This window comes from Equus przewalskii, chromosome 9, assembly GCF_037783145.1.
Source record: "Equus przewalskii isolate Varuska chromosome 9, EquPr2, whole genome shotgun sequence".
Classification (NCBI taxonomy): domain Eukaryota; kingdom Metazoa; phylum Chordata; class Mammalia; order Perissodactyla; family Equidae; genus Equus; species Equus przewalskii.
This window is the reverse complement of record NC_091839.1, coordinates 8,908,407-8,980,495: the sequence shown is the minus strand read 5'-3', so window position 1 is coordinate 8,980,495 and position 72,089 is coordinate 8,908,407. Positions and strand designations below refer to the sequence as shown.

Here is a 72,089-nt window from a genome sequence, read left to right as displayed (position 1 = left end):
GTGGGAACAACTGGATAGCCACATACAGAAGATAAGTCTAGACCTAAGAACCTTCACAAAATTAACTCAACAGAAATCACCGACTTAAAGGTAAAATGCAGAAGTATAAAGCCCCTAGTAGATAACAAAGGAGAAAATCTAAATGACTTTGAGTATGTCAGTGACTTTAGAAATAACACCAAAGGCATGGGGCATGAAAGAATTGATAAGCTGGACTTCATTAAAAGTAAAAACTTCTGCTCTACAAAAGACAATGTCAAGAGGATGAGAAAACAAGCCAAAGACTGGGAGAAAATATTTTCAAAAGACATATATGATTATCAAAAATACATAAAGAACTCTTAATAAGAATGCAGGAAATCAATTATTCAGCCATAAAAAAGAAAGAAATCTTGCCATTTGTAACAACATGGATGGACCTCCAGGGCATTTTTCTAAGTGAAATAAGTGAGACAGAGAAAGACAAATGCCATATGATCTCATGTATATCTGGAATCTAAAAAACAAACTGAAATAATAGGGGGCCAGTCCCATGGCCGAGTGATTAAGTTCCTGCGCTCTGCTTCGGCAGCCCGGGGTTTCACCAGTTCAGATCCTGGGTGCAAACATGGCACCGCTCACCAGGCCACGTTGAGGTGGCATCCCACGTAGCACAACCAAAAGGACCTACAACTAGAATATACAACTATGTCCTGGAGGGAGAAGAAGGAGGAGGAGGAGGAGGAGGAGGAGGGGGAGGAGGGGGAGGGGAGGGGGAGGAGGAGAAAAGATGGCAACAGATGTTAGCTCAATCTTTAAAAAAAAGAAAAAACTGAATTCATAGTTACACAGAACAGATTGGTGGTGGCCAGGGGTGAGGGATGGAGAGTGGGCGAAATGGGTGAAGGTCAAAAGGTACAAATTTCCGGTTATAAAATAAATAAATCATGGAGATGAAATGTACAACATGGTGACTATAGTTAATACTGTAGTGCATATTTGAAAGTTCCTAAGAGAGTAGATCTTAAAAGTTCTCATCACAAGAAAAAAGTTTTGTTAACTATATATGGTGACATATTAACTAGACTTATTGTGATCATTTTGCAATCTGTATAAATATCAAATCATTATATTGTACACCTGAAACTAATGTTATATGGCAATTATATCTCAATAAAGGAAAACAAATCAATTTAAAAAATGGGCAAAACATCTGGACACCTCATCAAAGATGTACAGATGGCAAATAAGCAGATGAAAAGATATTCAACATGTCATTAGAGAATTGCAAATAAAACAATAAGGAAATGCCTCTACACACTTATTCTGATGTCCACAGAGAACCTGCACACAAATGATTATACCAGCTTTAATCATACTTGTGAAAACTTGGAAGCAACCAAGATGTCCTTCAGTAGGTGGGTGGATAACTATGAAACATCTAGACAATGGATATTATTCAGCACTAAATAGAAATGATCTGTCAAACCTGAGAAGACATGGAGGAACCCTGAATGCATATTACTAAGTCGAAGAGGCCATATACTGTATGATTCCAACTATGAGACATTCTGGAAAGGGCAAAACTATGGAGACAATAGATTAGTAGTTGCCAGAGAAGGAGGGAACAAATGAATAGGCAGGGCACAGAGGATTTTTAAAGCAGTGCATATCCTCTCTATGATATTATATCCATGTAATATATATTATATTACTTTGATATTGTCATTATATATGAATAATTATGTAATTATGGGTTTATAAACTATTGGTTTATAATCGCATATATAATTACATATGTCATAGCAATATGTACATATTTAATGATATGTATAATATATATCATATATGTCATAATAAACCCATAGAATGTGCAACACCAAGACTGAACCCTAAGGTAAACCATGGACCTCAGGTGATTGTGATGTGTCAGTGTAGGTTCGTCCTTGGTGAAAAACGTACCATTCTGGTGAGTGATGTTGATAATGGTGGAGACTGTGCAGGTTGGGGGCAGGGAGTATATGGGATATCTCTGTACTGCCCTCTCAGATTTCATTCTAAAACGATAAAACTGCTCTGGAAAAATAAAGTCATACAAAATTTTAAAAGATTAATGTTCAAGGTTGTAAGTTATTCCATTCTATTAACATACTGTTTGTTTCTCTCTTCTGTTGTTGATGTGAATGTGATTTCTTTCTTTGGACCTTACTGAAAACATTGCTTTGAACATTTTTGTGTATGTATCCTGGTTACTATTAAGATGCTTTATGTAAGGTATAAAGCACGAGGTGGAAGTGTTGGGCCATAGGGTAAACATATCTTCTACTAGATATTGCCATATTCCCCCCAAAAGTTAATAAACCATTCACAGTCCCCAAATGTATCATAACCCACAAAACTTCACATCCTTGTTGACAGTTAATATTGTCACATTTTAAATTTGAGCCTTCTGGGTGGGTGTGTGGTGATGGTTGAGGTGTTAATTTGTCCAGCCATTTTTTTTCTTTATAATTCTGCCCATGTTAGGATTTGTGAATATGGCAGGGCTAGGAGGCTGGCTCTGGATTTCTACATCATCTATCTTAGTATTTCACAGGCCAGTGGTGTGGCCAGGACCCAGGCCCACTTCTCAAGGACCCTGCACAATCTAACCCTCTTGCCTCTGTTTGAGATATGCTCTTTATAAAATATGATGAAGCAGCCTCACCTCCTTGGGAGGGAGCACAAAATCCTCACTCTGCCTAACCACGGGTCTGGTATTTCCAATTTATTTGTTGCTTCCCCATGCTGACATGTGAAACTAGAAGAGGAGCATTTAGATGTTTCCTGTTTCTGTTTAACCTGACTACAATGTAACGGATACCTCCTGGCCTGTTGCTAAATGCAGGAGTTTCTTCCTTAGTGCAAAGAACTGAAGGGAAATTTCATTGATAATTCATCATTATATCATTCACACACACATGGAATTCGTTAAAGATGTTAATGTGGAGATTGGGATAATGAGGAGATTGGGGTGACCTATTAAAGTGTAGAGAATGCTCAACTGTAGAGAATGAAGCTACAGAAATTATGTGAAACAGTGGAGCATGAAAATTCACCTATGGATTCAGGAGCATGAAGTGAGTTAAGGAGAAAAAGGAGAAGTCATCAGCATTTTATAGGTTATCTCATGCCTAATTATATGGAATCCCACTTAATAGTAGAGATTAAATATACTGTTTACTGCTACATTTATTGAGCATCTATTGTGTGCCAAACACTTCTGACTTCTCCTTTTCATGTATCCTCTGATTTAGTGTGCAAATGCTACCTAACTGTATTGTCGTTTGGCTGCTGTGGGTCTTCGACGATTTCTGTTATTAGGATTTTTTTTTTTTTTTTGGTTGAAAAGCAGTTGCTCTTTTTGGTTGTAATTTGGAGGGGAGAGAGTCCCGGGTGAGCTCACACTGCAATGTTGCTGACGTCACTCTGTAGTATATTTTTAAGTCAGGGATTGTGATGCCTCAGGCTTTGTTCTTTTTTTTTCTCAGGAGTGCTTTAGATATTTGCGGCCTTTGTTCCATATAAATTTTAGGATTCTTTATTATATTTCCATGAGTAATGTCTTTGGGATTCTGATTGGGACTGCAGTGAATCTGTAGATTGCTTTAGGTAGTGTGGTCATTTTAACTATGTTTATTCTTCCAACCCATGTGCATGAAATATCATTTCATTTCTTTATGTTATCGATTTCTTTCAATAATGTCTTATCGTTTTCAGTGTATAGGTCTTTCACCTCCTTGGTTAAATTTATTTTTAGATACTGTTTTCTTTTTGTTGCAATTGTAAATGGATTGTATTCTTGACTTCTCTGTTAGCTCCTTATTAGAGTATAGAAATGCAACTGACTTTTTAAAGTTGATTTTGTACCCTGCAACTTTGCTGTAGTTGATTATTTCAAATAATTTTCTCATGGATTCTTTAGGGTTATCTATATCTAGAATCATGTTGTCTGCAAATAGCAAGAGTTTCACTTCTTCTTTTCCAATTTGGATAACTTTTTATTTCTTTTTCTTGCCTAATTGCTCTGGTCAAAACTCCCAGTACTGTTTAGAATATGAGTGGTGAGCGTGAGCACCCTTGTCCTGTTTCTGTTCTCAGAGGAATGGCTTTCAGTTTTTCCCCATTAAGTATAATGTTGGCTGTGGGTTTGTCATATATGGCCTTTATTATATTGAAGTATTTTCCTTCTATACCCATTTTATGGAGAGTTTTTTTTTTATCACAAATGGATATTAGATCTTGTCAAATGCTTTCTCTGCCTCTATTGAGATGATCATGTGATTTTTATTCCTCATTTTGTTAATGTGGTATATTACATCGATCTATTTTCAGATGTTGAACCATCCCTGCATCCCTGGTATAAATCCCAGTTGATCATGGTGTATGATCCTTGTAATGTATTGCTGCACTTGGTTTGCCAATATTTTGTTGAGGATTTTTGCATCTATGTTCATCAGTGATATTGGCCTCTAATTTTCCTTCTTTGTGTTGTCCTTGTGTGGTCTTGCTAAGGGGGTAATGTTGGCCTGATAGAATGAGTTAGGAAGTGTTCCATCTTCTTCAATTTTTTCAGATAGTTTGAGAAGGATAGGTATTAAATATTTTTTGAATATTTGGTAGCATTCTCCGAAGAAGCCATCTGGTCTTTTGTTTTGATGGTTTTGATTATTGTTTCAATCTCTTTACTTGTGATTGGTCTATTTAGATTCTCTATTTCTTCTTGATTCAGTTATGGGAGGTTGTATGAGTTTAAGAATTTATCCATTTCCTCTAGGTTGTCCAATTTGTTGGCATACAGTTTTCCATAGTTTTCTCTTATAATCCTTTGTATTTCTGTGGTATCCATAATTTCTCTTCTTTCATTTTAAATTTTATTTATGTGAGCCTTCTCTCTTTTTTTCTTAGTGATTCTGGCTAAGAGTTTGTCAATTTTGTTTATCTTCTCAAAGAACCAGCTCTTAGTTTCATTCTTTGTACTGTCTTTTTAGCCTCTATTTCATTCATTTCTGCTCTAATTTTTATTATTTCCCTCCTTCTGCTGACTTTGGGCTTTGTTCATTCTTCTTTTCCAAATTCTGTTAAGTGTAGTTTAAGATTACTTATTTGAGATTTTTCTTGTTTGTTGAGGTGGGCCTCTATTGATACAAATTTCCCTCTTAGAATTGCCCTTCTGTATCCCCAAGAGTTGATATGTTGTATTTTCATTTTCATTTGCCTCCAAATATTTTTTGAAATCTCCTTTCATTTCTTCATTGATCACATGGTCGTTCAGTAGTATGTTGTTTATCCTCCACATATTTGTGACTTTCCCGGCTTTTTTCTTGTAGTTGATTTCTAGTTTCATAGCACATTGGTTGGAAAAGATGCTTGATACAATTTCAATCTTCTTAAATTTATTGAGGATTGCCTAGTTTCCCAGCATATGTTCTATCTTTGAGAATGTTCCTTGTGCACCTAAGAAGAATGTGCATTCTGCTGTTTTTGGCTGGAATGTTCTATATATATCTATTAAGTCCATCTGTTCTCATGTTTCATTTAACACTACTGTTTCCTTGTCGACATTGTCTCTGGATGATCTATCTGTTGATGTAAGTAGGGTGTTGAGGTGCCCTACTATTGTTGTGTCTTTGTTAATTTCTCCCTTTAACTCTGTTAGTAGCTGCTTTATATGCATTAGTGTAGTGTATCCTGTGTTAGGGGCATATATATTCAAAGTTTTATGTCCTCTTGGTGGAATGTCCCTTTTATCATTATATGCTGCCCCTCTTTGTCTCTCATTGTCTTTATTATCTTGAAGTTTGCCTTGTCTGATATAAGTATGGCAACACCTGCTTTCTTTTGTTTGCCATTAGCTTGGAGTATTGTCTTCCATCCCTTCACTCTGAGCCTATGTTTGTCTTTAGATCTGAGATGTGTTTCCTGGAGGCAGCATATTGTTGGGTCTTGTTTTTTAATCCGGCCAGCCACTCTGTGTCTTTTGATTAGAGAATTCAATCCATTTACATTTAGAGTGATTAGTGATATATGTGGGCTTAATACTGCCATTTTATCTCTTGTTTTCTGGTTGTTGTATATTTCCATTGTTTCTTTTCCCGTGTATTTCTGACTGCCATTTCAGTTTGGTGTTTTTCCTGATGGTTTTCTCAGTTTTCTCTTTATGATTTTTGTCTCTGTTCTGATTTTTTGCTTAGTGGTTACCATGAGGTTTGTTTAAAAGGTCTCGTAAATGAGACACTCCATTTTCTGATAGCCTCTTATCACCATTAGCCTAAGCAGTTTCCATCCCTTTCCTCTTCCTCTTTTGAGGTATTGTTATCAGAAACTATTCTGTTTTTTTGTTGTGAGTTTGTGACTGAACTGAAGTCTTTATAGTTATTTTTGATGCTTTCCTTCCCTTTATCTTCTATCTTATAATCAAGTGTTTGCTAACCTGTTCTGATAGACCACTGCTATTTTCTGACTTTGTCTATTTATCTCCTTTCTTAAAGCTTTGTAAACCTTTGCCTTTTTGCTTCAGGTATAAGGGCTCCCTTCATCATTTCTTGTAAGCAAGGTCTTGTGGCAATGAACTCCCTCAGCTTTCCTTTATCTGGGAAAGCTTTTATTTCTCCATCTTATGTGGAGGATAGTTTCACTGCATAGAGTATTCTTGGCTGGAAGATTTTGTGTTTCAGTATTTTGAATATATCATTCCATTCTCTCCTAGCCTGTAGGTTTTCTGCTGAGAAGTCTGCTGAAAGCCTGATAGGGGTTTCTTTGTAGATTATTTTCTTCTGCCTTGTTGCCCTTAATATTTTTTTTTTCAGTGCCTTTTGCCAGTTTTACTATTATATGCCTTGGAGAAGGTCTTTTTTTTTTTTCTTCAAAGATTAGCAAGTGAGCTAACAATTATTGCCAATCTTCTTTTTTTTTTTTTCCTGCTTTTTCTCCCCAAATCCCCCCAGTACCTATTTGCATATTTTAGTTGCAGGTCCTTCTAGTTGTGGCATGTTGGATGCCACCTCAACATGGCCTGATGAGCAGTGCCATGTCTCTGCCCAGGATCCTAATCAGCAAAACCCTGGGCTGCTGAAGTGGAGAGTACAAACTTAACCACTTGGCCATGGGGCTGGCCCCCAGGAGAAGGTCTTTTTGCATTGATATAATTAGGAGTTTTATTGGCTTCATCTACTTGTAAGTCCAGTGTCCTCCCCAGGTTTGGGAAGTTCTCAGCTATTATTTCTTTGAACAAGCCCTCTGTTCCTTTCTCCCTCTAGAATACCTATAATTTTTATTCTTAACTTTTTGAGGAATCTCCATACTGTTTTCCATAGTGGCTGCACCAGTTTGCATTCCCACCAACAGTGTATGAGGGTTCCTTTTTCTCCACAGCCTCTCCAACATTTGTCACTCTTGGTTTTGGATATTTTTGCCATTCTAACAGGTGTAAGGTGATATCTTAGTGTAGTTTTGATTTGCATTTCCCTGATGATTAGTGATGATGAGCATCTTTTCATGTGTCTATTGGCCATCCATATATCTTCTTTGGAGAAATGTCTGTTCATGTCCCCTGCCCATTTTGTAACTGGGTTATTTGATTTTTTATTGTTGAGTTGTGTGAGTTCTTTCTATATTGTGGAGATTAACCCTTTGTCGGATAAATAACTTGTGAATACTTTTTCCCAATTAGTGGGCTGCTTTTTGTTTCAATCCTGTTTTCCCTTGCCTTGAGGAAGCTCTTTAGCCTGATGAAGTCCCATTTGTTTATTCTTTCTATTGTTTCCCTCATGTGAGGGGTTATGGTGTCCAAAAGGTTCTTTTGAAGCTGATGTCAAAGAGTGTGCTGCCGATATTCTCTTCTAGAAGACTTATTGTTTCAGGCCTAATCTTTAGGTCTTTGATCCATTTTGAGTTTATTTTAGTAAATGGTGAAAAACAATGGTTGATTTTCATTCTTTTACATGTGGCTGTCCAGTTTTCCCAGCACCATTTGTTGAAGAGACTTTCTTTCCTCCATTGTAGGCCCTCAGCTCCTTTGTCAAAGATTAGCTGTCCATAGATGTGTGGTTTTATTTCTGGGCTTTCAATTCTGTTCCATTGATCTGTGCATCTGTTTTTGTACCAGTACCATGCTGTTTTGATTACTGTGGCTTTGTAGTATGTTTTGAAGTCAGCGATTGTGATGCCTCCAGCTTTGTTCTTCTTTCTCAGGATTGCTTTAGCAATTCGGGGTCTTTTGTTGCCCCATATGAATTTTTGGATTCTTTGTTCAATTTCTGTAAAGAATGACATTGGAATTCTGATTGGGATAGCGTTGAATCTGTAGATTGCTTTAGGTAGTATGGACATTTTAACTATGTTTATTCTTCCAATCCATCTGCATGGAATGTCTTTCCATCTCTTTATGTCATTGTCGATTTCTTTCAAGAAGGTCTTGTAGTTTTCATTGTATAGATCTTTCACTTCCTTGGTTAAATTTATCCCAAGGTATTTTATTCTTTTTGTTGCGATCGTGAATGGGATTGAGTTCTTGAGTTCTTTTTCTGTTAGTTCATTGTTAGCATATAGAAATGCTACTGATTTATGTATGTTGATTTTATACCCTGCAACTTTGCTGTAGTTGTTGATTTTTCTAATAGTTTTTCTATGGATTCTTTGGGGTTTTCTATATATAAGATCATGTCGTCTGCAAACAGCGAGAGTTTTACTTCTTCGTTGCCTATTTGGATTCCTTTTATTTCTTTTTCCTGCCGAATAGCTCTGGCCAACACCTCTAGTACTATGTTGAAGAAGAGTGGTGAAAGTGGGCACCCTTGTCTTGTTCCTGTTCTGAGAGGGATGGGTTTCAGTTTTTGTCTGTTGAGTATGAGGTTGCCTGTGGTTTTGTCATATATGGCCTTTATTATGTTGAGGTACTTTCTTTCTATACCTATTTTATTGAGGGTTTTTATCATAAATGGATGTTGGATCTTGTCCAATGCTTTCTCTGCATCTATTGAGATGATCATGTGGTTTTTGTTTCTCATATTGTTAATGTAGTGAATCATGTTGATTGACTTGCGGATGTTGAACCATCCCTGTGTCCCTGGTCAGAATTTTAGCAATTTTTAAGTTGCTAGTCCTAATTGAGTTTGGTATTTCTTGAAGAACTTCATTTTTAAAAAAATGTTAGTTTTCTCTCCTCTTCCACCTGAAGCATTTTCCATATTTTTTTCCTCTAAATCACTAATTTGGTCCTCTATAACGTCAGCTCTATTTTTTATGGATTCTAGATTATTTTTTATCTCATTGTGTTCTTCATATCCAGAATTTGTTTGGCTATTTTTTATTTTTTAAATTTAATTAATTTTTTCTTTGAGGAAGATTAGCCCTGAGCTAACATCTCCCACCAACCCTCCTCTTTTTGCTGAGGAAGACTGGCCCTGACCTAACATCTGTGCCCATCTTCCTCTACTTTATATGTGGGACATCTGCCACAGCATGGCTTGATAAGCGGTACATAGGTCCACACCCGGGATCCGAACCAGCAAACCCCGGGCTGCCAAAGCAGAACGTGAGAGCTTAACTGGTTTGCCACCAGGCCAGCCCCTGTTTGGCTATTCTTTAGAGTTACAGTCTCTTTCATGAACTATTCCTTCTTCTTATTAATTCCTGAGCTCATTGAACTTTTGGAGTTTTCTTGTAACTCATTGAGTTTCTTCATGAGAACTATTCTGAATTCTCTATCATTTAGATTGTAAGTTCCTGTGACTTCAGGATTGCTTTCTGGAGACTTGTCATTTTCCTTCTGCTCTGTGTTACTATAATTTTTCATGGTGTTTGATGAACTGATCCTTTCCCAGCGTGTTTGTGGTACTATCAGGTTGCAGATTCCATCTCCCACCCTGTGGGGAAGCAGAAGTTGTGTTTCTGATCCTGCCCCATCTGCCAGAAATTTTGCAGGCATGGCTGCACTGTGTTTGTACAGGCTGGTCAGTTGCTTGCAGGTTGCTCTCCTGGGGGCAGGGCCTCTTGTGCTCAGCAGGTAGGTTGCTCAGGTACAGGCCGGCACTTTGCTAGCTCATGGTTTGGCTAAGCCACTGTGCTTGGTAGGTGCAGCACCTTTGTGGGGGCTGAGCCATGGCCACTCAGTGGGGCACCTTCCCATTGGTGGGACTGCTGGAGCACGGTGGGTACTCCTGCAGGTTGGGCTAGCTCTCTGAAGGTGTTTGCATACACACTGGGCTGCCCCAGCCTCCTCTTAAGAGTCACACCGGCTGCTATGTGAGGCTACATGACCTGGCTCCCTGCTGCTGTGGAGGGGGAGGTGTGTGCTCAGCTAGTTCCACTGCTTCCTGGGGATCCGTCCACCCACCTTCAGATGTTTATCTGCATGGGTCTCTCAGGCGTCCAGTTGTGCTGTGAGGCTATCCTCTGTTGGTTAATGAATGTCTGTTTAGTTGTAATTTAGATGGAGAGAGACAAAAGGGACAGCTCACTCTGCCATGTTGCTGTCACCCTCAAGCCTCACTTTTAAGCTTTGTTAGGCAAGACCAGAACAGCTTTTAAAAAGTCATGGGCTTGGGGCCGGCCCTGTGGCCGAGTGGTTAAGTTCGCACGCTCTGCTCTGGCGTCCCAAGGTTTCACCAGTTCAGATCCTGGGCACGGACATGGCACCATTCCTCAGGCCATGTTGAGGCGGCATCCCACATGCCACAAGTGGAAGGACCCACAACTAAAAGTATACAACTATCTACTGGGGTGGATTTGGGGAGGGGGAAAAAAAAAGTCATGGGCTTTTTTTTTAATGTCAGGGCTGTTTTCCTCTCTATTAAGGCAGTCCCCTTTTGAGTACTCTGCCCAATGTCCATGCATTATGAAGTTTTTCCACTCTGGCTATTAGTAACACCAACTGTTCCTGGACCTATTTGAACTATGAGGATTATTCCTTCTGCTCATTTCAAGTGGTTCTTTCCACAGCTTCAGGGTGTTTTCTTCACACTGATCAGTACTCAGCTGAAGGTTCTAGGGGACTCCCTGGCAGTTGTACGGAGCTCTCCCTGTACAGCTCTTTCCTGTCTCGTGCTCTGGTTTGCGTGCCTGGGCTTCCCCAAATTCCTAGCTTTGTGTCTCAGTTCAGGAAGCACACTGGGCTCTGCCACTGCTAACTCTCCTTGTGCTGTGATCTGGAAATTCTCCATATATTACGTTGGGAGAAGTGATAAGGCTCACCTTGATTATTTACACAATCAGGGATTATGGTCTTGAACAGTTGTCTAATGTCTGAAAACTGTCATTTCACACTTTTTTTTCTATTTGTAAATTGTTTAAGGTTAAAGGGTACTTCCTATCCGTTGCTCCACCTCAGGGGGAAGCAAAAATCTAAAATCATATCTTAACATATCCCAATAATACTTCTTTAAGAAGAAAATAAAGGAAAGACATTTAGTGACTTCTGCCATAAGAACACCCAGACCTGGGCCCCGACCAAGAAATATCTGGTTGATAAGCTGGATCCTAAAATGTTCACTTTTTGTGATTACACTTTGCACATGCGTGTCTCAGGTAAACACACAGAAACTGCAGAATTATCTAAAATTGTCCAATTACTATAATCATAGGGGAAAAATGGTAACAAATAAGTATAAACATAAAAATAGTAATAAGAAACAAAATGTAAATCAACGGTTTTTCCAATTTATTTTTTAAAACATAAGAACATTTTTTGTATATGGTTTCTACTAGAAAAGAATGAAGATGCTTTCAAATATCTGATATTTATGATTTCTAATATATGCCTTAAAGTACTCAATTAATTTTGCAAGTGATGAATAAATGCTTGGCAATGTTTAATTTGTTAAACTCATAAGACTGTCTACATTCATGTGAGTAGAATATGGGTATTCAGAATATTCCTATGTGATAGAGAGTTTTATGATGATAGAAGACTTCTTTATCTGTAAACTCCAGTACATATGTTTATTGAACACTTGTTTATGGCTAGTTTCAGTGATGAATTCAATTCTTTTTTTTGGGGGTGAGGAAGATTTGCTCTGAGCTAACATCTGTTGCCAATCTTCCTCTTTTTTTGCTTGATGAGGGTTGTCCCTGAGCTAACATCTGTGCCAGTCTCCCTCTGTTTTGTATAGAGCTTGGCTCTATACAAGCTGCAGCATGGCTTGACGAGTGGTGTAGGTCTGCACCCAGGATCCGAACCCACGAACCCAGGCCACTGAAGTGGAACGCCCCGGACTTACCCACTATGCCACAGGGCCGGCCCCTTCAATTTTTAATTTTAATTAACTTTAAATTTAAATAGCCACAAGTAGCTAGTGGCTGTTGTACCTGACAATACAGATCTAGAGGAATGCTGACTGTTTAATGAAATAATTATTTGACAAAGTATAACTTTAAGCATTGTGCATTAAACAAAGTAAAACCATTAGTGGATATTTCTCACCCTGCTTTCAAACCCTCACACATTAAAGAGTCTACACTATTTGTTAAGGTTGCTGGTAAGTCTCCAAACACATCTAAGCAGCAAAATGGCATTTTACACTCTTGTAAAGGCGGCCTGAGCTCCAGCATGGTGTTGGCCAAGAACAAGTCACGCTTGCTTTTCACTGAGGGGCTCATTTAGGCACGCTCTTTTTATGTAGGACCCAGTGGGACTACCAGGATGGGAAGTTCTCAGAGGAATTGTGCTGGGGCAGGTCCTCAGGCAATCTGTTGGGTTCAAACAAAGTAGAAATGGAAATACTAGCTTATCAGATGAATCTGGGAAAGTAGTTAACATTCTAATATTAAAACCACAAGAAAGGGGGCCAGTCTGGTGGTACAGCAGTTTAGTGCGCACGTTCCACTTCGGTGGCCCTGGGTTCGCCAGTTCGGATCCCAGGTGTGGACATGGCACCACTTGGCAGGGCATGCTGTGGTAGGCGTCCCACATATAAAGTAGATGAAGATGGACACGGCTGTTAGCTCCGGGCCAGTCTTCCTCAGCAAAAAGAGGAGGATTGGCAGCAGTTAGCTCAGGGCTAATTTTCCTCAAAAAAAAAAAAAAAAAAACCCACAAGAAGGAAAATGAAATAAAAAACAGGGCCATATGGGTTTAAAGTCAAGTTCTAACTTTTAATGAACATATAATGGCAATGACAGAAAATTAAGAATATTAAATTCCTAATTTTGAATATTAATATATGAACTTCAAGGTTAATATCAATTTTTAATATTTGTACAAAACTTCTGAACAAAGTAGTCACAAGAAAAACTGAGCTGTTTATCAAAAGAATAATATGCCATGGCCAGGTATATTATTTTCCAGAAATGGTTTAAAACAAGAAATCAGCATAAATTATCACATTAACATGTTAAAGGAGAACAATATATGAACACAGCAAAAAAATGCAATAATATTTGAAAAAGATAAGAAGTTAGTCCTAATTATAGAACATACCGAACATAAGAAAGAAAATAGTTTAATGGTAAAATTTTGTCCCAATTTCCATTAAATTGGGTAAAAGATTAGTTTCTGGCTATTACCCCTAATATTCCGCATAACCATATTTATTTTTTAAAAAGTCAAGACATAATAAGTATTTGAAAAGAAATGTTCATTTTCACTCATAGATATGACTGAATACTTAGAAATCCCACCTTCTATTAAAAATACAAATAGATTAACAGTTTTTTGTTAGATTGAAAATGGCAGTATCCAAATATAATATGATGGTACAAGGGGGGAAAATTATCAGTATAAGGTAAATCCAGAGTGTACTTTAAAAAGTCACTCTCTAGAGAAAGGGCACCATATCCAAGAAGGAAAAGGACAGGATCCAGGGTATATGTGTATATTCAATGAGTCAGTAAGTAGAGGAAACAGGCAAAAGAAACAAACAGGAAAGTCAAAGAAAATAACATGATTGGCCAACAAATACATACACAAGATACTTAATGGGCTAGTTAAAAAAATAAATATATTGTTAAGTGGACAAGTAGAGTTATAGGACACTACATTTCCAGTTATCAGATGATAAATTACAACAGTAGAGAGCGGTATTTAGTAAAGGTCCTGGTACGCATAAGCTATGACTGTGCAATTATAGAATGTTGTTTATAAACTCCACCTGAAACTCACAATATTCAAGCTAGAGTTTGACTTAATAGTGGAAAATCGTCAGTAGCCTAAATACCGATCAGCTGAGTTTTAAAACATTTAGGAATATTCACACAGCTTCAGCTGGAAGGTTTTTCATTTTGTAAAAGTTAACAGTACTATGTGGACAGAAAAAGGCAGCTAATGGCGTATCCTCGTGTGACGTGACAGCTGACCCACCAGGGCTTCATCACGTGACACAGTGAGTGAAATGCCAGTGTGAGAGTCACCCCTTCAGGTTCTGGCCACATCTCGGCATAGGGTTTCACATTCCAAATGTAAGTGGACATACGGAATGGACGTTCCAAGGAAATACTTGGATACATTCAGTTATGATAAGGCAAATGTTCTTCAACACAGCACACTCCAGTCTTCTGAGAGGCTGATCATGTGCTTTTAAAGGTTGTTCCGAGAGCAGGATTTAGTATCAGTGCCTCACTGACCTATCTGAGAATAGAAACCATTTTTCAAGTACCATCAAGCACCAGCGGTATTCTGACCTATAGCAAGACCATCCTGCATTGTGTTACATGTAATTATCAAAACTTACAATAGCATACGGGAAATGATGTTAATGAGTGATTCCCTGTGTGAACAAAAGGGGTCTGCATGAGCAGATTATAATAAATGATAACATCAACACTAACAGAATTTTGGCTGACAATGCAGAAAGTATCATGTTCATTAGTTTGGAAAGGTAATATTTCTTTTATAGAGCTGGAAGTGATTTTAGGCAGCTAACAACTGAGAGCTGCATTCCAATTTCCAAAATGTTAAAAAATGTAGTTTTTAAAATTGATGGTATCATGTATATGTAATTCATCCCATTTGTAAAACTACATATAAAGCTCAGAAAAATTAAAAGAAAAAAGAGTTACATCAATGCTCCTTTCCTTTGTCTAGAACACATTGATCCAGAAGAGTTCTAAATTGACTGTTTCAGAAAAATTATTTTCTATTGCATGACTGTTTTAAAAGAACCTTAGAGTTTGCTGATACATTCAGAAATTTTCCATTTACCTTAATGCATGCAATTCCTCTAACTTTTCTTCTTCTTTTTTTGTGAGGAAGATTGGCCCTGAGCTAACATCTATTGCCAATCTTCCTCATTTTGCTTGAGGAAATTGTCCCCGAGCTGACATGTGTGCCAATCTTCCTCTATTCTGTATGTGGGACACCGCCACAGCATGGCTTGAGGAGCAGTGTGTAGGTCCATGCCCAGGATCTGAACCTACGAACCCCGGGCCACCGACATGGAGTGTATGAACTTAACCACTATGCCACCAGGCCGGCCCCTAACTTCTTTTTTAAAGAGCTACTGTCAAAACTTTGTGACAAAGATTCTATTAAACATGTAACAATGGATGAAAATTTAAACAAATTTCCTTCATATCTCTATCTATCCCTGTTGTCATCTTTAAAAATTTGTCTCGCCTTTATTTACTGATTTGGTTCATGTTCCACAGAAAGGGCAGAGGGGAGGTAGAACAAAAACTACACTTTTATTTCCTAATCATTAATCTCTCTGTTTTATTGATTTTTCCTAATATTGTTAAGGAGTTTATTTTGCTTTCTTCTAGCCTCATAAGTTAGTTATTGCTTCCATCCAAAGCTTTAGTAACTGTCTAGTCTTTTTTTTTTTTAAAGATTTATTTTTCCTTTTTCTCCCCAAAGCCCTCCGGTACATAGTTGTGTATTTGTAGTTGTGGGTCCTTCTAGTTGTGGCATGCAGGACACCGCCCCATCGTGGCCTGAGTAGCAGCGCCATGTCCGCACCTGGGATTCGAACCTGCGAAACCCTAAGCCCCCAAAGCGAAGTGCGCAAACTCAACCACTCAGGGCCAATCTTCCTCACAAAAAAAGAAGAAGAAAAGTTAGAGGAATTGCAAAATGAGGAAGATTGGCAATAGATGTCAACCACTCGGCCACAAGGCTGGCCCCTAAAATATGCATCCTTATTTAACATGGTTCTACTTAGAATTAACACTGTACCCAGGCGAGACAAATTTTTAAAGATGACAACAGGGATAGATAGAGATATGAAGGAAATTTGTTTAAATTTTCATCCATTGTTACATGTTTAATAGAATTTTTGTCACAAAGTTTTGACAGGATCCGAACCAGAGAAACCCTGGGCCACCGAAGCGGAGCCTGCAAACTTAACCACTCGGCCACAGGGCCTGCCCCCAACTGTCCAGCCTTTAACAGGCACTGTGTAGGAGCCATGGATATAAAGATGAACAAACCAACAAAATGTTATTTCAGTTCTGGTTTCCTACATGCATTGAAGGGATTATTTTTTCAAACGAATGTATCAATGTAACACCAATCAAGTTTCCAGTTGCAGAATGGATCTATTCAAGGTCGAGCTGATAGTTGCCACTTTAAGCAAGTTTTAAAATATAGCATTAATAATAATGTAAAAACCTGACATTTGTGCTTTCAGAAGTATGCAGCATCAATCATGAAATATTCTTGCCAAAAATGTTTAATTTCAACTTAATGAATTATCTGGACATAATCAGCAATTTTTAGGAAAAATGAGGGGAGATCAACAAGTTAAATCATATCACGAGGAAACAAATCAGAATGTGGGCACTCTCTGGGTACGTCACAAAAAAAAACAAAGACATAAAAAAGTGAGGGTACTACGCTAGAGACAAAAAGGAAAAAAAATCTCAAGTGCAATATATTAACCTAGAGTAAATACTGGTTAGAAGATATTTACTTTACAAATTTAGGAAAAACCTCCAAAAGGACAATTTACTTTTTCCTATGCCATTATTAACTCCTACTTAAATTGTGAACAGAGAATATGAATAGTTGCTATTATCAAAAATCTTTACACACACTAAATCATATACTTATTTCCAAAATTATGTAAAATTTAATAATAGATGAGTGGCTTTAAGAAGCTGTCCTAAATTAATTAAACCACTAGAATCTTACTCATAAAAATGAACTGTCAGTAAAACAAATAGTGATAATACCAACAGCTCATGTTTACTGAACGTAGGCTACTCGCCAGATAATCTTCGAAGGTTTTACACGTACTACTTTAATTAATCCCTATAACAGGACTATCGTGTAGGTTCCTGATGAGCGTTTTACAAATGATGCCTCTAGACGGTAAATATCTTGGCCAACGACACCCGGGTAGTAAGACGGTAGAATGGCAATGAAGACAGGTGAGGTGTGTGCTATGGTCAAAAGCATTTCTGCATATATAACATTAATACGTTTATCAGTATTATTTTTTAGAGTTTAACAATGATTGAACGGTGTTATGATTTAAAAATATGTCTGCAAATGGCTTGACATTCCTCCCTTCAAAAAGTGAAGCTGAATTCCTCTCCTGCTGCACGTGGGCTGGGCTTGCTGACTCGCTGCTAATGGACAGAAGGTGGCAGGAGTGACGCCAAGGCTAGACTGCAACAAGGATGACTTCTGAGAAAAGCCAATTAGCACGTCACAAGGACTCGCGCGTGCGGCATGTGGAGAGGTCCCGCTGGAGAGAGAACTCGCCGGGATGACCTCACCAGCACGTGACGAAGCCGCCTTGGACAGCAGATCTCCCAGCCCGGTCAGGCCTGGAGAGAACTGCAGCCTCATGGGACACCTGAACCACCAGCCTGGCTGCGCCCACTTCCTGACCCACAGAAACTATGAGAAAAATACCCGTTTATTCGGATTTTAAGCCACTAATTTTGGAGGTACTTTGGAACGCAGCAAGAGATAACTAACACAGATTTTGGCGCCTAGAAGAGGATGCTGGTGAAACCAAATACTAAAAATGTCAGAGTGGCTTTGGGTTCACAAAGTGGGTGGAACCTAGAAGGGCCTGGAAGATGCTGTGAGCAGAAACCTAGAGGCTTCTGAGGCGGCGACTAGCGAGGGCTTACAGCAGACTGAGAAAAACGACGCAGAGCTGGGGAAAGGGATCCTGGTGTGGCAGCAGACAGTGTAGCGACATCACTGCAGGTGATAATGTGCAAAGTAGAAAATATATCTAATGACCTGGGGGCTTTAGCCAAGGAGACTTCCAGGCAGAGTGCTGAGGGCGCCATTTCGCTTCTTGCTGCTTCGAGTAAAGTGCAAAAGTTAGGCCAGCTGGAGGAAGCCTGCCAAACACAAGTAAAGCAGGACTTGCTGCTTTTGGAAATTCCCAGCCTCTTCAGAAGGCACGTGATGCTAAACTTCGGAAATGGTTTTTGGACACAGGTCAAAGGCAGGGTATTGTTAGGAAAATACAACCTATAAGTAAGAGAGGGTGTGTGTTCATCTCGGTCCCTCGAGAGCAAACACAGGATGAGACACATAGAGGATCCTGAGTAACTGCCTAGCAAGGGAAAAGAGGAGAGCCAGGGAGGCAGGGAGAGTCTTCCGGCTCTGATGCAAGTCTGACAATCTGAAGGAGGGAGGATGAAGGGAGATTGTGTAGGACAACTATTAAAGTGCATGCAGGTCTGAGACACGAGTTCCAGCCAGGCTAGTGGGCAGTTCTTGATCCAGCTGCCTGGCTGAGAAGGTCCAGATCTCACAGGAACTGACCTGCACTAACACCCACTGTTCTCAGGAAACTGGCTGTGGGCCGCCCATGGAGGCGTGGTCTCTATATTAACATGGTGGTTATTTCAGAGAGGGAGCAGGTGGGGGTATCAGTCAATTATGCTCCTCCCAGCAGCTGATAGAGTATGACTATAAAAAACCCTCAGTTCAGACCACAGAAAGATCTAAGGTGATGCCTAAGAGAACCACCGTTCAGTGAAATTCCCATAAAAGGGCCTGTCAGAGCCTCAGCTGCAGCCCAAGGTAGAGAAGAGCTGATGTGACTGAGAGAGTGAGAGAGTGAATGAGCGAGCGGGCACGAGCCCCAGGAGAAAGCTATCGTGCACATTCTCTTCCTTAGAAGCAAGGGACTAGGTTTGGCTCACATTTAAAGGAAGGGGAATTAGGCTCCAGTTTTGAAACGTGCAGTTTCAAATAATTTGTGGATATATTTTAAAAACATACTTATTGGCCCTCTGAGTACAAATTGTTTCCATTCCTACCACATGCAAAACATGCTCAAGGAGCCCCCAGAGTCTCATCCGCTTGCAGCCTCACCTCCAAGTCCAGGGTTTCCTCATCTAAATCAGGTCCTCTGTGGATGAGGATGGCCTTCTCCTGATCCTCTCTCTCTAAGCCAGCAGCCAAGGTGAGCGAGCCCCCTGGGGGCACATCTTCAGCCCCCAATGAAGCCTTCAGATGACGTCAGTCTCATGAAAAACCCAATCCAGACGCACTCAGCCAAGTCACTCCTGAATTTCTGACCCACAGAAGCTGTGAGACTTGTTTACTGTTGTGATAAGCCATTAAGATTTGGGGTAATTTGTAACACAGCCACTGACAAGTAATATGGAAGGCTTTTTTTTAAGCCATTCATTAAATTAACAAATTTAATTAAAAATTCCACACTATGCATGTTGTACACATGAAGAAATTGGAATTCCCATTTTTTTCTTAATTTGCCATTGTTTGAATAGTCAGACATTCCATTAAAACAGGAGCAGCATTGAAGGCTTTCTAAAGTGGCATGGACTGCATTATGAATTCTCGTGTTTGGTAAAGACAGACCCATTAGACTAACATTCAATCATTTCTCACCAGTGTGAAATGTCGGATGTCAACAAAGCTTGGGCCGTGCCTGAAGCATTCTCCTACTCCTTCTGTTCTTAGAGTCGCGTATCTCTATGAATTCCCTGATGTGCTTTCAGGGCTGAACCATATCTGAAGGCCTTCCCACACTTCTTACACACATAGGGCTTCTCACCAGTGTGGATTCTTTCATGCTGAACAAGGTTTGAAGCACGACTGAAGGCCTTCCCACATTCCTTACAGCCATAGGGTTTCCCACCAGTATGAATTTTCTGATGTTGTGTAAGGTATCCATACATTTTAAAGGCCTTCCCACATTCCTGACATTCATAGGGTTTTTGCTCAGCATGAATACTCTGGTGTGCAGTCAGGTGTGAACTGCGTCTAAAGGCTTTCCCACATTCCTTACATTCAAAAGGTTTCTTATCAGTATGAATACTCTGATGCAGAGTAAGATTTCTATAGAAAGTAAAGGTTTTCCTACACACCTTACACTCATAGGGTTTCACACCAGTGTGAATTTTCTGATGTTGATTAAGATACCCATGCAAGCTAAAGGCCTTCCCACATTCCTTACATTCATAGGGCTTCTCACCAGTGTGAGTTTTCTGATGCTGAATCAGGTTTGAGCCAGTACTATAGGCCTTCCCACATTCCTTACATTCAAAAAGTTTCTTACCGGTATGAATACTCTGATGTCGAATAAGATTTCTATACAAAGTAAAAGTTTTTTTACACTCCTTACACTCATAGGGTTTCACACCAGTGTGAATTTTCTGATGTTGATTGAGATACCCATGCAAGCTAAAGGCCTTCCCACATTCCTTACATTCATAGGGCTTCTCACCAGTGTGAATTTTCTGATGTTGAAAAAGTTTTGAGCCAGTGGTGTAGGCCTTCCCACACTGCCTACATTCAAAAAGTTTCTCACCAGTATGAATATTCTGATGCCGAGTAAGATTTCTATACAAGGTAAAGGTTTTCCTACATTCCTTACATTCATATGGTTTCCCGCCTTTATGAATTCTTTGATGTAGGATAAGGTATGAGGCAGTGGTATAGCCCTTCCCACATTCTTTACATTCATATGGTTTTTTACCGGTATGAACACTCTGATGTACAGTAAGTTGATGACCTCTTCGAAAGGCTTTCCCACATTTCTCACACATGTATGGTTTCTCAACAGTATGAATTTGCCTATGTTCAACAAGGTTTGAGCGCCTACTAAAGGCCTTCCCACAGTCCTGACATTTATAGGGTTTCTCACCAGTATGAATTCTTTGATGAATTCTAAGGTGTCCGCCTTGACTAAAGGCCTTCCCACATTCCTGACATTCATAAGGCTTCCCCCCAGTGTGAATTCTCTCATGCTGAACAATGTGTGAGGCATAAATAAAGGCCTTCCCACATTCCCGACATTCATAGGTTTTCTCACCCGTATGACATCTCTGATGTACAGTAAGTTGGTAACCACTTTTAAAGTTCTTCCCACATTCTGTACACTCATAGGGTTTCTCACCAGAATGAAATCTTTGATGTAGAGTAAGTTGATAGCCACTACGAAAGTTCTTCCCACATTCTTTGCATTCATAGGGTCTTTCACCAATATGAAACCTGTGATGGAGATTAAGTTGACAGCCACCACTAAATTTCTTCTGATATTTCTTACATTCCTTGCGTTTCTCTCTGTTATATATGCTCTGGTGTTGTGTAGAAGATATATCTTTTTCACATGTGGGCATTTCTACATAGCTGATTACCTCACACTGTAAATCCAAATCTGAAACAAAAGAAGAGAACAAAAAATATTTGCATTTCGTATACCAGAGAAGATGAAACTCCTATGAAAGAAATAAGAACCAACACTCGTAATGAGTGAAGGGCTTATGGAATTCTAAAATATGGTGATGAAATTTTAAAAAGGCCAAGAAGAGTCTAGAGATATGGCATCATGTCAAAACACTACCCCCTTTGCTCTCTATCTCCTTTCACATTCCCCCTTTTCAGCACTTAGGATGTGGTACAACCTTCCTGATCACTTAATGCTTTCCACAGACTCCTTCATTGAACCAGCAGCCTTGGACCTGGGCACACTGTAGGCTGGGTCCTTCCCATCCTTTAGGTCTCAGGATAAATGTCCTATCCCTTAGAAAGACATACTCTAAGTATGTCCAGGTCTCTTTTTTTATGTTCTAACACCTCATTCCTTCCACACACCTTTGTTTTCAATTACAATATGATTAATTTCCTTACACGATATTCTCTTTATTCACATTTCCCTAAACTTCCCCAAGACCAGGCAGAGTCCTTCATTGTTTCATCACAGAATTATGGTCCTGATATATCATAGGTGCTAAGTAACTTATTGCTCTTACTTATCTTGAGTTGAGTTTTATTATTACTCATCCATTCTAAATATACTAAATCTTCATTAGTTCATATCCTTTCCCATGTCCTTGCTTCCTTTCCCTTACTGTCAAAGCCAACCATTCTTATACTTTCAGATAAGTATCTGATACTTTTTCAGACGATTCACAGATAACGTATTTGAATGAAAAAACCTTAAGAAATCCTTTCCATTTGGAGATGCTGGAGAGAATAAGGAAAGTATAATACGGAGGAAAGTTTTGGGGGAACAGAGTGCCTAGGAAATATTAGATATAAGCTGGAAGACAGCAATCCAGGTTTGGGAAAAGACTAAGGAACATCAGTGCAGAATGAGGGGGGCATAAGACGAGGGGAAAAGTATTTTTTTTTGTGACTCAATTGTGGGATGTGTAAAACAGGTGAGATGATACAAACATTCTCTGACCTCAAAAAATAACACTCAAATTAACAGCAACATCAATCAATCAATAAAAAGCGCTCTATCTAGAAAAATAAAGGCTCGCTATTAACGAAATTTCAGGGCAATTAACGCAGTGGACAACCAGCAGAGGTAGGATGGATGCTCACACAAAATCTGACATGGACACATCAACAAAGTAGGAAAAAAGTTATCATTCTTACAATGAGGCTTCCTGGAGAGAGAAGGGTGGCTCCCAAGTAGGTCTGAAAATGACGAGAGATGTGGAAAAAAGACTGACTTAGGGTTTTTTATGGTGGTTAGGGTGTGGGACAGGGCTGAGGGGACAGGGTTTGCACGGTTTGAACCTCCACTGGCATCAAAGGCTTTTTCTCAGCTTTCCCAAAAGTGGGGCAGAAGGAGAGGTGGGGCTTGAAAGCTGTCAGCAGTCAAAAATCAAAAACAGAGTCTGGGGGCCAGCCCCGTGGCCGAGTAGGTGAGTTCGGTGCTCTGCTTCGGTGGCCCAGGGTTTTGCCGGTTCGGATCCTGGGCGCGGACATGGCACCGCTCATCAAGCCACGCTGAGGCTGCGTCCCACGTACTACAACTAGAAGGACCCACAACTAAGAATACACAACTATGTACCGGGGGACTTTGGGGAGAAAAAGGAAAAATAAAATCTTAAAAAATAAAAAAACCCCCAAAAAATCCAGAGTCTGAATCTTTATTACACTAAGGAAATAAACATTAAAATGAGAGAAATATAGACATGTAAAAAATGAAAATACTACATTTTAGAAGGTACAACTTCCAGCTACAATGGTCAGGGAAAAGTTGCTACCTCAACACAAATTAAATAAACAATTTACTAAAAAATTTAGAAAAACCATCAAAGTGAGCTAAAGGAAAAAAGACAGAATACGGATAAAAACCAGAATCCAATGGTTTGGGAAAAGAACAGAAACAATATATAAATAAAAAAAAAAAAGGACCTAAAAAAAAACCAATGTGCGATGATACACCAGCTAAACTAATCAAGAAAAGGGGAGAACAAACAAAAAATTAATAAATTATAAAAGTGAAAGACAAAATATAGGAAAATAACTGATCAAAACTAACCCTACAAAAGACAAAAATCTTAAACAGATCAACTTCCATAGAATAGAAAAAATATCGAAAAGGCTAGTAGCAATAAGCACCCTGATCATTTATACTGTCTCCTCTAAATCTGTGCCACTATGACGGCTCAGAAAATCCTTACAGAAATGTTCAATTCCAAGAATGGGGCAGGGAGGATCCAAGATAGTCCTCACAAATCTTGGGCCAAAAAAGTGGGGAAAATTTAAAAGATTTATGGCTTTGTTAAAAAACATATGTATCTGAGTAATAAGCTATGTATGGCCAATACTGTGAAAAAGAGAGGGAAAAAACTGATTATTTTGGATTAAACATATTAAGTAAATGAAAGACAGATAAAATAATGAGTTTTTAGAGAACAGAAACCATTTTGCGTTTTTTTCGTTAAATAATGCATTGCTAAAAACTTTATCATTATCATCAGCACAGAGTCAAACACATTTTCCCGCCCATCCCAATCAATTTATATTTCAAAGTAACCAAAGAGCCTGTTGATCATGTCAATAAAAAACTGTAGAAATCATGAGAGAATTTTTTTAAAAAACAACCTTGAAATTCCCAATCTTATCAAGATAAGCATAAACAGTGTCGCTACAACCACAAGCAGAGCAATTGCTACAGCACTGCCTGCCGCCACGATGCCGAAGCAACATCAGAGGGACTTCCATTCCATGCGACAGGAGAAGCAGAACCGAACAGCGGAGGAAGCAGACTGTTACTTTAATTGAACTTAGCGTTCCAAAACTAATGGTGTGATCTAATATATGCTGTATCTTTCATAAAGTACACATAACCGGTTGCCTACAGTGTATTTTAGCCACAGGTGTTTAATGTGACTCCCTCAAGACTGAAAATAATTTCCAATTTACAAAAATACAAAGGGAAAAGAATAAGCTAAATTATACCATAAGATGGCAAATTTTGCAACATAAGTGAACTTGTCTCTTCAAAATGTCAGTGTCATAAATAAAGGGACTGTGTTAGTTTAAGGGAGATTTCAGTGGTACAATAACCAGACGGAGTGCATAGTCTTGCACTGGGATACTGAATTGAACAAATCAAATTGGGACAAATGGGGTAATATGCATAGAATTTGGGTTTTGAAGATATAATAAAATCAAAATATAATAGAAATATAAAATAGAAAAATCACTGACAAGGACAGTCATATAAAACAGTAAGAATGTGGTGTCACTTTGGTAAAAAGAAAAACGTGGATGGATGTTTGTGTGTACATCCACTAAGGTGTTTTAAAGTGGCAGGAATATAAGATTTTAATATTTTGAAAAAATTTTTACCTGTCACTATTTTCTAACTTTCTACAATGCACATGGAGGATTTCTTCAAAGGGTTATTAATTCTGTATTTATCTATTAACATGGCATGAAATAAATATACCAAATATAGACAAAATCTCAAGTGTGAGTGGAACATTTAATTAATAAGGATCTAGAACTTCATAGACATAAGCCAAATACTGCAGAATTCCGTTCCTTTTCAGTCACAAATTACTTATAAAAATAGACCATAAACTGAACTATAAAACAAGTCTCAACCTATTTCAAAGGATCAGAATCATGCAGAGTGTGTCTGTCATCTGATCACAAAAAATGTTATGCTAGAAATCAATATTACAAAGACAACCAGACAATCGGCATATATTTGGAAATTAAACAGTGCTTCTAGTTGATAAATATACCAAACAAACTGTGCCCTGTGATATAATAATTACAAACTTTGGAAAATGATGTTTTGACTGAAAATTATAAGGCAAAAGAAAGTGCACATAAACACTACTCGAGTTAGTAAATTTGCTTCTCTTGGGGGTACAAGCCAACAGTTCTGAAACTGTGTTCCCTGTGCCTGGGGCTGAACAAATACATAAACGGATGATGGACGGTGAGAGCTAGTTTCCCCACTGTCAGAGAAAGAAGCTGCAGACGAACCAGACAGGAAGGCTAGCATGCACCCTGCAGTACTGCATGGCGGTTGGAGCATCAGTATGAACTCATGTTTAGGTTGATAGATACAGATGGACAGATAATAAAACAGTTAAAAATATATGTGAGTATACATGGTGAGTATGCATACATTTATTACCTAGAGAGGTCGCTAAGAGGGCACAGAAGCAACGACATGCCCGTAGCCATGAGTATGCCCAGCACCCAGACCTTGGTTTCCAAATGCCATTCGCCAATAAAAGGACCCAGGGCTCCTAGCGGAAATGGCTGATTCTGGGACAGGGAAGGGAAAAGTCAGGATGAGTCTGAAAGTAGTACCAGGAAAGAAACCCTCAAAAAACAAAAGGATGGGGATATTAAACGGACACAGGAACCAACCTAAATAGAGCTACCAATGTCCAAAGCAGAACAAATAATGTAACTTTTGATTATAACTCAAAGTGTAAAATAAATATACACGAATCCACACTGAAATAAATAAGTGGGAAAGAGACAATTCTTTCTTATACAAGAATTCCAGATAATATATAGAGATTTTCTATCTTATAAAAGGTAGGACTTAAATCCCAATGCTGCACCCCCGCCCTTAGGGTGAGCTACACTTAGTGAGCTGCTTCTAAAGAATAAAGTCTGGAAAAGGAAAACCAGGAACTTTAGCGAGGAGAAATCTGATGTGATTTCAATCCCAATATGATGTGATGAAAAGGACATTTCACCTCATCTTTCTAAAAACCCACATTTCCAATCTAATCATGAGAAAAACAACAGACCCAGATGAGGGGATATCCTACAGGATACTTGGCAGAGTCTCTTGACACAGTTAAAGTCATGAAAGACAAGGAAAGACTTAAAGTCTGCCACAGACCAGAAGAGACTGGGAGACATGACAAATAAATGCAATGTGGCACCCTGGATTGGATGGATCCTGGAACCGAAAAATGCTATTGATGGAAAAACTGGTGAAACGTAAATAGAGTCTAGAGTTTAGTTAATACCGATATCAGTTTCTGAGTTTTGACAAATGTATTTGAATGATGTAAGATGTTCACAATGGTAGAATAGAAGAGGTGTACACAGGAACTCTGCACTAAGTAACTTTCTGTAAAGTAAAATCATTCTGAAATAGCTTGTTAAAAAAAAGATAATTACACATCACCTCCATAGTATTATTGGCAAAAATGTTTAACCTTATTCTAATCATACGGGGAAACATCAAACCTAGAAAGCAGACATTCTGCAAGAAAATTGAACTGGACACTTAAAAAAACCAAACTAAAAGGGAAAAAAGTGTTAGGATGACACTAAGACAAAAAGCCTAACACCCAAATGCAATGTATGACTCTAGAATGGACACTGGGAACACATTTCATAAATGGCATTTTTAGAAAAAGTGCAAAAATTTAAATATGGACTCTAAATTAGATGATAAGACGGAATTACTATGATAATAATATTGTGGCTATGTAGGAGAATGTCTTTATTCTCAGGAGATGAACATAGAAGTATTTGAGAGGTGAAATTTAATAGTAATTGCTACTTACCATCAAGTGGGCCAAGAAGAAAGGTGCATATATAGAAAGAAAAAGTAAGGCAAAATGTTAATAACCAAAATTAAATCTATGTGAAGGGTAATTAACCACATATATATTTTTAATATTCTTGTTTGGCTTGATAATTTTCAAAAATAAGAAGCTGGGAGAAGGAAGGTAAAAGCACACCTTGACCTAAGGCAGTCTTTTCTAAATTTCCATTTGGAAATTATCTTGAATTGAATTATAATATGCTTGCATCCATTTATATTTAATGCAGTTAAAGAAGTAGAAAAAAACTTATAGACGTAAATACCTATGAGTATAGAAGGAAACTTAAAAATTAACCATCTAAACATTCATCACAAGAAGCCAGGAAAAGAGCAACAAAATAAACAAAAATCAGAAAGGAAAAAGTCCAACAATTTTACAAAATAAAGTCCACAAATACCACAGAAGATCCACATGCCAAATATTTTATTTTAAACCAATGTTACTAATGTAATTCTCTCAAAATTGATAAAAAAGAGAATCCGACAATATTCAATGCAGGAATGCTAAAAGGGACCTGACTTATAGGCCCTTCACACCTCACAAATGCAGTAAAATAACATCATGAAAAAAAACATTATGTAAATAACCTGGATGAAACGCATAAATGTCTAAAAGAATAGCTTCTACAAAATCAACACAGAGAAAACTTCAGAACTTCTATAAGCATTACATAATTTGAATAAGTTAAAAAAAATCTACAAGGGAAACTCAAGGCCCAGATGGTTTTTCTGGCATATTTCTTCAAACATTCCCAGAGCAGGGAGGGTATATCTTCCTCAACACATTCATGAAGCTAATAAAACTTTTATATCCAACCTTAGAGGAAAAAAAGGAATATTACAGGCAAATCTCATTCATGAAACCTAAAGAAAATACTAAAAATTCAAATCTAAAAATATTGAAAAGGGATAACATATCAACACACATGACCAAACTGGATTCCAGAATGCAGGGTCAGTCAATAAACAGAATTCAACATATGCAGTAACAGAACAACGGAGAAAAAAACCATACAATTATGTCAGTAAATGGAGAAAGCATGATTCCTGAGAAAAATTTTAGCAATTATGTAGAACAGAATCTTCTCTGTGAGAAAAATATCTACATAAACTTTTAAAAACACACCTTTATTTGTGGAAATATAATTATTCTTAAGAGATGCTTACTGAATGATTAGGGGTTGAGTCATGATGTCCAAGACATACTTTCAAAGAGCTCAGTAGATATGGTACAGAGAAAAATAAAGTGGATACGGCAAAATCTTACCAAACGGTGAAACTAGATACAGGTCATTTTCCCTGCAGTGTTCTTTTGATACTCACTAATTTCATCAATAAACAGCAAGGAGAGCAGCCTTCACTGGGAGAGTGTGCCCTGGGATTTTAAACTTTCGTCTTTTTCTTACAGTTGTCGGGAACTTTTGGTATCTCGCCTTTAAGTTATGCTAAGGATGTGGATTTTGTCTAGATTCACTACTCTGTGATTCCTTTGTTCAACATTCTTTTTGGAGGAAACGTTGGGAGACAAGTAGCAGAAGGCCATGATTGCGTTCAGCTGTAGTGCTAATGCTCTACAAATTGTTCCAGGGCATTGAAAATGAAGGAAAACCTCCCAAATGTTTTATAATTTTTATGAAAAAATACAATATTGACATCTCAACCTGATAAGAGACATTAAAAGAAATTATGGACCAAAAACCTTATGAATATCAATGGAGAATATGTAAAAGATTAGCAAAGAAGAAATCAAGCAAATAGGAGCTGAGGGATGCTTCCATAACATAACACACACACACACACACACACACACACAGACACACACACACTCCTTAGGTCTAAAGCTAGCATCTTATTACGTGGGGAGGCACTACAGGCATTTCTGCCAAGATCAAAAACAAATCAAGGTTGCCCACTATCTCTGCAACTATTCGAGACTGTACTAAAGATATCAGCCAATTCAATTAGACATGATAAATCAAATACAGGTAGAAAAAGAGGTAAAAAAGAAATAAAACTATGGCTATCTGCAGGTGATATGATAGTACACCAGGATGTAAAATCAACTTACTAAAATCAAGAGTTATCAATCCAAAAGCAAAATTAAGAAATAAATTCCATTTGCAGTAGTATCAAAAAGAATAAAATATGTAGGAATAAATTTAACAAAAGAAGCATGAAATCTACCCACTGACAATTTGAAAGACATTGTTGAAAGAAATTAAATACCTAAATAATATTAAGATGACAGTGCTCCACAAAATGATCTAAAGATGCAACACAATCAAAATCAAAATGTCAACTGCCTTTTTTGCATAAAATGACAAGGTGATCATATGGAAATGCAGGAGACTCCAAACAGCCAAAATAATCTTGAAAAAAGGACAAAGTAACAGTACTTGTACTTCCTGATTTCAAAACTTAGTTCAAGGCTTACTACAGTACAGTAAATCAAGACAGTAGGGTACTAGCATAAAGACAGATATATGGATCCAAAGGATAGAACTCAAAGTCCAGAAATAAAACCTCAAATTTATGGTCAATTCGTTATCAAAAAGGGTACCAACAAAATTCAGTGGAGTCTTTTTAGCAATAGTGCTGGGATAAGTGGATATTCATTTGCAAAAGAATCTACACCTTACACCACGTATGAAAATTAACTCAAAATGGATCAAAGACCTAAATTTAAGAGCTAAATCTAGCAACGTTGGAGAAGAAAACATAGTAGTAAATTTTTGTGACCTTGGATTACACAGTGGTTTCCCAAATGGATTAGGGAGTTAAACGTAAAAAACGAAACCATACAAGTAATAGAAGAAAATAAGTCTATTTATCTTTAACCTTGCGATAATTTCTAACCATGATACAAAATTCAGAGATAAGATTGACGAATTTGACTACCCTAAAAAAAAGAATAAACTGCCGTAACCAAAGTCAAAAAACAACTGAGAAACTAGGAAAAAATATCTGCAACATATATTTCAGACAAAGGGCTAATACATAAAAACACTGGGGTCTGGCCGGTGGCACAGCAGTTAAGTTTGCATGTTCTGCTTCTCAGCGGCCCAGGGTTCGTTGGTTTGGATCCCGGGTGCAGACATGGCACCGCTTGGCAAAAGCCATGCTCTTGTAGGCGTCCCACATATAAAATAGAGGAAGATGGGCATGGATGTTAGCTCAGGGCCAGTCTTCCTCAGCAAAAAGAGGAAGATTGGCAGTAGTTAGCTCAGGGCTAATCTTCCTCAAAAAAAAATTAGAGGAAGATGGGCATGGATGTTAGCTCAGGGCCAGTCTTCCTCAGCAAAAAGAGGAGGATTGGTGGCAGATGTGAGCTTAGGGCTAATCTTCCTCAAAAAAAACAAAAACAAAAATAAAAACAAACCACTGTTAAAAATTGAGGGACAAGGGATAAAAAACCAGATAGAAAAATAGGAGAAAGAAACAAACCCAGCAATTCACACAATATAGAGAAATGGCTCTTAAACATATGAAAAAATATTCACTCTCATTCAGAAAAAATGCAAATTAAAACAGTGAGATACCATTTCTCACCTATCAGATTGGTGAAAATTAAAAGATATGACAACATATTCTGTTGAGCTTTTTATTGGAGAAGGGGAATTCTCCAAGATCCGAGCAATATGTATATTCACAGCTACCGGGACACACTCATACACGGCTAGCAGAAATGCAAACTGGCGCAACCCTGCTGGAGGGGGCCTTTGGCAGTATCATCCAGAAATCACATGCAATTACCTTTTGAACCAGCAAGCACACTTCTAGGAATCAACCCTGAAGCTATACTTCCAACAACAGAAAAATACCTATGGACAAGGCTATTCATTGTTACGTTATTTATAAGTACAAAACACTGAAAACAACCTAAAAGCCCATACATAGGAGAGTCACTGAATAAACTATGGTCCAGGCACACACAGGAGTACTAAGCAGTCATAAAAACAATGAGGAAGATCTCTGAACTGTCTGAATTAATTTCCAGGATAAACTATTCAGTGAAAACACCCAAGTGCAACTCAGGATCTAAGACACGCTGAAGTACATGTAAGAATGGGGTATATAAGTATCTGTTTGTGTAAACTAAATCAGGAGGAATAAACCAGAAACGGATGAGACCACTTACCTAGAAGGACTGAGCGGGAATGGGGTGGAAGGAATGGGAATAAGGTATTAAAAGTGAGAAAGGGAGCAACACTTCACTGAGAATTCTTTTCTGTATGGATCTCACTCCTAGAACCAGGATAATATGTCACATATTCCAGAAATAAATAATTAAATGTCAAACAGGATGTAGGGGAGAGGGAGTTCCTAAAAGAATCAATGAAGCTAATTCTACCAAAAATGAAGACTATAATCAAACTGAAGGGGGGAAAAGAACTAAACAATTTTATAACACACTGTTTTGACCGGACACTAATGCTAAAGGCAAAGAGAACTGTAGAAATATTATACTCTGGATAATAAATTTGCTTCTCACAGAAAAAGTGGGTGGAAATTATGAAACAATTTCATGCATTTCATAGGATTGACCAAATAAGTAAGTAAGTAACAAGAGGTGTGAGAAAGGTAGGGAGGTCTTTCACTGTCAGAGAAAGCACAAATTAGGAGAGGAAAGGCTAAATTGAACCCTGTAGAGTTAGGTTAGAATCAGAAGTAACAGTATGACTTCATGGTTTGTTTGTTTTTTTTTTTTTTTGAGGAAGATTAGCCCTGAGCTAACATCTGCTGCCAACCCTCCTCTTTTTGCTGAGGAAGACTGGCCCTGAGCTTCCTCCTTTATATGTGGGATGCCTACCACAGCATGGCTTGACAAGCAGTGCCACATCCACACCCGGGATCCGAACCTGCGAACCCTGGGCCACCGAAGCAGAACATGTGAACTCAACTGCTGGGCCACTGGGCCGGCCCCTGACTTCATGGTTTTTAACATGTATAAAATACCTGCACACACATGTACATCAATGCAGCTGTATGATACCCCAGGAGCACTGAGCTCACCTATACCCAGATCTTGGTTTCTACAATCATCCTCCAATCAAAGGAACCATAGCTCCTTGGAAAGCTGGTTGATTTCAGGGCTGGAAGCAGGGAAAATAAAAGATGAACCTGGAGCCTGAAAGGAAGGAAATCCTCAAAGAATGATGGGTACATGTCAAAAGGACACAAAAGGCAACCCTGTTGAATACCCACAGCTGAGACAATTTGAGCAACAAAGTAAATGATACACTGGATGATAACCCACAGGATAAAATAAATATCCACGAGTCCATATTAATATAAGTAAATAATTGAGTAAGTAAACAAACAGAGAAGATAACACCTCTAGCTTATGGTAGAATTCTAATTAATAACTGATTGTAAAAGGAAGGATGGAAATAGAAAAATCACCATTACCAAACACCACAATAATAAGTGTGACAGATAAGAACCAATATTAGATGCTAAGAGTAGCCGAAAGCATGATGCCAAACAGGAGATATGTAGTCTCAAAGTCACAAGATACTTATCAATTACAAAGGTAAAAATAGTAACTTTAAAGACATCACTTTACACCTGTTAGAATGGTAAAAATATCCAAAACAAAAAGTGACAAATGTTGGAGAGGTTGTGGAGAAAAAGGAACCCTCATATACTGTTGGTGGGAATGCAAACTGGTGCAGCCACTATGGAAAACAGTATGGAGATTTCTCAAAAAGTTAAAAATAGAAATACCTTGTGACCCAGCCATCCCACTACTGGGTATCTATCCAAAGAACTTGAAATCAGCGATTCCAAAAGTCCCATGCACCCCTATGTTCATTGCAGCATTATTTACAATAGCCAAGACGTGGAAGCAACCTAAGTGCCCATTAACTGATGATTGGATAAAGAAGATATGGTATCTATATACAATGGAATACTACTCAGCCATAAAAAGGATAAAATCATCCAGGGTATTATGTTAAGTGAAATAAGCCAGACAGAGAAAGACGACCTCGGTATGACTCCACTCATAGGTAGAAGTTAACATATGGACAAAGAGAACTGATTGGTGGTTACCAGGGGAAAGGGAGGGTGGGGGGGAGGGCACAAAGGGTGAAGTGGTGTACCTACAACATGACTACCAATAATGTACAACTGAAATTTCACAAGGTTGTAAACTATCATAATCTTAATAAAAAGAAAAAAAATAGTAACTTTACAGTGGAGAAACTTAAGAAACCCCACCTCAACCAAGTGATCGGAGTTAGCGTCACCAGTACCGACAGCACAGAACCTGACACGATGCACTCAGAGGGCCCCCTCCATCTACAATAATCTTTCCCAAAATGCAGAACTCCAGTCTCATTATGTGAAAAAATCAGACAAAGTCCAATTTTGGGACACTTTACAAAATAATTGACCAGTCCTCTTCAAAGGTGGTGAGGTCATTAAAAATTAAAAGAAACAAAAAAGACTGAGGAACTGCCACATATTGGAAAGACAAATATGCAAGGTGAGATCCCAGACTGGACCTTTGACCAGGAAAAGGGCATTAGTGAGGAATACAGTGAAATTTCAATAAAGCCTGTAGATTAATGAACAGTACTGTTTCAATGTTAATAACTGATACTGAGATGCTAACATTAAAGAAAGCTAGATGTAGGGCATAGAGGAATTTTCTGTACAATCTTTGCAACTTTTCCATAAGTCTAAAATTATTTCATTTTTTTAAGTGAATTTCAAATGGAAAGAAGAGCTAAAGGAAAAAACCACTAATGCACCATGTGCCTGCCTATAAGATTAGCAAATCAGAAAGTCTGGCAAGTTGACACGGATGTGGAGTTATGAAAACTCTCAAACAGTGCTTTTGGGAGTGCAAATTGTTACAATTTCTCTGGAAAACAATTCAAAACCATCTATAGGAGTTGATGTAATCAGTAATTTCACCAGAGAAGAGAAAAACAGATATTTGCAACAGAATTTATTTACAAGAATGTTAATAATAGCATCGTTCATAATAACCAAAACTGCAATGAATGCACGTCGATAAATAATAGTAGAAAGTATACTGTTGCATAGTCATAAAAAAGTAATACTAAACATCAATGTCAAAAAAATGAATCATCTAGAACTATATACAAAAACATAGATGAATCTTTTTTTTTCTGGTGAAGAAAATTGTTGCTGAGCTAACATCTGTGCCAACCTTCCTCTATTTTGTATGTGGGATGCTGCAACAGCATAGCTTGATGAGCAGCGTGCAGGTCCCTGCCTGGGATCCGAACCTGTGAACCCTGGGCTGCCAAAGTGGAACGCATGAATTTAACCTCTATGCCACTGTGCCAGCCCCAACACAGGTGAATCTTAAAGCACAATGTTTAGGGAAAGAAGAAAGCATTATAGATAATGTAGAGAATGAGTCCAATAACAAACTTCCTAAATTAAAAACACCATGTAGTTTGAGACACATATGTAAATGCTAAAAACTATAAAGAAATGAAATGATTATCAAAAATATCAGAATATGGTAACCTTTCAGTAAAGAGACAGTTTGTGATCAGCAATGTACATATAAATCCTAGAGCAATGGCAGTATTCAATTTCTTGACCTGGGTGATACTTGCCTACTGGTGTACATTTGTACATGCGAAACTATTTGTTATATCTCACAGTAAATATTGAAAAAGAAAAATCAGCAGCTATGGAAGATATGCAAAAGAAATAAAGTATATGTAAAATTATGGTATCCAAAGTCAAAAGAAAAATAACTGGAGAGAATTAACATTTTAAGACATCACTCAAGAAAAACTTCCTGAGATTATCAACAGGTGAATCACATACCGAAAGGCCACAACGTGTCCCAAGGAAAACTAACTCAGAATGGTCAATTCAGAAACACATGCTATTAGAGTTATTATAACCCCAAAAAACCCAAAAAAAACCCACAAACTTTTGGTTGCCAGGCAAAACGATCAAGTCATTTCAAACGGAGGGAATATATAGTGGGCATTAGATGTACACTTAGTGCTGTTTAAACTCAGAAAATAATGCAGCACTAGGTATGAAGTTCTCAAGAAAAGTAAGATGAATTAAGAATTTTATATCCAGCCAAACTATCACTCGAGTACAAAAGCAAACAATTTGAACATACAAGAACTCTCCCTGTGTATTTACATGAGCACATCATGACAGCCCATCAAGTCAAAGTATCTCCCTCAAGATATACATCAATTATAAAGGGAAAAATACTCACTTTAAGTGCAGAAACCTGGCAGACAGTACGTTAACCAAATGGTCAAGGTTAACAGCGCCAGCAATAACACGCGTCTATGTCACGGACCCTCCGATATACAGCACTGAGAAGGGCATACCATCCCTTCTGTGGGACTGTTACCAAAATAAACAATCTCAGTTTACCTTTGAGGAAGCATCAGTCCAACCCAAACTAAGGAATAATCTACATAATAACTGTACTCTTAAAAAGTATCAAGGAGATGAAAGATGAGAAAGTCCATGAAACTGCCATAGATTAGAAAAGATGGGAGAAACATAATGACTAATACAAAATGGCCTTCTGGCTTTGGTCTGAGAACAGAAAAAAGGCATTTGTGGGAAATTGGTAAAATCTGAATAAAGTCTATCATTAAATAATATCAACAGATTGTACAAATGTTCATTTCTTAGTTGTGATATGTGCTACAGTTACAGAAGATATTAATAATTGGGGAAGCTGGATGAAGGGTATTCCCTTACTCTCTGTACTATCCTTGTAACTCTTCTGGAAATCTAAAATTATTTTGAAATTAAAAATATTACAGAAGATATTAATAATTGGGGAAGCTGGATGAAGGGTATTCCCTTACTCTCTGTACTATCCTTGTAACTCTTCTGGAAATCTAAAATTATTTTGAAATTAAAAATATTAAAAAACACATTGAATAAATTTGAGAGTCCATCATAATTTAAAAAGACAAGGGGGGTTCTTCATTAGAGAAGAATGTTAGTAAATGAATGTAGAAGGAATGATACAATCAGAAAAATCACCATCATTTTAACTGATTCAGCCACCACTAGGTGAAGGTTTGTTAGGGAACACAACGTTCACAGTCTCACACCACAGATGGCTTGTTAATAAAAGAGAAAGTGATCTATTCATGGAAAGCACCTAAAACAAGTTATATCATATTAGCATTACCCAGGGCACAAACTCCCATTCAACCAAGTTACTGTATGAGCACTGCCAGTGAAACTGCTACTATTTGTCTCCTAATGAGATACAATAGGAAGAATATAACATCTGCTAGTAGTAATTTTTCCATGTATATTTAGTTTGATTCTATTGATAAGGAAGAGATATATTGCAAACTATAATATATTCTGAAAAAATGGAGAGGTCTGGACTCTAAAAATGTCAATTTCATGAAAAACAAGGTGGGAGAAATATTTTGAATTAAAGGATGCTAAAGAGACATGACAATTAAATATGATAGATGTCCCTTGATTTTATCTGAGATTTAAAAATATCTAAAAAGACATTTTTAGGATAATTGGGATAAATTTGAAGGTGGACTATATATTGGATAATATATATTTTTTTGGTGAGGAAGAGTGGCCCTGAGTCAACATCTGTTGCCAATCTTCTTCTTTTTGCTTGAGGAAGACTGTCCCTGAGCTAACATCTGTGCCAATGTTTCTTTATTTTTTTTGTATGTGGGATGCCACCACAGCATGGCTTGGTGAGTGGTGCATAGGTCCACACCCGGGATCCAAACCCACAAACCCCAGGCTGCTAAAGTGGAGTGTGTGGACTTAACCAGCACACCACCAGGCCAGCCCCAGGAAAATATTCTTATAGCATTGCGAAATCTCTTGGGTGATTTGGGCAAAAGGTTAACAAAACACTTGTCCATTCTGCATGAGGATCTGGTCTTGGGTTAACTGTCTAATTCTGCTTCCCTAAAAACAGAGAAACCAGAATGTGTCAACTATGCTAGTAAATCTCATTATCGATGGCAAAATGGACCCAATTGCTGAATTGCTCCTGGCCAGACTGAGAGAACACCATATTTTGAGTTTCTCTGGAGACAGCATTTCTTTAAGGGGCATGTCCTTTGGAAGACTGTGGAGGCTCTGCCTGGAGAATCCTTACATCAGACATCTTAGCCATGTGTGGAGCAGCTAACTTCTTAAGACATGAGAGCTCCCACACTTGCCTGATGTGGGTCTCATCTAGCACTGAAGCTCTGGACCTGTGGAAAAGAGAGCTCCTGGAAGACCGTGTGAACTCTCATGGGCAGGAATCAGTGCAGCGAGGCCACGGGTGCTTGAGCATTAAATATAGTAACAATTATGGACTTAAAAATATACACAGTCCTGTGCCACTCAGCAACGGGAACACGTTCTGAGAAATGCATCGTTAGGTGATTCTGACGATGTGCAAACATCATAGGGTGCACTCACACAAACCTAGGGGGTACAGCCTACCACTCAGCTGGGCTCTACGGTGCTATATACATGGTACCGTCGTATATGTGGACAGTTGTTGAACGAAACGCCATTACGTGGCGCATGACTGCATTAGATTAAGAATAAGTAAGGGTTGTAAGGGAGAGAGCATACTATGCGTGGCTTTATATTTTAAAATATAATTACAGTAAAACTGTAAATTAGAGGAGTTTGGGCATATTAAAAAACAACTGTTTTCAGTAATCGTGTTGGTAGTAATGTAAGTAAAGTTATTAACATCCTGAGAATGTTTTGTGTGTCATAAAGGATAAAGGAAATTAAGGAGTGTGTGATATTTTAAGTTTATCACCAGCAGAGTCTTGGAGAATTGATGCTAAACAAAAGAGATACAGATCAAAGATAGAAAAGTTCAATTAAACACCATTTAGTCCTAAATTTGGCCAAGAAAAGTTCAATTAAACACTGTTTAGTTCTAAAACCAGCTAGGAAGTTGACAGGTGAACTCATCAGGTATTTTATTTTTATTTAAATATGAAAACACACACATATGTATCTGTTTTAAATCTATCTATCTATCTTTCCTATCTTTATCCAGTAAAAAGCCTAGAAATAATCTCCAAACCAGAAAACATAGGCACCTCTAATGTGCAGTTTATGGTCACAGAATACCATTTCCCGCTAAATGAAATCAAAAGTTCTCAGACATGGCTGATTAAAAGCTTGGGACAGGAAATGTACAAGACAACCCCAGAACATCTTGTCATAACAGACATAAACAAGTTACTCAAGACTAAGAGGGATCTGAAGGACTCGAGAGGCAACATTATGAGGCCCAGTGACCTGGGATGCAAAAATTTGAGGAATAAAAAGGCTAATAAGTGCAATGGGCTAAAATACAAATTAACATGCATAAACTCATAAATTTATAATGACAATAAAATAACTCTCTGGTCACCTGGGAAGGAATGCTAAGGTAACAACTGTTTAACTGTGGAAAAGACAAATAAAGGGAAAGAATCAAGCATTTATTTAACCTTTATTATACAAACTATATCAGTAGGTTACCAAGCAGTAGATGATGTAAAAATTGGTTATAGAAAATTTCTAACTAATAAGTGAAAATGAATGTTAGAATTAAAACATGATTATTTTGGAATGTCTTAACAAATTAACACATCTAGGCACTGAACATCAATGCTTGCTAAAATTACAAAAAGGGAGACAAGTAGACAGTATATGCTAAGAACCTAAACCATCGTCTTCCCCACTCAGCCTGGTCACAGAGAACCGGAACTACCAGTCCCCACATGGACCTTCCTGTCTCTACTGTCATGTAACTATCCACTGTCTTCATCACAGCAAGTTCCTGTAGGATCCAGCTCTTCGATAGAAAACATCAACAGTTTGTGCTCTAGGATTCTTTGAATCCCAAGCCTCAGGATTCTCATCTAGTGATTTCCACTAATTTTCCACTGTTCTATCTTGATCTTCACCCAACCCTAATCAAGTCTCCACACTGAAAGACTGGCCTTAAACTGAACTTGCAGCTGTCAATAGGATGCAGCCTTGCCTCTCCCGCTCTGAGACGCTACCAAAGTGCTTCAGAGGCGGTGTCCTCCTTTAACGTAGCAAGCAATGAGCTCAGTTCTCTGATATGTGGGGAGCACGCATTTGATAACGCCAACATATTATGGACACAACACCACCCGGGAAGCGGTATTGCCAAAAAATAAAAATCCATCTAAATCAATTAAGCTTCTTGATCCCATTACTTATTTAGAGGATACTGTAGGGGAGCAGAATGTGCCTCCTCAAGATGTGTCTCTGGCATGAGGATTATTTTGGGCTGGTTACTTTTAAGAAACTGCAGACAGGGGAGAAGCTCTGAAAACCAAGTAGAAATTACCCTTTGTAAGAGATATTTACATTTCTAAGAGAAATCTCCATCTGTAAAGGTGTCTCCCTCTCTGTATCAGGAAGAAGGGGGGGATGACCTTATTGCTACAAACTCATCAATGTGGCAGGCAAGGACTTAAATCTGCATAATCACTTTACTCTTGTTTACTGTGCTTTTTCTGGTAATCTCCTATAACTGACTCCCCCCACCCCCAACATCCTCCTTTGTCTTTAGCTGAAGATGGTATTTAGGGTGGCAACCCCGAGCTACTCAGCTTTCCTGGGTTTCTCCCATGTATACATGTTATAAAGCTTTATCTGATTTTTCTCCTGTTATTCTGTCTCATGTCAATTTAATTCATAGACCAGCCAGAAGGGCCTAGAGGGTAGAGGAATTGTCTTCCTCTCCTGCAACACAGAGAGGTCACAGAACAAGTTTAAGTAAATCCCAGGATGGCATCAGCAAAATACACATCGGAAGATATTTTCTTCAGCAAGTACATGGTTAGGAACAAAAAAAAGGAGATGAAGGAAAACTTAGAGATTAAAGAAGACTTAAAAGAATATAAAGAAATTGGAGGGAGGAAGAAAAGGAAGGAACTTATTCCCATTAACATCAGAACAGTGAGGGGCTGGCCCCATGGCCGAGTGGTTAAGTTCGTGCGCTCTGCTGCAGGCGGCCCAGTGTTTTGTTGGTTCAAATCCTGGGCGCGGACATGGCACTGCTCATCAAACCACGCTGAGGCGGCATCCCACATGCTACAACTAGAAGGACCCACAACGAAGAATATATAACTATGTACCGGGGGGCTTTGGGGAGAAAAAGGAAAAAAAAAATCTAAAAAAAAAAAAAATCAGAACAGTGAGGGGCCAGCCCAGTGGCGCAGTGGTTAAGTGCACATGTTCTGCTTCAGTGGCCTGGCATTCGCCAGTTTGGATCCCGGGTGCAGACCTGGCACCGCTTGGCAAGCCAGGCTGTGGTAGGCATCCCACATGTAAAGTGGGGGAAGATGGGCACGGATGTTAGCTCAGGGCCAGTCTTCCTCAGCAAAAAAAAAAGAGGAGGACTGGCAGCAGATGTTAGCTCAAGGCTAATCTTCAGCTCAGGGCTAATCTTCCTCAAAAAAAAAAAAAAACCAGAACAGTGGTTAGACTTGGCAGGAGGGGGAAGATTGTGACTGAGTGGAGATATGTGGAGGACTTCAGGGTTGACTAGAAAAGCTTGTCTCCTCATTTGGAAAGATTGGCTGAAAGGCATACAAGAATCTTTTGTATTATTATTACAACCTTTCTGTGACTCTGAAGATATTTCTAAAAAAAGTTTTATCTCCTGACCTGGGTGTAGTAACATGGGTGTTTTCTCTATATAACTCATTAAGCTCAGACATTTGTTGTTCTCTGTGTTTTTCTAGTATTTTAAAAAATGGTTTAAAAGTTAAAAATTAAAAAAACAGTTTACATAATTGATTCTAATATTTACTATTCCTAACAATTCAAATCCAACAAAATCTCGTATGATCTGACTCCTCCTAACAGTGTGACCTCACTTCTTGATACTCTGTCCTGAGGACCTCTAGTCGGGTCTACAAAGATGCTCCTCAAACTCACAAAGCTCTCTCCAGCCCCCTCCATCCAGTCTCCCCTCCCTTTCCCGCTTCACCCCCATTATCTAGAGCCTTCCAAGCTGTTCATTCCTCTTGGGATATTATTCCCAGACAGATGGCCTGGGCCCTTATATCATGTCTCTTCTCAAGTATTACCACCTTAGAAAAGTCATCCCCAACCACCTTATCTAAAATGGCCCAATCTCTGCTTACTTTCTAGTACAGCTCATTCCACTGCATAATGTTATTTATCCATTTTTATCTGTTTATTGTTATATCTCCTCACTCTAGTACAATGTAAATTCCATGACAGCAGGAACCTTGTACGTCTTGTTCAATGTCATTGCATAATGTCTCTGTGTGTGTACGCAAAAGAGGAGCTGGACAGCAGTTGAGTCCAAAATATAGGTAAAATACTGCACCAATGAAAAATGAGATTCCTCATCAATGAAAACGGGTTTGAAATATAACAGAAATAAGGTGACTGGTAAATGGAATAAAGTTGAAGTTTCCTTTCCAGCTCATGTTGAGATTTTTATTTCCTCCCCAGGTCACAAGGTCATGTGCCACAAGTCTTGGTGCCTTGGGGGAGGGCTTTACAAACAACACAGGAATGTAGCTCCGCTGCCTTACCACACAGGCTGCTACCCGCCCCCACGGCTCCCCTCCGCCTTCCTGGCCGTCCTCACCTGTGTGCTGTCTTCGTGTTTCTTCCCTCAAAATCATCCAGGGCTCTTTTCCTTGCTCCAATAAGTCAACCACATCTGGCTTCAAAATGGAATGTCCTGCTTACAAGAAAAAAATGTCACATGGTCTAGAAATAAAAACAAAATTCACAAAATCTTTAACTTTGGTTAAATTTGGAACAAAATAAAGGTTAAGCGTTACTGAAAAAGACTTCAAATAGAAGGATGAGATGACTTAAGAAACCAGGCAGGTATGGTGAAACTTTATTTTAAATTAAACTTATATAGCTCTGCCTCTTAAGAGAATGTTTAACAAAGTGATGGAAAAGGGAAACAGCATTTGAGAGCACTTTCTGGAGCCAGAGGGCCTGGGCACAAATTTTTCTAAGACCTACCAACCTTGTGACGTTAAACAAGTCATTTCAAGTCACTGTTCCACAATGTTGATGAGTAAAATGGGTATGATAATCCTATTAGCATATGGCTGTTTGATGATTAAATGTATGTATGTATATGTGTGTGTGTGTGTGTGTGTGTGTGTGTGTGTGTATTCCCCTCCCCACAGGGAAGAGTGTCTGGAACACGGTACCAATTATAATGATTTTATTTCCCTAAGAGGAAAACAAGAAGTATCCCGATTCATTTACAAAATATTCATTCAATTATAAATGCAATGTTCATGAATTATAACTTTCAACCATAAATCATATAAAATTGGTTGCAGGAAATGAAGTGTGGGTTCTTCAGTTTTAAATGAATACTGTTCATCCAATCCACCGCTATATAAATCATAGAGAGAGGCTCTTCTGAGAGTCAGATGCTATCAGACTCTACATCTAGTTGTTGTCGCTGCAGGTGGATCAGAGGATGGCACAGCACATCTACAGCAATTTCCAGCATGAACACAATGGGAAACCAGGCTTCTTAGACAACAGCTGTACACTGAATAAATATAAAGAATTTTTGTTCAGCCCCTTGGCCATTAAGGAAAGGAGGCAATTATAAGAAGGGCCAGAGGAAAATTTGCATGTCACTAAAAGACAGAGAAAAGGATGATGGTTAGTGGCAGAGTCATTGCCAAACTAACAGACCTCAAACCTTCCTCTGGGAACAAGAAAAAGAAATTCAACTTCCATCTTGAAAGACAGCTTTGAAATTCACTGTGTTGCAAGTTAACATAGCACAGAGCGCATTCTAAATGTCTTGTGACAAACAAACTTACCCAGTGAGACCAAATTCCTATAGTTCTCCAGCATGACATCCCTGTACAAGTCCCTCTGAACAGGGTCCAGGTATTCCCACTCCTGCCGAGAGAGGTCTATGGCCACGTCCCTGAAGGTCACTAATTCCTGAAACTGCAAACCCACGTAGTATGAAATTTAAAAAATGTTTTCAAGGTGGAAAGACAGGAGGTTACAGGAGTGCATTAGAGAAGGGAGTGATACAGTATAAGAGAGCTAGAAAATTAAAGCAGAGTGTCTCCATATTCCTGAAGAATCCTCTTGCTACAGACAAGTCTTTGTGTAGGTTGCAGGCTACCGTAATCACTCAGAACTGCTTGGGAATGGATAAAATTAAAGTTTCCCTACTCAGTAAAGTAAAGACGCAATCACATAGTCAGCTAGTTGCATGATGCATAAATTCTCAATAAATGCAAGACTCTCAATTATTTTCCCTTTAAAGTAAAAAAGAAGACGGGATTTCCCTCCCAAATGGTATATAAAAATTTCTGTATTAAAAAAAGCTTATGAAAAAAATTTTGTATTTCCACAAGCCTCCAGTTCATCTTTGTCAGAGCACATCATAACCGTTCTTTGATTGACAAATTTTGGCTGTGTAACAATCCACTTTGTTATGGATATCTCAGACTTAATCCATCCTTGACATTTAGATACTTGGTTGGATGAAATTTCAAAGGTCTTCATCAATTCTAGAAATCAACACATATACTCCTTAGGATAATGTTCTCATTCATTGCCATCTTCCATCACTCACTCAACGTTTTTCTTGTTCCTAGGTGTGTACTGATGTAGGATGAGCCAAAATCAAATAGATGTCACCCAAAATCAACAGATCACATTCAACCACAAAATATATTTGTCTCTCAATAATTCCTTGGTAACAGGCATGACATAAATGATTCCAATCATTCTAAAATTCTCAAAGAACATGAGATTTCATCACATACTAAGATTGAGACCAACTGATAGCAATTTCCATCTTATCTGCCTAACAACTGAGGTCTGTGGAGAATTTCAAAGTCTACTTATGGTAATTAAATGGGACCAACATCTCTAATTCATCAAACCAGAGAACCTGTAAAGGAAACGCAAATATTTTCCTCGTGGGACTTCACTCCTTTACTGCTCCATCACAGCCTTTGATTGCAGAATAAGCACGTAAGTGGATTGAGTAAATTAGATGATAAACGCAAACACTGGATAGCAAACACTCATAAGGAGGAAACTGAGCTATCTGCTATCACTTCTTCTGATTTTAGGACAAACTGGGGAGCAGATAATTGAATGAGGCCCTCTTAAGTAGGATTTTTAGGTTAATTAATGAAAAATCCACATAACCTAAAATCGTAATATTGCAAGGAGATAGGAATAAGCAACTTACACAGGTCATGGTTTTAGAAACGTAAGACCTGATCAGTCCTCTTCAGTGCTCCCCCATCGAAAAAAGTTCAAACTCCAGAGAAGCCAGAGCTGAAAGAAAAAAGGTTTTAGTGCTCTCGACATGACTTAATTTAATAAAATCTTTTCGTTCCTCCATTTTGGCTTCCAAAATTAGTCTCCTACAACGGAACACACAATTTCGGGAAAAACAGAAGATGGATATAAGCTCTCCCCCGAGTCCCAGGACACCTGGCTTCACAAAAGTAGTTGTAAAATGCGTCACTTCTGCATCGAAGCCAGATCCAAAGAGAGGAGTCAATTTCCCAGACGAGCTCCCATGCTGGGGAGGCTCATCCAGACCTGAGGTCGGGCTGCTCAGTCCTGCCAGGAACAGATCCACCTGCCTTCACTCCCACCGGCCAAGGCTGAAAGAGGCCTCATCATCCAAACTAGAGGCTTTTTCACAGCCTCAGGGTCAGCTAAGTTGGTCAATATACGGGAAAGGAACACAACAGGGAAGGAATTCATTAGGCCTGGTTCTGTGTTTTGAGTCTAGCCAAGCTGACAAGTTAAATGCCAAATACACATGTGACGGAACACGGAGCAGCCATTACACGCTAAGTGGGAAAACTTTTAAGGACGTGGAAAATATTCCAGACGCACTGTCAATTGAAAAATAAAATTTTAAAAATAGGATGTACAATATGATTATCATTAAAAAAGAGACAGCTAGACTTAGGACAGGGCATAGGACATTAACAGATTGAAAAATCTAGTGATTTATTCATGCGGTTTTTATACAATCCCATATTACCATGACTTTTCTTCTGGTTGTGATTTTGATATTTTTTGGTCTTAAATATACTTCATAATTATTTTAACATTGGCCATATATTAACTGAAAAATATACATGCGTACACACACACACAAATGTATGCGTTAGACGAAGCTATTCTCCAAAAAGCAGAGATTTCATTTAATTTTAAAACACTCTTCTCGGGAGAAAGCTCAGAATACTGTAAAGTCTTCTTGAAGGTTTATCTTGCCACAACATCTTCCAGACAGATGCCAAACTAACTTATCCTATTAGTCTCATTTTGCATCTAACATCATTTGAAGAAAAAAATTAGAAATGAAAAGTTTACAGAATAAAATCCACTTAGCTCCAGAGATCCCATGGGCTCAGTAAAACTTGTTCATACCTTACAGTAACGGCCAGAAACCAACCAATGCCACAATCCTATGAATTCCCAAGTTATGTCACCTGAATCTCTCTAGCAGCCTTTACTGTATACTGACTTACACTTATTCCTATTTATTGTTTATGCTGCTTGACGAATTGTTAGCATTTAAAAGTAACAGCTAAGAATTTTTAGTCAATGAATCACTCCAAACGCTAACATCACAGGGTCAGACATATTGCAAGCCCTTAAAATGTCTGATTTTTTATGTGAAGCTCAACTATTAGAAATTTATCCTAGGGTCCAGCCCTGTGGCCAAGTGGTCAAGTTCGCGCGCTCCACTTTGGCAGCCCGGGGTTCACGGTTTGGATCCTGGGCACGGACCTACACAACGCTCTTCAAGTCATGCTCTGGCAGCATCCCACATAGCAGAACTAGAAGGACTTACAACTAGGATAAACAACTATGTACTGGGGCTTTGGGGAGGGGAAAAAAAAGAGAGAGGAAGATTGGCAACGGATGTTAGTTCAAGGCCAATCTTCCTCACCAAAAAAAGAGAAATTTATCCTAAAGAACAAAAACAGAGGTACACAAGTTATATGCAGAAGAATACTTTTCAGTGAATTTTTGATAAAAAGCTGGAAACATGTCTAACAGTAGACATGTTAAAAGAATTATGGTGTAACATATACTGGCATATTACGCTATTATCAATAATTATGATATTGATCCACACAAACAATGAAGAAAAAGCATTTGTGATGAATTATTGAGTGAGCCAGGTAGGTTTTAAAAATAACCAATATTTGGGAGGTGTAATGAATACAGACTCTGTGGTCACACTTTTAGGACATGACTTTCAGATTTAAGCTCTAGTGGTTAATAACGTCAGTGCCTTGAAGTCTCACTGGCAAACTGGGAAAGACTACAGCTTAGCATATAAGATGGTCGGAAGATTAAGCAAAATAATCCATATAAAATACCTAATAAAATAACTGCTATATGTAAGTTAGCGGTTACTATTTGAAGTGAAGAAGCTTACATGTTCCTTAATTTACTATTTTAAAAGAAACACAATTCTGCTAATTCCATTTATTCTTACAATAAAATTTGAGTTTCTCTGGCCTGCATTCTTATAATGCTAACTAAAAAATGTCAAAGCTGGGCTTTAAGCATGTAATTCTCCTCAACCAACAATATTAGCAAAAAAGATTCTCAAACACTTAAGGAGAAAACGTGCCCTTCCCCTGCCCCAAGCAGGTAGAGAAACCACCTCATCACCCTACAGGAGCTCAGAGAATCTCATCTGATCAGGTGCCAAATTAAGAAATGTAATAAGAGTCTAAATACTGTTTTTTGGTACAACATGGAGACATACGACCATCTGTAACTTCTACTATCTGTTCCACGTTTCTGTTAACATAAATCTATCATTGGAATTGTTGTTCATACAACAGATACTTGGAATCACTCAGACATCAGAGATCATTTCTATATTCTGTGAAATGACGTTAAATCTCTTTTTAAAAAATCAAATTCTAAAATGCTATCTGAGTTGATAATCTCGTTTCCTGGTAATTAATTTTAAAAGCCAAATCTATGCTCCTAAAAGGTGAAAATACTCAGAAGGCTTTTCAAGTCAGAAGGGGATCATGGGCCTTCTTTCTTCTCTTTACATGTACAGAGGTATAACGAAACCTATGGATTCCTTTTTAAATTAAGAATTGGAGGGCCAGCCCTGTGGCCGAGTGGTTAAGTTCATGCGCTCCGCTTCGGCAGCCCAGGATTCGCCCGTTCAAATCCGGAGTGCGAACATGGCACCACTCATCAAGCCATGCTGAGGCGGCGTCCCACATGCCACAACTGGAAGGACCCACAACTAAAAATACACAACTATGTACCGGGGGGCTTTGGGAGAAAAAGGAAAAATAAAATCTTAAAAAAAAAGAAAAGAATTGGAAATTCTCTGTCACCTTGTATAATCAAATATGGTGATTTTATATTGCAGAATCAAGATCAAAAACATATGCTCACAGATAACTGGAAAAATCTCCACCAAAACATAATTAGTGATTAATGGTGTGTGTGTGGGGGGGGGAGTAATATTATTTTTCTTGTTCAATTAGTTCTTTAGGTTACTGGATTCTCCAGCAACAGCCAGATATAATTCCTACCTGGAAATATAGCATTGATATTATCCAAAATACTTTTTAAAATAAAAATATGAGGAGACTCTTTCTACTCGTTAAGTAAACTATGAACTCTAGCTCAGAATTGGAAAAACAACGTCATTGAAATAAATTTCACCTACCATTTCTTGGACATCCTTGAGTAATATCATCAGTAGAATTCAAAAGTTTCACTATCAAGATTTTTCTGTGAATGAACATAATCCGGGTAATGTGAAATGAGCAGATTGAAAGAATGTGTAAAAAGCAGACAGAAAAGAGTTTCGTACATAGTAGATTCTCCATAAAAGTAGATACAGACGTCTCTTTCACAAAAGTATAATTAAAATATCGTTTTCGACACAAACCTTGCAAAATGTCTTACACAACCCTACATTGTTAAATGAGATTCATATATAGTTTTAAAAATGCTTTTGAGTAGTACTTTTCATAGCTACAAATATTACTTCACATTACATTAAGTATTTTTCCTTCTTATGGAGAATCTTTATAAGCATGTTATTTTTTCCATGTGTGTACGTATGTAGTATGTAATGGGATTTACTTAGCCTTCTGTAATCTTGAACACTCACTTTATACGGATTGTCTCCAATATTACCACTTTGTTTCCAAACTAATGGTTCTGAATCTGTTTGCTTATATTCACCTTTGATAACTAGGAAATACACAACACTTCTGAATATGATTTCAAATGATTTGTGGGTCCCTGGAAGTTCCTAAGAGCATCAAAGGACTGAAGATTAAGAACCATTGTTCTTGGGGTTGGCCCCGTGGCCGAGTGGTTAAGTTTGCACGCTCCGCTGCAGGCGGCTCAGTATTTCGTTCGTTCGAATCCTGGGCATGGACATAGCACTGCTCATCAAACCACGCTGAGGCAGCATCCCACATGCCACAACTAGAAGGACCCACAACAAAGAATATACAACTATGTACCAGGGGGCTTTGGGGAGAAAAAATAAAATCTTAAAAAAAAAGAACCATTGTTCTTAACCTGTTGAGCCTGTGGATAATTTTCTCACCTTGCAAATAATCATCAATCAGATTCATATTTCTGTTACTACTGAACCTTGAAGGAGAATTGCCCAGAATCATGACATAACAACAGTGAATATTTATTGAGCCTCCTATGTTCCAGGCTGTGTTGTCACGAGCCTTACATTTTCCTCCTTGTTATTTCCTATGAAGTAGGTACCATTATAAAGAACATCGGAGAGCTGTGGAACACCGAAGCTGCATAAATAAACACACTGCCTAAGGTCATGTAGCTAGGAAGTGGCAGAGCCAAGATTCAAACCAAACATGGGATATCCAGGGCCCCTTCTCTTCATTATCACACCACACTGCCTCTCACAATCCACACAGTGACGTGCCTGAAAAAACCCAGGCTGCCAGACCACAAACAACACCTGACCTTTACTACTAGTTCTAACTTAGAGTTCACCTGAACATACTCCACCCCTTGTTGACACGGACCTCTACCCTAAAATACCCAATTACAGTCCCACTTCCAGAAGCCTCATAAAGAAGATGCCTTTGTCATTTGTTGACAGTCAGGCCTCTGGAGAATACCAAAGACACCTGGTGTGTGATTCCACATAAACCCAAGCTGCCTTGCCCAATCACCGCCTAACATAAAGACTAACTGCACGATTCGAATGAACTGCCAGTCAAGTATGTGACTATTACTTGGAGAGGAGAGAGAAAATAAGAGCCATTGTAAAGGATTTATCTCAATGACTTTTGTCATGAACTGACAGAAGGCCTAAGATAAGTGTCTACCTAGGACACTCCAGGCAAAGAAAATCAAATAAAAATTTTGTGAACAAGGAAACCTACCTGAAGCTTGATTTTTCGACATCGACCATATTTCTTAACCTTCACTGTTTTTGTAATGCAATGATCCTTTCCTCCTTCTTGGGTTCCTTCTTTGAGAGAATGGCAGGAACGCAGGAGTGAGTCATGATCTCACATACAAAACCAGGAAATCGGAGGAGGGGCTGAAATCCGTGTTTGAGTTCACGTCTGGTGCCTGGGGTCAGAGCTGCGGGAATGTTGTGGTTCTGAGCCCAGTGGCTGCCCCCACAGCGCTCCAAGGAAAGGCCTTCCATCACGGTAACTCGGGTGGCCTCCCCATGTCTTTCCAGGAGCCTGGCTTAAGAGGCACCTTGGGGCTCTAAAACTTCCTACCGCAAGCTGAGGTGTGCGCTTTCTTGCTGGAAACCTCCATGCTAGTGCTCAAAATGTGACCTCTCTTGGGGCCATGTCTTTGTTGCAGCCTCACATGGTTGTGAGGTGACAGGATAGAGGAACTAGCACATGGACCAAGAGCCACTGGTCACAGTGACACGCACGGAGCCCAGCCATCCACGCTCACACAAAGGCGCCTGGAACAGGCTCCCTACAGACACGGATTTTTCCCAGACAGACGGCCATAGATGTATCTATTGATTCGAAAAACTCATTATTTAATATACCAAAAACTGGAATTTCCCTGTGCCTCTGGGGGACAGGTCTTTGGCAGATTCTGAAACTTCAAGCCCAGGAGGTTCTTTCATGGTTCACCAAGGACGATATTGTGCAATACGAAGACAGACTTTTCAAAGATGTTGTCAGGGCTTAACTGCATGCAGTTTAAAATGTGCGAGGCAATGATCTTAAACTTTCTCTTTCTGAAACATACTTAAGCCTTCCATCAACACAATGACCTGCATTCTATTATTATTTCTATTTTTCAGAGGTTAAATAACCTGCCCCATATCATACATCTCTGCTAAGCTATGAATCCGTTTTTCCAACTAAGAAAGGAGACCACAGCCTGACTCTTAATTCTCACTATGCATCTCGAGCTGCTCAAACGTCCCTGGGCAAATAGCAATAACACTAGGAGGTAGGTGCTGTTTCTATGTCATTTCAAAGATAAGAAAACTGAAGCTCAGGAGTGTTAATTGAAGTATCTAAAGTCCCTCAAATACTAAGTGAGCACAGCTGGGAATAAAATACTATCTTCCTAACTGCGGATACGTGGTGAGGGTGGTCGATACAAGGATCCAATAACAACCACATGTCAGGTGTTTCACAGATATCCTCTTCTTAAATTTTCAAGAGGCCCTTAGAACATGGGTATCCTTTTCTCAAATTTGGAGATGAAAATTGAAATGAAAGGGCTTCAATAAATTCATCAAGATCTAACCAATATTTAAGGACAGATAGAGATTGGAACCTAGGGGTCGGTAAATTCAAGGCACGGTATCACAGCCAGTTCTCACTCTACCTCCTCATTCAAGAGAACTCAAATATCTGCCATTATCAACGCAAACTTTTCTTTTGAGGCAGACTAGCCCTGAGCTAACGTCTCCTGCCAATCCTCCTCTTTTTGCTGAGGAAGACTGGCCCTGAGCTAACATCCGTGCCCATCTTCCTCTACTTTATATGTGGGCTGCCTACCACAGCATGGCTTGCCAAGCGGTGCCATGTCCACACCCAGGATTCGAACCGATGAACCCCAGGCCGCTAAAGCGGATGTGCGCACTTAACCGCTGCGCCACAGGCTGGCCCTAGGCAAACTTTTAATTTATCCTTTGTTTATAAAAATGCTTCTCTTGGGCCAGCCCCGTGGCTGAGTGGTTAAGTTTGCGCGCTTCTCTTCGGCAGCCCAGGGTTTCGCCGGTTCGGATCCTGGGCGCGGACATGGCACCACTCATCAAGCCATGCTGAGGTGACGTCCCACATGCCACAACTAGAAGGACCCACAACTAAAAATATACAACTATGTCCCAGGGGTGTTTGGGGAGAAAAAGGAAAAATAAAATCTTTAAAAAAAAAATGCCTTCGAAGAATAAGGCTTCTCCCCCAACCTTAAACACTGTCTCCACAACCCTCTTCCACTGAACAGAGCCCCGTGAAGGCAGGAATTTAGTCTCTTCCACAACCATGTTCCCATCACCTAGAATAGTGCCTGTCGTGTATTAGGTTCTCATTAATTAATTAGAGCTGAAGGAATTAGTCCTGTGATTTCCCCTTCACTTGTTAACTATCCTTCTTGCCTCCTGGCCTTCCAAGTCTTTGCATCTGGAATCTGCTCTGAGTCCTCTCTCTCTTATACTCAGAGCCTGAGCAGCTCAGGTCACAAAGTCTTTGTTACTGCACAAGAATTCCTACTCCTTGGTTTAATGATTCAGATAGATAACAGCTATTATCTGATGATAAGTGTGATGGAATTTCTGGCTGAATCTTCACTCAAGGAGAAGCTGATTAAATTATTGCATTTATAAAAAATGCAGTCATTCCTCTGTCATTGGTAGGTATTGACTACCTAGCACCTCCCCATCCATCAAATCCCATTCTGCCCTCCCTTCTTACACAGCACAGTCCCTCATTATAACCACTCTTTTGCTTACACCCTCATCTCCACGCTCCTCTCTGCTCCACATTTGCTTAAAGATCACCACCTTGGTTAATTCCAACTCTTTTTCACTCTATACTTGCGCTTACACAACTGACATTCAAGAAAAACATATGCTCACATTAAAATCATGGCCATAAAGCAGAAGCGGAACATTAACACTGCTCAGCATTCCTATTTTCTATTTTCCTAATCATTTCCTTTTCTCACTCAGACTACCAATGTAGGAGAATGTCCTGGCTGACAGTGAAACCACATGATGTTAGAAATGTAGGTCTCAACAGGATAAAGATGCTAAAGTAAAAGCATTGTGACCTCACAACCTTAAAAGAGTAGTTACATCAGCTGCAAAAGAGAACAAAATCATTCCATTTGCAATAACATGGATGGACCTTGAGGGAATTATGTTAAGTGAAATAAGCCAGCTAGAGAAGGATAATCTGTGTATGACTCCACTCATATGAGGAATTTAAAAATGTGGACTAAGAGAATAGTTTAGTGGATACCAGGGGAAAGGTGGGGTGGGGGGTGGGCACAAAGGGTGAAGTGGTGCACCTACAACATGAATGACAAACATTAATGTACAACTGAAATTTCACAAGATTGTAACCTATCATTAACTCAATAAAAAAAAAAGAGTAAGTTACAGCATTGTCTCAAAAATCTCTCAACAACAGCAACGAAATAGATTTTTTTTGCCCATCAGTGACTTTCAACTGTAACCCCTACACCCATGTTTTGATCCATAAGACCTGCAAGTCTCGGAGAGTATTTGATTCAATGACTTAAGAAAGGAAAAAAATACATGTCAAGAACAAGGGTTGTCCACTCTGGCCTGTGGGTCAAATCCTGCAGACACTCAGTTTTTGTCAGTAAAGTTTCAGTGCAGCACAGCCAGGTGGTAATCCGTTCCTGTCTGTGTCCTCTGGCTGCTTTCATGCTCCCAGAGCAGAGCCGAATAGTTGTAATAGGTCATACGACCCACAGGCTGAAAGTATTTACTGTCTAGCCCTTTACAGTACAAGTCTGCCAATCAACATGACCTATCTCTGGTGATACTGACTTGGACCACACAGTTAAGGTGGTGTCTACAGATTTCCTCAATGTCAAGCACTACTTTTCATTTTCTATACTCTATTCTTTGGTGTCAAGTCGCTAATTCCAGTCTATACTCATGGGGAGGGGAATTAAACTCCACACATAAATTATGTGGAATTGTTCTCTACGGAAATTTGTTCTGCCTCTGTTAGTTTTATTCAGTCATGCGTTTGTACATAGGTATGGATTCATGGGGATGCATTTATCTGAGGGTTACAAGCCAGTAGCGGCATTATTTTGTTGCTCAAGTTGCTCCAGCTCTGGCCCTTGGGCACTGTTTCAGATCGGCCTCCGTATCCTCAGTATCCTGCTGTTCTTCGGAGAGCACTTCCTGTCTGACACTATGAGGTGTGCCAGGCTCATCTTATATGTACTCTGCCTCAGTCCTAGAGTCAGCCATTTCTCCAAGGAGCCTTGGTTCCTTTTATTGGAGAACGGTATTTAGAAAACAAAATCTGGGTGCTGGATGTGCCCATTGATGCTGAGGTCACTGTTTCTAGTCCCTCTCAACAGACAAAGCTGGGAAATCTATGTATGGATTTGAGTCCATATACACACCTATCTATATTTCTATTTGTCTATAACATGAGTTCATACTGATAACTCCAGTCCAGCACCCGAAGTTGCATTCTAGCCATCCCCATGGACAGTGAGAATCAAAGTTCCCTTATGCTTTATTTGTTCAACACACAGAAAGTAGTTTCAGAATTGCAAACCCATATCCTGTAAGAGCCAAAGTTACCAAGTAGAGTTCTGTGTTTAATTACAGTTGTTTTTTTTTTTCTGATGATTAGCCCTGAGCTAACATCTTTGCCAGTCTTCCTCCACTTTATTTATTTATTTTTTTTTATTTATTTTGAGGAAGATTAGCCCTGAGCTAACATCTGTGGCCAATCCTCCTCTTTTTGCTGAGGAAGACTGGCCCTGAGCTAACATCCATGCCCATCTTCCTCTACTTTATATGTGGAACGCCTACCACAGCATGGCTTGCCAAGCGGTGCCATGTCTACACCCGGGATCCAAACCGGTGAACCCCAGGCCACCAAAGGGAACATGCGCACTTAACCGCTGCACCACCGGGCCGTCCCCCTTCCTCCACTTTATATGTGGGTTACTGTCATAGCATGGCTGACAAGTGGTGTAGGTCCACACCTGGGATCTGAACCCATGAACCTGGGCCGCTGAAGTGGAGTATACCAAACTTAACCATTATGCCACAGGTCTGGCCCCTATTTATAGTACTTTTAGATTTACAGTATCCACTCGAAACACTATTTTCCACAGTGACTTAGGTCAACTCCTTTTCCCCACCCACTGTAGGGAGGAATATGTCATACATTGGTAATGCTGGTAGATACTTATGTTCAAGTCTGTATTCCATCCTGGGATCCCTGACATGCAGGTTAGTTTTTCGTTTGTTTGTTTTTTAATTTACAAACAGTAAAGTTCATTGCATGTGATATATAGTTCTGTGGGTTTTGAAAAGTCCATAGAATCATGAATCTACTACTTGAGTACCATTCAGAACAGTACAATAAAAATTCTCTTGTGCATCCCCTTTGTAGTCAACCATTCCTCCCCTCTCAACAGTAGGAATTAATGAGTCAAAAAGGAAGGTAGCCCGAACGACAGAAAACAGAATTCTGGCCAGAAGCTGGTTTTATATCCTTGCTTTTATTCCAGAAAGTACCCAAAGGAGCTAGCTGTAAATAATGGGCAGGAAATCAAGATAATACTTACAAGAGTTATAGGTTTAGAAAATTCTAAGAAAAAAAGGGAGCAAACAAGGCTATTCTAAGTTGGGGTAAAGACACCCAATCCTAAAAATAGGAAAGGAGAAATCCCATAGTATGAAAGGCAGCAGGTTCACTGACTTACTCTGTTAGCTGTCTTTTGTTGGAAGCAATGAAACACTTCATGCTAGCTTAGTCTCAAACGATATATTGTTTCAAGAACTGGGATTTACAAGGGATGGGGTCCCCTTGGCCCTCATGGGCTTCAAGAGTCAGGAGACTCTTGTCTTTCACATGCTGCTCTGGGTCTGCTTTCTCCTGTGTCAGCTTCATTCTCAGACTGTGTGACAGCCCAACAAGCTATCTTGTGCTTTCCTCGTCCTTGAAATGAGAAATAGGTGATGATCGTTTCCTGGGAGCTCCCAGGAAAATAATAGAGAGGACTCCCACTGGCCTAGCTTGTGTCTTAGGCTTATCCCTGAACCCATTACTGTGACAAGGAACATAGGGTCCTCAACTTGATAGCCTCTTCCCCCATGGTGGGGAGAGGTGGAGAATTGGGCAAGAATTGAAGAACTGTCCCCACTAAGAGAGTGGTGAGAGGCCCATAATGAATTGCAAAGACACCTAGCCAATCAGGAGTAACAAGACAACAGCTGGACGTACCTCATTACCTGTTAAAAGGAGGAAAACTGGAGCCAGCCCTGCTGGCCTAGCGGTTAAAGTTCGGCATGCTTCGCTTCAGCGGCACAGGTTCGTCTCCCAGGTGAGAACCACACCAGTCGTCTGCCAGCAGCCATGCTGTGGCAGTGGCTCACATAGAAGAACTAGAAGGACTTATGAGTAGACTATACAGCTATGTACTGGGGCCTTGGGGAGAAAAAAAAAGGAGTTTAATGCTTAATGTGAGTAAGAAACATGTTTTTCTCAGCTGTTGGTCCAGTAGTAATATGGTGTTTAACAATGAATGAAACAATATACTAACGTAATTTGTGAACATTTTCTTTATTAATTACCGTATAACCATACGAGGTAAGTATTTTTGTTGTATTTATATGTAAACAAACGGAGGCCTAGAGAGTTTGAGTAACTTGCCCTGTTTTCACTGCCAGTAAGTCAAAGAGTTGTGCTTGTATACATTCTATCCATGATCTTAAGGAAATACTCAAAGGCCTTCCATACATTTAATATTTTCATCCTTTCTCTTAAACATAAAAGGTGTCTCAGATCTTCTGTGCCTTCTTTCCCCATCTGTCTGCATCTTGTACTTTCTCTACCACTGTCTGTGTCTAGGACTGTCTGCCCAATTCTCTCAACTGTTCTTCAAACACACAGGTGCTGAGAGCATCGTACCCAAAACTTTCCTTGACTACAGCCTCATGGCTGGTGTTGGATGAACATCAACCAATTATAGTCAGTTTCTATGTTTCCTGTTTCCTTTTTCATTAACTCATGCAGGAGACTATTTATCAAATCTTATTTTTTAGTTACAAAGGGTAAAATTTTTAAAACCCAACAGTAGAAAAGTATATAAATCAAAATAAGAAATTCCCTCTTTTTTTTTTTTTTTTTTTTTGCTGAGGAAGATTTGCCCTGAGCTAACGTCTGTACCAATCTTCCTCTATAATTTTTGTACATGGGTTGCTGCCACAGCATGGCTGACGAGCGGTATAGGTCTGCTCCTGGGATCCGAACCTGCAAACCTGGGTCACCAAAGTGGAGCACACAGAACTTAACCACTATGCCATGGGGCCAGCCCCAGAAATTACTTGTTTTAAATCTTCTACTCTCAAGAAGTGATGATTTAAAAATCTTCATTCATAACCTACAGTCCTTTCTAATGCATACATACTTTATAAATGATATATGTATAAACACACAAAATCCTATATAATACAAGTATTGTATATATTACATAGCAAATATTATGTGCCATTTGTTATATATGTGATTTATAATATGTCACTTAGGTATTATAAATAAAAAATAAATCATCCTGTTCTTGCCTTAAGCTGAAGGTATAAAGAGAAAATTCTCAATAGTTCACCAAATAGTATTGAAAAACAATGTATGTATTTTTTCAACTACACAATCACAGCAATGCTTCCTGAAAGTTCTCTTTATTCATCTGCCTCTCTAAAGCCTCCCCAAAGAGAATGCAGGCGGCCCCCACTTCTCCTGCCTCAGCCTCTCTCCCTCACTCAAATCCCACTTCTACCACTTCTTCAGTCTCTTTTCTCTTATTCCCTCTTTTTTTAGTGTTATAAATCAACTTAGCCTTCCCATAAAACTCTGGGTTCTTCTGAAGCCTGTCGTGAACAGCACGTCCAGCACAGCCAGGCACAGGGGAGCGAGTGACTGTGCTGTATGTATCACATCTCTCTTTCTCACACGGTCACACACACACGGTCACACACACAGTCACACACACACGGTCACACACACACGGTCACACACACAGTCACACACACACGGTCACACACACACGGTCACACACACACGGTCACACACACGGTCACACACACACGGTCACACACACAGTCACACACACACGGTCACACACACGGTCACACACACACGGTCACACACACGGTCACACACACACGGTCACACACACACGGTCACACACACAGTCCACACACACGGTCACACACACACGGTCACACACACACGGTCACACACACAGTCACACGCATACATTTCTTTTCCATTTTGGGGTCAAATTTTACATACAATTTTTAAATGGTTTATTTTCTTTCATAATATAAGACAGAAACATTTGATAATTGTAAATTTATCTGGCATGAAGCAATCCCTCTAAACTCGTCAGTTCTAATAAACTGTCTCTGAAGTTTGTTTCATTATATAGATAATCATGTCTCCAGAGCACCACAGATTTATTTATTTTCTTCCTATCTTTAAAAAATCTATCTGCTTGCCTTTCCTCTTAGGTTTTCAGGACCTTCAGAATGACTGAGTTTTACTGTGTTAAATGGTAGCGGTTCTATGGGAACCTCTGGTCAAGCTCCTTCTCTGAATGCTTCTGCGTTTAGTATAATGTTGCTGTCACCTGTGGGTATACAATTTTCCCAAGTTTATGTTCTCTTCTATGATGTTTCCCCTCAAAATTCAATTGTGAAAAGAGAATGAGAACCCAAGCCATAGATTGGGAGAAAACATTTGCAACAGACACTGTTATCCAAAATATACAAAGAATTCCTAAAACCCAACAATAAGAAAATGAACAACTTGACTAAAAAATGGGCAAAAGACCTGAACAGACAGCCCCCCCAAAGAACATATACAGATAGTAAATAAGCATATGAAAAGATGATTATGTCATAGGGAAATGCAAATTAAACCAACAATGAGATGCCCCTACAGGCCTAACAGAACGGCCAAAATCCAGAACACTGACAACACCAAGTGCTGATGAGGACGTGGAGCAACAGGAACTCTCATCACTGCCGATGGGAATGCAAAACGGTACAGATGCTTTGGAAGACAGTTTGGAGGTTTCTTACAAAACTAAATCTACTCTTACCATATGATCCAGTCATCATACTCATTCATATTTATGCAAATAAGCTGAAAACTTTTGTCCACACCAAACCCTGCACACAACTGTTTATAATAGCTTTATTAATACTTGCCAAAACTTGGTAACAACCAAGATGTCCTACAGTGGGTGAACGGATAAAGTATGGTACATCAGACACTGGAATACTACTCAGTACTAAAAAGCAATGAGCTTTCAAATCATGAAAAGACATGGAGGAAACTTAAAAGCGTTTACTAAGTGAAAGAAGCCAATCTGAAAAGGCTACATACTGATGATTCCAACTATCTGTCATCCTGAAAAAGGTAAAACTAGGGAGATGGTAAAAAGATCAGTGGTTGCTAGGGGTTATGGGAGAGAGAGGGATGAACAGGTGGAGCACACAGGATTCTTAGGGCAGTGAAACTACTTTGTATGATACCACAATGGTGGATCCATGTTGTTATACATTTATCCAAACCCACAGACTGTGCAACACCGAGAGTGAACCCTAATGTAAACTATGGACTTTGGGTGATGATGATGTGTCAGTGTAGATTCATCAGTTGTAGCAGATGTATCACTTTAGTGTGGAATGTTGATAGTATGGAAGATATGTGGATGTGGAAGCAGGGAGTGTATGAGAACTCTGTATTTTTTTTTTCCCCTCAATTTTGCTGTAAACCTCAAACTGCTCTGAAAAATAAAATCTATTTAAAAGGAAAAGAAATTCAATTATGTTCCATATTAAGATCACTCTTCCACCTTTCTTTTTCATTCATATTTCTCAGTGTATATTTTCCGATTTTAACAGAACATTCATGATTGTGTCTCTTTAGGCCATATAATTTCAAACTTTGTAAAAACACCCAGTGTCTTTTAGCTATTGTTATCCATAAATTTTGTTATTTTTATATTAAGCTTATTTCTACCATTTAATTTCATATTTCACTGCATTTTCTTTTTGCTCCTTCTAGCTTCCATTACCTGAACCAAGTTTTCTCCTGCTGGTTTAAATGTTATATAGTCTAGCATATTTTCTCCAAGTATTTTAACATGTGCTCAGTTCCTTTGGCCTCTAGCATCCTCATGAGCATGTTGATAATGTCTAGAGAATTAGTTCTGAATTATTAAAACATACTTTTTATTTTATCTTTTGTCTTTCCTCTTTTTAGACATTAAACAATATTCTCACTCCTACATCTCTTGCCTGAATTTATTCTTTGCAGAGAACTTCCTCCAAGATGATTTACAAAGTGAATTTCTATAGGCAAACTGAGAAAAGTTGGCTTGACATAGTTTTAATTCATCCTCAATTAAAGAACAGTCTGGCTGGATATAGGATTCTAGATCCTATGATTGTTTTCTACAGTATTTACCTATATTACTTCATTACGTTCTTGCATCCATAATGCTTGTTGAGGAATCTGAGGTACACCTGATATGTGGATCTACACATTTCTCTGGCAGCTTTTAGAATTGTTTTCGGCTGTGATGTTTTCATGTTTTTGTAGTTTATTATGGCATATTTAGGTATATTTTTCTTTATGTGGCATTTCATGTCTGTTTATTTTGTCCTAGGAACTCAATGCCCTGTTCAACTACCCTGTCACTAATGCATACTTTCCTAATGTGCACTTGAATGTTTAATTGATTCGGGGGAAATTTTCATCATTCCTCAAATATTTCCTACTCTTTCTTGTTCTTCTCCTAATTCTGGGACTACTATTTTCTAGATACCAGTACTTTTGTCCTCCATTTCTATAGTTTTATTTTCTACTTTCAGTCCCCTTCTTCTTTCCTGTTGCTTTCTGTGAAAGTCCCTCAAATCTATGTTCCAGCCCACCAGGCCATTCTTTGGCTCTATCATTCCTACTGCTGTGACAACTGTTGTGTTTTTTATTGGAACTCATGTTTTATATCCCTAACCTATCTACAAGGCCTTTTGATGATTTCTTACTCCTGATACAAATTAATACCTACCCTTATCCTAAGTATGTTCATTATGCCTATTTTAAATTACTGGTCTTTATATATCAATAATTCTGCCTCAAGTGTTATATGTGGTTTTATTGCATTGTCCTCCTCAGGTGTCTGGTTACTAAGGAACCCTTAATCCCCTGAATATGCCAGCTACCTTGTCACTAATGTATACTTAGGAAGACCGAAAGCTGCTCTCTACTTTGTGTCCTCTTGGTGAGTGAAAGCAGAGGGGAGGGAAGCAGCCCCAGGGCAGACAGCCTCCAGCAGCACCACAGTGGGTCCCCCCTCTGGTGACATTCATTCAGGTAATTCCTCTGGTACTGTAAACTGAGGATCAGCAATTTTTTTCATAAAAGGCCAGATAAATATTTTTGCAACTACTCAACATTGCTGCTGTGGCTGGAAAGCAGCCACTGACAATATATAAATGAATGGGCGTGGCTGTGTTCCACTCAAACTTTATTTTATTGGTTTAAATTAATATATAAAAAGAAGCTCTGAGAGATCTCTTTAAGTTGTGTGTGCCAGGTGTAAGCATTTTGGAGGGGAAGTGATGAAAAAGTGAATTTTTAAAATTTCTTTAATAGAGGATTAAATGTATAAAGTGAAAATAGTAACAGTGCATAGTATAATGTATAGTATAGACAGAAGTGAAATGTATGATAAAAAATAATCCAAAAGAAAGGAGGGAGAAAGGTAAATATACTGTTGAGTGTTCTTTTATAATGTTAGGTAATACAACATTATTTGAGGATGGATTGTGATAAACTAAACAAAATATATACTGGAAACAGAATAATCACAAAAAATAAAATAAAGGGGTATATCTAGTAAGTTAAAGTGGAAATGCAAAAAAAAATTTCCAATTTAAGACAAGGCAAAAAGTGGGAAAGGAAACAAGCAACAGACAGACAGACAGAAAACAAGGTACCAATGGTACATACAAACATAAATACCTAGATATGTGGTTATTGGACCAGCATTAGAAAGACCTGTGAACTTGACAGAACTGCAGATTCACGGGCTTCACCACAAATATGGGGATGGGACCCAGAAAAGCATGGTTTAACAAGCTCTCCAGGTGACTTTTACAGATGTCAAAGTTTTAGAACCACTGACACATAATTAGATCAACTGTAAATTGTCTAATGATTACAATTAAAAGAGATGGTCAGGCTAGCTTTAGGAAAAAAAAAGGACAGTACTACACATTATCTGCAAGAAGCTCATTTTAAATATACATAAGAAAGATAGGTCAAAAGTAAAAGGATAGACAAGAGAATATCATGGAAACACTAATCCAAAGAAAGCAGTAGTGGCAATGATGATATCAGACAAAGAAGATTTCAAAACAAGAAATATTACCAGAGTAAGAAAGTCATTTCATAATGATAAGGTATCCAATTGCTCAGCCCACATTCACAAGTGTGAATGTACTGAATAACTGCTTCAAAACAGGAAACAAACTAACAGAAGTGAAGAGTAATAGGAAAATTCCAAATTTATAGTCAGGAGACTTCAACACCCTTCTCTCAGTAAATAGACAGCAAATCAGTAACAATAAAGAAGACGACACTATCAAATAGGCCTACTTGACATTACAGAAAACTCCACCCAACAACAGCAGAATACCTATTTTTTTAAGAGTATATGAATACTCACCAGGAAAGACCACATGTTGGGAAATAAAACTCATAAAGTTAGAAATATCCAATCACACAGAGTATGTTTTTAGACCACAACGGAATTATTAAAAAATGTTTGGAAATTGGGCAATATATATTTATACAACCCATGAGTGAAAGAAGAAATGTCAAATGGAATTTAAAATATGTTGACCTGAAATAATAATGAACATAGAACATGTCAAAATTTGTGACATTCAGTTAAAAAAAGATTTTAGAGAGAATGGCTAAAATTCAAAAGACTGATAATAAGAAGGGTGGAAAGATGTGGAATCATTGGAACTGTCATAAATTAATAGTGGGAATATAAAACAGTTTTAAAAATTGGAAAATAGCTTGGCAATTCATCGTAAAGTCAAACATACAACTACCATACTACCTAGCAATTTCACACCTAAGTGTTTACCTAAGAGAAATAAACACTTAGACCCATTCAAAGACTCTCACGGAAATGTTCATAGCAGCTTTATTCATAATAGCCCCAAAGTAGAACAACCCAAATGTCTCTTGACAGGAGAAAAGATAAATAAATTAAGATATGTCCATTTAATGTAATACTACTCAACTATATATTGGATTGAACTTATACATGTAACATGGATGAATCGCAAAATAATTATGCCGAGTGGAAGAAACAAGACAAAAAGAATACATACTGTTTGATTACATTTATATACACTTTGAGAAAGTGCAAACTAATTTTTCGTAACAGAAAGCAGACAGTGGTTGCCTGGAGGCAGAGTCGGAGGGGGCAAGGAGGGCTGGGAGGAGGGGGGATTACAAAGGCTTTGGGGGGTGATGGATTTGTTCAGTATCTTGATGTAGTGATGGTTTCATGGATGTGCGCATGCACATTTCAGAATGAATCCATTAGTAACTACATGTGGGGATGGATGTTTACTAGACTTGACTGTGATTAGTTCACAATATAAACAAATATGGAATCATTATGTTGTACACCCGAAACGAACATAATGTTACATGTCAATTATATCACAATAAAAAAACAAATCTGAGTGTACACTTTAAATATGTGCTGTGTACTTCACGTCAATAAAGATGTTATTAACGACATGGTATTTTGGTTTGAAATAAAGGTAGATACAATACATATGACACCTGTAACTTAGAGGATAGGGCTATAAATGGACCTACACATTGCAAGGTTCTTATCCTTTATGTGTAAGAGTAGAGTTCAATATTAACCCTTAAGTAGACGATGGATAGGTAAGAATATGTACTGGGGGGATTTGGGGAGAAAAACCAGAAAGAAAAAAAGAAAAAAGAAAGATTGGCAACAGTTGTTAGCTCAGGTGCCAGTCTTTAAAAAAAAAAAGGAAAAAAAAGAAAATATATTATAATACAGACAGTGACCACTAAAAATGGTCACAAAGTATAGCAAAAAAGCAAATTAAAATGGAATTAAATAAATATTTAATTGACCCAAGAGAAGACAAAATAGAGAAACAGGGGAACAAAAGCCAGATGGAAAAAAAACAGAAAATAATAAAAAGGATGACTTTAATTTAACTGTATCAATAAATACATTAAATGTAAATGGACTAAACACTCCAATTGAAATAAAGATACTGTCACAAGGTATAGAAACTCTCGTTTTTCTACAAGAGAGTTTGATAAAACTAAGGAATGTCTTCAATCCTCAAGTTCTTTATGTTAAATCCTATCATACATAGTTTTCTTATTTTAACAAATATTTTGAATGGCTGCATAGCACTCAAACTTACAGTTATGACAGAATTAATCATCTTTAGATGATTAGGTTTCTATACATTAGGTTGGACAACATTTCTAAGGTCTTTTCCATTCTTCATCTCTGTAACTTAAACTACTTATGTTTTTATTCTCTTTTATGGCCATCAACAATCCCTCACTGAACACTTTTCTGGTTCCTGGTTTAGAGAACACTAATGTATGATGATCCGGAATTATATCTAAGTCATTCAATGTCAGCATATCCTAGTCAATAATAAAAGATTCATTGTATTTATCATTCAGAAATTCCTTCCCAAGAACCATGATCCATATATTACAAGCCCCAGTTCATATCACTGTTCAGTTCTAAAAGCCTCACAAAGCATTACTTCTCAACCTACATTAAGGCAGAGACCATTCATTATCAAGCTTTAACACATGTACCCAGAAAACTCATGTCTGGGAGAATGTGAGTCTTTCCACGTTTGGCCAAATGGGATCTTCATCTCTAAGTCATCCAACTACAGTCCTGACATGGGAAGCTCAAATCATTCCTTTACAGGACTTAATTTCTTCCTTCTTCCTTCATATAAATTGGGTACATGGGAGATAATTAATAATCTGATCAGTGAATACAGAAACACTGCTTAGAGGAGACTGGGCCACATAAGGACTCCGGGTTGTTCGAAACCATCGTTCACTGGTACAGGAGGAACTTGAAGCTGATAATCCCATGGGGTTCTCTTGGGTAGGAATCTTCAGAGCAATTAACGAAAACATTTCACTGACATTATTTCAATGAGAAGGAAACACCAACTTACGTATGCCATGGTTGTACACCTGCAAAAACTGATCAGTCCTCCTTGGGTTTCCTCTACTGGAGAAGAACAAAGAGAATCCAGAACTGGGAAAGGAAGAGAGACAGTGAGAGCATGCATGATTTAGTGTTACCATGAAACAAATTAAGCATTTTGTTCCTCCATTCCATTTTACATAATACCTCCTACTGTACGAACACACAATTCCAAAAGACTAGAAGGATTTTAGATAAGTCCAAACTTTTCCCCCAAACCCCAGGAAACACAAACTCTTCAGCAGACAGTTTTCTGGCCGGTCCTCCATTTTGAGGAAGCTGCTCTGCACCTTTGATTAGCCTGCTCAGTCCTGCCCTGAACAGGTCCTCCTCCCTCCATTCCCACCCTCCAGGACTGAAAAGGAGCCACGCCATCCAAACCCCACCTTGCTTCATAGAAATGTGGTATATGCACACAAGGGAATACTATGAGGCCATAAAAGTGAAGGTTATTTTGCTACAAGCTATGACGTGGATGAACCTGAAGACATTATGCTAAGTGAAATAAGCTAGTCACAAAAGGACAAATATTGTACGATTCCTTTTACATGAGGTTCTTGGAGTAGTCAAATTCAGAGAGACAAAAGTGGATGCCAGTGAATGGGGAGTTAGTATTTAACGGGCACAGAGCTCCAGTTGGGGAAGATGAAAAAGTTCTGGAGATGGATGGCCATGATGTTTGCACAACAATGTGAATGTACTTAATCCAACGGAACTGTACACTTAAAAATGGTTAAAATGTCAAGTTCTATGATATACATATAGTTTACCACACTAAAAAAAAGGATGAAGTACTCACACATTTTACAACGTGGATGAAACTTGAAAACATCATACTAAGTGAAAGAAGCCAGACACACATATTGCATGATTCCATGTGTATGGAATTTTGAGAATGAGCAAATCCATAGAGGCAGAAGGTCGATTAGTGGTTTCATGAGTATAGGAGAAGAAGAGAATAGGAAGCGACAGTTAAGGAGTATAGGGTTTCTTTTTAAGGTGATGAAATGTTTTGGAATTAGATAGTGGTGCCAATTGTACTACCTTGTGACTATATTAAAAACCACGGAGTTGTACACTTTAAAAAGTCAATTTTATGTTGGTGAATTATATCTCAATAAAAATGTACAACATAAATTCTTTACCATCACAGTGCTTTCATAGGTCAGCATAATTTGATCATAACCTGATAGTGGTGGCGACAGTCAGAATGACATCGCTCCCTAAAAGATCCCAAGTCACATTACTTGGCCTTTGATGCATTTATTCCTATTCAGGACTTACTTATTAGGAGCCTAAAAGTAGCAAGTATGTTGGCCAGCCCCAGTGGCCTAGCGGTTAAGTTTGGCGCACTTCACTTCTGCGGCCTGCGCCCAGTTTCCCGGCACGGACCTTATACCGCTTTGTTAGTGGCCATGTTATGCTGGTGGCCCACATACTGAAAAACAGAGGAAGATTGCCATGGATGTTAGCTCAGGGCGAATTCTCCCTAGCCAAAAAAAAAGGCAGCAATTGTGTCATTTGAGTCTTTTTATCACCCCAAATACTAAGACTGTATGGTCTGGCATATAAGCCCTTACTAAAAGTCTAGTTGTTTGACCCTAAATTCTACTCCTAGGAATTTGTATTAGTTAAATATCTATAGAAATACAAAAAAAAAAATGCATGTACAGGATGTTCAAAACAATTTTTGATAACCACAAATTAGAAACATAAAAATCTAACAGTAGGTAACAGGTTAACTAATTTGGTTCTGCTATGACAGCATGTACACCATTATTGATCAGGATGATACTGGTCCAGGCTTTAAATAAGTATACATAATGTGGGAATGGTACCCTGCTGAAATTTGAGATACAGAGTCTGTTATCAGGTATTTTAAATGTGAAACTGTGTCTGTAGAGTTCATGACATCTTAGTGCCTTGGTTTTCCATCAGTAAAATTAAGACTATAAAGAATACCTCCTGGGGCCGGCCCCGTGGCCCAGTGGTTAAGTTCGTGCGCTCTGCTTCAGTGGCCCAGGGTTTCACCAATTCGAATCCTGGGTGCGGACATGGCACCACTCATCAAGCCATGCTGAGGCAGTGTCCCACATGCCACAACCAGAAGGACCCACAACTAAAAATGTACACAACTATGTACCGGGGGGCTTTGGGAGAAAAAGGAAAGAAAACAAAAACAACGGGGCTGGCCCTGTGGCCGAGTGGTTAAGTTCATGCGCTCTGCTGCAGGCGACCCAGTGTTTCATTAGTTCGAATCCTGGGAGCAGACATGGCACTGCTCATCAAACCACGCTGAGGCAGCGTCCCATATGCCACAACTAGAAGGATCCACAACCAAGAATATACAACTATGTACCGGGGGGCTTTGGGGAGAAAAAGGAAAAAAAATAAAATCTTTAAAAAAAAACAAAAAACAAAAACACCTCCTAAGTATGAATATCTTGGAGAAAGATAATCTATATAGAAATTTAATAGTATGTTGTAATACTGTATTAATATGCTAGCATTGTTATAGAACATTTCATGTTCCTAAATTGATTATTGTCCCCTAATTTCTTTTATAAGAAACAATTCTGCTATCTCCTTTTTAGAGTAAAATTGTGTTTCTCAGCCCTGCTCTTATAACATTCAGCAAAAAAAAAAATTGAGGACTTCAGTTTGAGAATGCGTTTATTAATAAGACATTAAGACTTAGAGGAAAGAGGAGGAGGAAACTTCCCTTCTCCCAACAGCAGCAGCAAAAAAGAAAGACACTTTTTCTAATCATAACTTGCTCAAAGAATCTGATCTGATCAAGTGTCTCATAAAGCGAGAACATTAAAAAGTTCAATACCCTTAATCTGTGAAAGAAAGAAATGTGAATAAATACAATTATTCTTTTTTTTTCTTTTATTGCAATCCATGCTTGGACATGTTATTTGGAAGACACCTAAAAATCAGCATTATTGCAAAGTTTTATAAAACTAACCTTAAATCTCTTTAAAAATCTAATTCTGCAAGATTGTCTTATTTGATATTTGCTACCCTGGTAATTGATTTTTAATAGTACTTCTATCATCTTTAGGTGTAAATATCTGGAAGGTTTTTCAAACGAACTTGTCACTTTCCTCTTCTCCTCACGTGCACAAACATATAACGAAATGCATGGGTTCCTTTTGCAAACTCAGAGCTATTCCTGTTTCTTTATGGTTTGACTCTCATATTCAACTAATGTGATCCTACTTGTCAAAAATAAAACAACACATATACTCAATGGAAATCAATGAAAAAATATTAATAGCGTATCTGTGGCTGGCGGGAATAAGAATATTTTATATTTCTTTATCATAAGTTCCTTAGGATACTGCATTTTTTTGCAACAAGCCTTCATGAATGCCATTACCAGAATATACGTTTCAAAATATTTCAAAAGACATTTCAACATATGACAAACATATTTGAAAATATTATAGAGAAAAAATATTATAGAACAGGTGTTTATTCTTGTATTTATGAAGCCTGAACCCTATGCATAAAATGGGAAAACACTACAAGGGAAACAAATTGCACCCACAGCCCTTGAATATCCTTTAGTTACAGCACCCCAATCAATATAAACACTTGCATTGCCAAGATTCTATTGCGAACACAATACAGGTGTGTGGCACTTACAGATTGCATCAGAGAATGTATGAAAGGTAGAAGAGTGTTTGGTACACAACAGATGCTCAATAAATGTAGCCACATCACTACCCTTCTTCAATAAACAATTAAAATATTATTTCAGATGCAATCCTTGCAAAACTTCTCACAACATGACCTTCTTAGGTGGGATTCATATATAATTTAAATTTTTCTGGGTATTACTGTTGATAAATATGAATATTGCTGAACAGTACATACTGCACATTTTCCTTCTCAGGTCTAACCCGGTATAAAGATAATCTTATTAGCTGCATAATATTCAACCATACGGATTAATCATTTACTTAAACATTTCCATAATCCTGAACACTAATTTTTCATATCACAAACAGGAAAATTGTTGTCCTTGATTTTAGACGAAAGGATCTAAATCTTTTTGGGTTCTGTTTACAATGAAAGAATACACAGGAGGATATGAATTATATGCCCAATGAATATGAGAATGTTTACGAGATTCACCCCAATGGCACCCAACATCCACTGGAAAGAAAGCAGATCACCGTTAGGGCGTTTCAGAGGAAGGAAAGCATGCCCTAAACCCAATTAATTGTATGAAACCAAAAACCAACTACCCCAAACACTGATTTTTGGATGTAAACCAAGTCTTTCCCTTCATGAGGGTCCTTCCTTTGGGGAATAGCAGGACGGGGTGGGGAGTCACAGAACGCCAGGCTTTTCTTGGAGCACAGAATGAGTTCGTTATACAACATTCTCCAGGTCTACACCCGCCCTGCTCACACACATCATCAAGTGGAAAACAGGACAGAGCCTGGACTATGTATATGCGTTTACAGCAAGTTCCTGGGGTCAGAGCGTTGGGAACGCCGAGGTTCTGAGACATGTAGCTGCCCCTCAAAGTTCCCCCAAAGAGAACTTCCCAGGCGTTCCCAGCCTCCGACTTCCACCCTGCGGTCGTTTCTCGGCGGCATCTGCGAGTAGCTGTGAGAAGACGGAGGAATCCGCAGGAAACCTGGAGCCACAGCAATCGCCGCCCAGGTAAGCGACATGCAACCAAGTCCCCGTCAACCCAGCACAGCCACGCACCTGTCACAGCCTCACAACCGCCGCACCGGCACGCAGTCTCTCTCCCGCATACACACACTCCCACACACCCCCGTCCGTCCCCGCGGACACACATCCCGCTGCTCTGCCCTTCAGGCCCGAATTCCCTGAGCGAGTGGCCGTCCATACTACGGGCTTCCCCGACCTGGGGCTGCCTCCACCACCCCTGTCGGTTCAGGTCGGGCTCCGGGTCAACTGGGTCGCCCAGAGTCCAGCCTGCGAGCATCCCGCGCCTAACACATGCCAAAACGAGTTCAACTCACCTTGCAAAGCGCGAGAACCGCGCGAAAACGGAAGGGAAGCCGAAGATCCGGTGGGAGCGCTGCCCTCTGGGAAATGTAGTTCGAGCCTGACCCTCCGCGGGCGCCTCGGGTGTCAGAAAAGCAGCCCGGCGCCCCGACGTCTAGACCGCAAGCCGCCGCGAGAACCGCCCAGGGCAGGCACCCCGGGGTTCCGGTCGCTCCATCGGGAGGGCGGCACGCCAGGGCTGGGAGCCCCGGCGGGGACCTGAGCCGAGGGGCCGTGCGCGTGTCCTGGGGGCCAGAGGAGGCCACGCGGCCCAGCAGGCTGAGCCGGGCGATGCGACCCCGCGGCCCGAGCCCCCGGCCTCGCGGGCAGAGCGCGCGCGGGACTCCGGCTCGTGTCCCCGCGGTGACTGCAGCCTAGTGACTTTGATACCTCCAGGAATGGGCTCGTTTATTCAATAAATCGCGTTAACTACATTTAACAACGGTGTGTAGGAGTGAAGTAATATTAACTTAATATTTCGCATTACGATATATTCAACATGGGCTGTGTCATTAAATGTAAGGGTGATCTAGCGAAAATCTTGTTTATGGTTCGTAATACTGATTTAGGGATAGATTTTCCCAAGCATAACCAAAGAGAGAAATGTTATAAAATATTAAGGTTTGACTGGATAATTATTTGTAATCATCCTAATCACCTGATTGGCAATTAATTAATAAAAGTAAACCGTAGACAAAAATTCGATACTTATTTTTTTAACATATATAATGAGTACGCAGTTAATAATCTTAATTCAAATTTTTCTCAATAAGATAATAGTAATCTAAGTGGAAAAGGGACAATGATCATAAATTTCCTGTTTACAACTCTAGAAATGTAAATTACCAGCATATATATCAGTGTCACAGTCACTTGACCTTTTAGGAATTCATCATACTCTCCGTAATGAGCAACCTATAAAATGTTGGTCACACTCCTTTTTTCTCCTTAATACTCCTGAATCTACAGGTGCTTTTTAATACTTCCCTTTTTTTCATAATTACTTTCTGTAGAGTCATTTTCCTCACTTAAGACATCAAGTATATTTTCTTTACACTTTTTTATAGGTCACCCCAGTCTCTTCGTTAGCATCATTGAAGAATTCCATGCATATGATGATAATATAATAAATTATCAATGAGGTTTCTCTTCAGCTCTGTACATTATTCAAGCTAAATCCTGCATTTAGTAATAAGCCGTGAGATCCATGATGTTTTGGTGAGGTTAAACAGAAAGAAGGAAACAAAGTTTGAATCTTCTCTTTCAGTCTTCAAATATAAGATATGGGGAAGCCAGCAAATAATTTGAAAGGACCAGACCCATGATTGGGCATAGTGAGGATTTTGTGTTCCCTGAAGACTAGTTGATGTTGCTTTATCATGTGGAGGAAAGAACATATTGTAAAAGGAAGCAAGAGGATTAGAGTCTGTATGGTCCTTGAGAAGTGGCTCTGTGCCCCGACCATACCACCGGGCTGTGTGCTTGAAATACCAAGTAAAATGAAAATATCTATGCCCCACAAACTTTCATGTAGGATGATGTAGGAATCTAGAGCCCCTTTTTGTACCCCTGCCACACTTAAACATCTTGACATGGGACAGAATTACAGAGAAGGAAAGGCTAGGGGAATTAACACTATGATCACCACCACACACACATCCCAGGAGGCTCAGATGAAATATTTGATAATATTAACTGTCAACAAGAGTGTGAAGTTATGGGAATTATACATTGTGGGACTGTCAATGACTTGGGAAAATGGCAGTATCTGGTAAAGTTGAAGATATTAAACGTACCCTGCCTTCTAACATTTCCACTCCTTGGTTTATACACTACATAAATGCATGTTAACTATGACCTGCATACACACACAAGAATGTCACAGCATGATGTTTTTTTGTAATTACCAAAAATGGAAACAACTCAAATGTCTACCAACAATAAAAGAGATAAACAAATAGTATATTAATAGAAGGGGATAATTCAGAACACTGAACATGAATTTTAAGTACTTTATATTGAGTGAAAGAAGCCAGATGCAACAGAATACATACCGAATTTCTCTAATTATGCAGGGGAAAAAACAGGCAAAATTAGATACTTTAGGTATGTAAAAATATGTAATAAATGCATAAAGACAAGCAAGAAAGTGCTCCCAATAATAACAAGGATGTTGTTGGTCACCACTGG

At 38.8% G+C, this 72,089-nt stretch overlaps 1 protein-coding gene across 10 annotated transcripts; it reads right to left on the bottom strand.

The window, feature by feature from the left end:
• Nucleotides 1–13,089: 13,089 nt before the first annotated feature.
• LOC103552481 (zinc finger protein 573) lies at nucleotides 13,090–69,967 on the bottom strand. Of its 10 annotated transcripts, none has more exons than XM_070557645.1 (8): nucleotides 69,875–69,967; nucleotides 64,831–64,913; nucleotides 55,765–55,960; nucleotides 47,980–48,044; nucleotides 44,488–44,576; nucleotides 43,088–43,220; nucleotides 41,869–41,964; nucleotides 16,605–21,551 (listed from the first exon to the last, which is right to left on the bottom strand). In XM_070557645.1, exons 5-8 carry the CDS (start codon nucleotides 44,494–44,496, stop codon nucleotides 19,849–19,851), a joined length of 1,941 nt encoding a protein of 646 aa, XP_070413746.1. In that variant the 5' UTR covers nucleotides 44,497–44,576; nucleotides 47,980–48,044; nucleotides 55,765–55,960; nucleotides 64,831–64,913; nucleotides 69,875–69,967; the 3' UTR covers nucleotides 16,605–19,848. The 10 variants fall into 10 exon arrangements, with proteins under 10 accessions (XP_070413747.1, XP_008520722.1, XP_070413746.1 ...); XM_070557647.1 differs by having other exon boundaries at nucleotides 55,757–55,960; nucleotides 69,875–69,926; XM_070557646.1 differs by lacking the exon at nucleotides 47,980–48,044 and having other exon boundaries at nucleotides 13,090–21,551; nucleotides 69,875–69,904.
• Nucleotides 69,968–72,089: the final 2,122 nt, after the last annotated feature.

Bases quoted from the DNA above. Each gene is read 5' to 3' on its own strand.
- LOC103552481 (XM_070557645.1), bottom strand. The intron at 41,965-43,087 runs GTAAGTTTGTTT...TCTTGTAAGCAG, and splicing joins TAGGAATTTGGTCTCACTGG to GACATTCCATTTTGAAGCCA. The intron at 21,552-41,868 runs GTGAGGACGGCC...CTTTTGTTTCAG, and splicing joins AACACGAAGACAGCACACAG to ATTTGGATTTACAGTGTGAG.